General features: G+C 49.9%; 9 protein-coding genes across 9 annotated transcripts in view; 4 read left to right on the top strand and 5 right to left on the bottom strand.

The window, feature by feature from the left end:
* The window catches only part of LOC137910369 (poly(ADP-ribose) glycohydrolase-like), a 4,124-nt gene extending 3,913 nt beyond the window's left edge, over window positions 1-211 (top strand). The window contains exon 8 of the mRNA XM_068754807.1: window positions 122-211. Coding sequence (XP_068610908.1) covers window positions 122-211 — 90 coding nt within the window. The remainder of the gene's footprint in view (window positions 1-121) is intronic.
* Window positions 212-4,266: 4,055 nt separating this feature from the next.
* Window positions 4,267-11,077, bottom strand: LOC137910368 (choline O-acetyltransferase-like). Its single transcript, XM_068754806.1, has 14 exons — window positions 11,033-11,077; window positions 10,112-10,303; window positions 9,763-9,881; window positions 8,693-8,746; window positions 8,425-8,596; window positions 7,461-7,638; window positions 7,207-7,376; window positions 7,033-7,133; window positions 6,815-6,937; window positions 6,618-6,740; window positions 6,390-6,531; window positions 6,129-6,191; window positions 5,808-5,945; window positions 4,267-4,494 (listed from the first exon to the last, which is right to left on the bottom strand). Exons 1-14 carry the CDS (start codon window positions 11,075-11,077, stop codon window positions 4,267-4,269), a joined length of 1,848 nt encoding a protein of 615 aa, XP_068610907.1.
* Window positions 11,078-12,803: 1,726 nt separating this feature from the next.
* Window positions 12,804-14,369, bottom strand: slc18a3b (solute carrier family 18 member 3b). Its single transcript, XM_068754805.1, has one exon. The coding sequence runs from the start codon at window positions 14,367-14,369 to the stop codon at window positions 12,804-12,806; it is 1,566 nt and encodes a 521-aa protein (XP_068610906.1).
* Window positions 14,370-16,734: 2,365 nt separating this feature from the next.
* Window positions 16,735-20,254, bottom strand: rgrb (retinal G protein coupled receptor b). The gene is made up of 7 exons (XM_068754653.1): window positions 20,152-20,254; window positions 19,769-19,925; window positions 19,344-19,465; window positions 19,114-19,267; window positions 18,266-18,383; window positions 17,836-17,949; window positions 16,735-16,875 (listed from the first exon to the last, which is right to left on the bottom strand). The coding sequence occupies exons 1-7, from the start codon at window positions 20,225-20,227 to the stop codon at window positions 16,735-16,737; spliced, it is 882 nt and encodes a 293-aa protein (XP_068610754.1). The 5' UTR covers window positions 20,228-20,254.
* Window positions 20,255-21,530: 1,276 nt separating this feature from the next.
* On the top strand, window positions 21,531-24,181 carry lrit1b (leucine-rich repeat, immunoglobulin-like and transmembrane domains 1b). Its single transcript, XM_068754548.1, has 4 exons — window positions 21,531-21,652; window positions 21,833-22,293; window positions 22,500-22,805; window positions 22,901-24,181. The coding sequence occupies exons 1-4, from the start codon at window positions 21,531-21,533 to the stop codon at window positions 23,968-23,970; spliced, it is 1,959 nt and encodes a 652-aa protein (XP_068610649.1). The 3' UTR covers window positions 23,971-24,181.
* Window positions 24,182-24,939: 758 nt separating this feature from the next.
* LOC137910242 (leucine-rich repeat, immunoglobulin-like domain and transmembrane domain-containing protein 2) lies at window positions 24,940-26,861 on the top strand. Its single transcript, XM_068754680.1, has 3 exons — window positions 24,940-25,037; window positions 25,206-25,987; window positions 26,074-26,861. Exons 1-3 carry the CDS (start codon window positions 24,940-24,942, stop codon window positions 26,859-26,861), a joined length of 1,668 nt encoding a protein of 555 aa, XP_068610781.1.
* A 1,731-nt stretch (window positions 26,862-28,592) lies between these two features.
* Window positions 28,593-35,576, bottom strand: LOC137910217 (cadherin-related family member 1a). The gene is made up of 17 exons (XM_068754650.1): window positions 35,516-35,576; window positions 35,120-35,215; window positions 34,706-34,851; window positions 34,580-34,630; window positions 34,298-34,387; window positions 34,086-34,172; window positions 33,520-33,636; window positions 32,779-32,922; window positions 32,630-32,708; window positions 32,444-32,544; window positions 32,165-32,368; window positions 31,904-32,056; window positions 31,508-31,672; window positions 31,167-31,234; window positions 30,451-30,679; window positions 30,127-30,381; window positions 28,593-29,135 (listed from the first exon to the last, which is right to left on the bottom strand). Exons 1-17 carry the CDS (start codon window positions 35,574-35,576, stop codon window positions 28,593-28,595), a joined length of 2,589 nt encoding a protein of 862 aa, XP_068610751.1.
* A 1,569-nt stretch (window positions 35,577-37,145) lies between these two features.
* ghitm (growth hormone inducible transmembrane protein) lies at window positions 37,146-39,732 on the bottom strand. The gene is made up of 9 exons (XM_068754535.1): window positions 39,688-39,732; window positions 39,176-39,329; window positions 38,988-39,090; window positions 38,668-38,779; window positions 38,436-38,577; window positions 38,248-38,356; window positions 37,934-38,122; window positions 37,676-37,847; window positions 37,146-37,595 (listed from the first exon to the last, which is right to left on the bottom strand). The coding sequence occupies exons 2-9, from the start codon at window positions 39,305-39,307 to the stop codon at window positions 37,511-37,513; spliced, it is 1,044 nt and encodes a 347-aa protein (XP_068610636.1). The 5' UTR covers window positions 39,308-39,329; window positions 39,688-39,732; the 3' UTR covers window positions 37,146-37,510.
* Window positions 39,733-41,918: 2,186 nt separating this feature from the next.
* Window positions 41,919-43,498, top strand: chst3b (carbohydrate (chondroitin 6) sulfotransferase 3b). The gene is made up of 2 exons (XM_068754734.1): window positions 41,919-41,998; window positions 42,075-43,498. Exons 1-2 carry the CDS (start codon window positions 41,919-41,921, stop codon window positions 43,276-43,278), a joined length of 1,284 nt encoding a protein of 427 aa, XP_068610835.1. The 3' UTR covers window positions 43,279-43,498.
* Window positions 43,499-63,674: the final 20,176 nt, after the last annotated feature.

Genomic DNA, 63,674 nt, shown 5'->3' with positions numbered 1-63,674 from the left:
CGATCGTCTCACGCGATCGGAGCCAACGGAGCCGATGCAAGCCCATGTCTTTTTATTTGCCCCCCCCCCCTTCATGACAGTCCCCCCATTAGCTGCCTGGTGGTTGTTTTCGCTTGTCAAGCCTTATGAGATAGCCTTCACAAGTCACGGCCGCTTCACAAATCTCTGCATCGCCGAGACGAGGTTTGTGTCGAGGATGCGGCGCTTCTAACGAGTCCCTTCCATCTAAGCCCCCCCCCCCCCCTGTCGCCCTGGATGTATTCATGTTTGGCACTTATGCAACCGTCTCTCCGAGCTGAACTGGGGGGGGGGGGGGGCACGGTTGTTACTCCGATGCGAGGAGAGCGTTTAAGCGAGTGTCTCTGGATGATTGACTCGGATCTTAAGACGACGGCACGAGCGTTTACCTTCTCGCCCCCCCCCCCCCATCCCGGCGTGAACTTTCACCCGAACCTGCTTCTCTCCTCGTTTAGCTCCGTCGTCATGGCGAGTGCAGCCGGTCCTCGCTTAACGATGGGGTCGCCCGAATGGAGCCTACGTTGGGAGGGGACCGCCTGCAGGTCGATCGTTAATCAATGATCCGTTTCCGATCAACGATCCTGCCGTTAAAGGGATGGATCCAGACGAGGATCGTTTTACTGGCGTGATGAACCTTTGCTCAAACTTTCGTCCAGATCTATCCACGACTGTTCAAGATGCGTCTCAGACGTGAGCCATCGCCTAGCCTCTTGTTTGTGGAGGTAAAATGAAGACAATGATTAGTCAGGTGATCGCCCCCCCCCCCATAGGACACGTCTCTGGACCGAGGCATAAATCATCCCCGGAGCAGGACCCGCTGCAGCCCTCGCTTCCGAGTTTCACGCCACACGTTGAAGCGCAGCCCCGCAATCCGGCGTCCTCTCCACTGGATCATCCTCAAATTGGTTATTTGATCCTCCAATCACAAAATGAATCATACGTCGCCAGCGCTGCTCGGGTGCCGCGCTCACGGTCTTGTGACTCGCCTTTCTGCTGACGGGCACCTCGGGGATGGATTATCGGTTCCGAACCCACGACAGACGTGCGCTGAGGAGGGAGTTAATGGGGGAAACGGAATTAGACGGCGTCTGGCTGGAGATGAATGGGTGCCATGTTGTCATCCTGCAGAGCCTCATTAGAAGAGCTCCGGACGGCTGAAGAGCTTGTTGACGGTCCCTGAAGCGAGGAGCTTGAAGTTTGCTGTGAACGATTAGAACTTTTCAGAATAGCAGCACTTAATATAAATAATCTACTCTTATTCTGGACGGGCTCTAATTTGCAACGCGTCGTTTACACGATGATGAATTCTGCAAATGCCTCCTAATGCAGATTCAGCCGCTACTCGAGAAGCTCGTTACTATAAGACACTGAAATGCACAGAATTCTAATTTAAAATGGGCAGGAAGCGCTTTGTTTCAGCCGCCGGCAGATTGTGGCGTATTCTTTAATGGGGCTTCACTTTTTGCCCAATTAGGCTCCGAGACGGTGTGTAAATGTAACTTCTGCCCCGGGAGCAGCTTCCTCATAAATGCCAGGATGGCCATTATCAGAATTCCTTCGTGAGTGAAACGAGACGGCTAAAATATAGACTTCATCTTAATAAGAAAGACAGCGGTGCTATCTTTGAATTTCCTTTTAAATGTCAATATCTGATTCACCGCACCTGTTCCATGTTGGGGGGGGGGTGTCAAACCCTTCCCATCAGACGGCTGCACCGTCCGTCACGGATGATGATTTACCCGATAGATTCATCGTGTGGGATGTCGGATAACGTGGCTCTAAAATGCTCTCAGATTGTAATTCTAAAACGGTTATTTTTGATGCACATGTTTGCCGTGAGCATCGTCCTGAAGACTTTCCGGAGCGTCGAGCATCATCTACGTCTCCGGAATCTCACAGTGAACGGAGAATAATTCATGGGCTGTGCAGATAAGAGCATAAATGGCACCTTTTCAAATCGCTTTTGGATCCGCGTTACCTGCGGGCTTGGATCATGTCACGTCTCCTGGACTCTGGCAGGCCTCTCGGTGAAGGGGGGGGGGGGGGCGATGGCTCTGCTCCCTCCTGAGTCCACAGCAGCCAGCAGGCGAGGCTCTGCCTCCTGGCGCAGCCTGGCCGACGCTTATTAGTGTTAATGTCCTCCCGTCATCCGTCTCCAGGTGGGCTTCCGCTATTGATCTCGACGCCAGGCCCCGTCGCTGGGAGACTGTTCTGTCCTGTCCTCAGAGCCGTGGCTGGACGGACAGGAAGGCGCAAACTGGCATGATTGTTTATCAAAAGTATCCCAATATCCTTTTGTTGCTCTTCTTTCTTTCATCATCACGTCTTTCCAAATAATAAATAATAAATCAGCAACATGAAATTTAATAAAGAAAGAAATTACGTTAATTTGTATTTCAAGGAACATGTTTTTGTGTTGTTTTACAATTGTTTTTATTTCATGCCATGCCATGGTGGTCATGTGACTTCCTGTGTAGCAGCCATGTGACCTTTTCAGTGTGTGGAGGCAGTGAGTGAGTTTTTGGGCAGCTGCTTGGTTGACCTGGTTCAGCACTGAAACCAATGGAGACTAAAACAAAGTCTCTCCCGGAAGACCCCGTCGGATGCCCGTCGGATGCCCGTCGGATGCCAGAGGAACGAGGCCATCTGTTGGGAGTCTGTGAGTAAAGTGGCCGGGCTGCAAACACACAACCTAATGCAAACGAGATTGTTGTCATCGTTTAGGTTCACAATAGCCTCACTTTACAATTTAAAATCTTATTTTAATAAACGTTACCCACATGGGCTTCAGTTTGAACAGAAAAAGCTGACACTGGATTTAATATATATATTTATTTTTTTGCCACAGAACAGTTTTATCACACAATAAATGGGCTAAAAAAATAAAAGCGCCTTTAGTTTTCTTTTTTGTAATGATTATCGTTTTTCTCACGTTCACTGGAGAGTAAATACGATATTCCTCTTGTCAGTGAGTCACAGTGAGCCCGTTGTCCTGCGGCTACGCTGCAGGACAACGGGATTTACTCGCAGATTAGGGGAAAACCGGGAATAACGCTTGACAAGCGCAACATTCTGTCACGCGATTGGACGGCGAACACCAAGCAGAAACAGACTAACATTATATTTAACACTTATAGACGACAGGCTGATAGAATATAGATTATATCTCACAGTAAAACCAGCATCACTTTCACTTTAAGGCAATTTTCCATCGTTATATAAGCTCTTGGTGTGAGCAAATATAAATGATTGATATATGAGCATTTAAAAAATACATTTAGAGCTTAAGAATAATCATGCATCTGTGGCTTAAGCATGTTTGGGTGTCATCGGGATTCCGGACGACCGAATACACATCCACCGCCGCGGGTCTAAGACGAGACGCACCTGAACGCACCTGAAGCGGAATCAATATTAGCGATTAGCGAATAGCAACAATAGCTGCTGTATTTTATTTCCTACGACGTCTCATCCACGCATTTGAGCAACGGATTTTTATAAATTGCACATAAACCCTCACTGCACTTGTTAATATTGCACAAAGTACTGACAGTATTTGATATATATATATATATACACCCCTACCGTGGGTTGCCTCTCGCCACTTAGCTGATTGTGTCACACCTTCCCTTTTCTAAAACAATCTGTAATGGAGCCGACTTCCGGAGGATTTTGAGCAATCCAGAGATTACTCTGTGCCTCTTTTGGGATGGCAGCAGGACTGAATATACGTTTTTGGGCTAACTGTACTCTGAGCTATCGCTACGATGCCGAACACGAACCCGACGGTACAATTACACGACTTCAAATGTGCCACAGAAACCGTATTAAATACGTTCCCCTTCCACACACACGTTATTATACAAACCAATCCCCTACATTTACAGGTATCAATTGGAATAAATATGTTAAAGTGCCTTCAGGTGTAACACGAGCTCTTTGGGAGTGAAACTATGATGGATCTTAGGGTACGACTAGAATGCGTTGACAGGAAGCTACAGACAGACATGGCTTCAGTTTCCTAAAGGCGGTAGACCTCAGTCTACCGAGTCAAGGGGGGGGGGGGGGGCGCTGTTGGACCCGGAATCATTCTCATGTCTACACGAGTCCATTTCTAAATATTAGCACGCTATAGGATATATTTAATTTAAGGCTTTGCCACTATTGCACAGACAACAGACACAACTCTAGCGTCTACGAAGCGAGCCGTTGCCCCCCCGGGACAGGCCCGCGGCTTACTTCCCCGATTTACGGGCCGGCGCCGGCCGCTTTGGTTCCGGCGACGTCGCACAAGTCCATCATTTCCAACAGGCCCTGGTTCAGGGCTTTGACGAAGCCGGCCGAGCTCGTCTCGGCGTTCTCCCGGAAACTGGCCACGCAGAAGACGACGTGGTCCGGCTGCGGGTTGTAACAGGCGCCGTAGCCGTTCGGTACCACCGGGCCGTAGCAGCAGAACATCTCCACCGTGGTGGGGACCTGGATAGAGGCGGACGCTTCAGACGGCAGGTCCAGGCTCTCTGGGTCGCTCTCTGGGTCGCTCTCTGGGTCGCTCTCTGGGTCTCTCTCTGGGTCTCTCTCTGGGTCTCTCTCTGGGTCGCTCTCTGGGTCTCTCTCTGGGTCGCTCTCTGGGTCGCTCTCTGGGTCTCTCTCTGGGTCTCTCTCTGGGTCTCTCTCCGGGTCGCTCTCTGGGGTCTCTCTCCGGGTCGCTCTCTGGGTCGCTCTCCGGGTCGCTCTCTGGGTCGCTCTCTGGGTCGCTCTCTGGGTCGCTCTCTGGGTCGCTCTCTGGGTCGCTCTCTGGGTCTCTCTCTGGGTCTCTCTCTGGGTCTCTCTCCGGGTCGCTCTCTGGGTCGCTCTCTGGGTCGCTCTCTGGGTCGCTCTCTGGGTCTCTCTCTGGGTCTCTCTCTGGGTCTCTCTCTGGGTCGCTCTCTGGGTCTCTCTCTGGGTCGCTCTCTGGGTCGCTCTCTGGGTCTCTCTCTGGGTCTCTCTCTGGGTCTCTCTCCGGGTCGCTCTCTGGGTCTCTCTCCGGGTCGCTCTCTGGGTCGCTCTCGGGTCGCTCTCTGGGTCGCTCTCTGGGTCGCTCTCTGGGTCGCTCTCTGGGTCGCTCTCTGGGTCGCTCTCTGGGTCTCTCTCTGGGTCTCTCTCTGGGTCGCTCTCTGGGTCGCTCTCTGGGTCGCTCTCTGGGTCGCTCTCTGGGTCTCTCTCTGGGTCTCTCTCTGGGTCGCTCTCTGGGTCTCTCTCTGGGTCTCTCTCTGGGTCCTCTCTGGGTCTCTCTCTGGGTCTCTCTCTGGGTCTCTCTCTGGGTCGCTCTCTGGGTCTCTCTCTGGGTCTCTCTCTGGGTCGCTCTCTGGGTCTCTCTCTGGGTCTCTCTCTGGGTCTCTCTCCGGGTCGCTCTCTGGGTCTCTCTCTGGGTCTCTCTCTGGGTCTCTCTCTGGGTCTCTCTCTGGGTCTCTCTCCGGGTCGCTCTCTGGGTCTCTCTCTGGGTCGCTCTCTGGGTCTCTCTCTGGGTCTCTCTCTGGGTCTCTCTCTGGGTTGCTCTCTGGGTCGCTCTCCGGGTCGCTCTCTGGGTCTCTCTCCGGGTCGCTCTCTGGGTCTCTCTCCGGGTCTCTCTCTGGGTCTCTCTCTGGGTCGCTCTCTGGGTCTCTCTCCGGGTCGCTCTCTGGGTCTCTCTCTGGGTCTCTCTCTGGGTCTCTCTCTGGGTCGCTCTCTGGGTCTCTCTCCGGGTCGCTCTCTGGGTCTCTCTCTGGGTCGCTCTCTGGGTCTCTCTCTGGGTCGCTCTCTGGGTCTCTTACCTGACTGGTAGAAAGGACGAATCGGTTGCCGCTCCGGTACGTCTCGTCGCAGAAGATGGCCGGCGCCTCCATGCCCGACTCCCGCGCAGTTCTCCGAAGCCCGAGGAGGTGATTGTCGATTCCCATTCCTGTAATTGCCTGACAGGTTGTTTGCTAATGAAGTATTTTTTAATCAGTAACCCCCCCCCCCCCCCCCCCCAGAGCAAGACAAATCCGTGTCGTGTGTCTTCTCTTCCCAGGGAGGTGCTACTTTATCGTAACGGCGTCCATCACATCCGACAGATCGGCTCATTGATTAGATTTACCGGTTTGTGTACTTACAGCGATCGTGTGATTCGTCTGGGCGTTAATCGCGTCCCACAGTCGCCGGATTTTTTCTGAATCCTGTGGAATAAGTGAAAATAATTCGTTTTTTTCACAGAATGAGAGCAGCACAGCTCGTAAAGATCATTTCTCGTCTGTGGGGGGGGAGTTTGGCGCGTCGCGGCGGCTGCTCTCACCTGTTCCATCTAAGCAGGTGTGACGAACAGTAATGTGGGAGTCGCTCAGTAATTGCAGGTCAAAGTGAGAAAAACGACTCACGGTGGAACCGGCCCGCTCGCCCGTCACGGACTCCACGAAGGCCAGCGCCTCGGGGGTGGCGGAGCGAACGTTATCGACCCGACCCTCTCGGAAGCGCCGCGTGGACGCGCTCTCGTACGTGGACGCCAGCTTCCCGTTGCACCTTCGACGGGACGGGCGTGAAGAGCGGATTAAAGAGCCGTTCCTTCAGATTACGTGGGGATTACGGCGCGTGGAGGCGCTTCTTACTTGTAGAACGCGAGCTGCAAGGCGACTTGTATGAATGCGTCCGGACTCAGCTTCTGTTTCTTGACGCGCTCCTTCCCGTAACCCCTGAACGTGAAGACGTCCATGTCCAGACTGTTCGCCAGCCTGGGGGGGGGACGAGACACGTGTGAGACACGTGGCTGGTTGGACACGCACCGACTTGGAGACATCGGTCTCGCCTCTGCAGTCTGTCTCCGGACGCTGCTAAGAGTCCGTGGACGTGAGGGCTGCATTTCCAGAGCAGCCTCCTCGGAGGGGGGAGCTCCCTGACGCCGGTCGCCATCCTGGACGGGCTCCCTGTCCTGTTGGGGGGGACAACGGCAGATGCTTCCGTCACCGGTTTCCTCGGCAGCAAACATAAACGTGCACGGGGGGGGGGGGGGGGGGGGTCACTGACATGTGCTTCATCACGTATTCAGAGCACTGCACCGGAACGATTCCCTCGAATGGGGAATGCTCGCAGACGACCCCACACGTTCCATCCGTCCCTACGACGAACTGGGGGAAAGGTGGATCAGCCGAATGTTTCCGGGGGGGGGGGGGGGTTACGGTGCGCTGGACGCCGCCCCACCTGCATCGACTTGTCGTACCAGCGGTTGGCCCCGTTCCTGTCGCCCCCGCCGCCGTGGAGCATCAGCAGGGCCCTGGTGGCGTCGCTCGGCTCCAGAGCGCTCGACTCGTCCAGACACAGCAAGAACAGGCAGCCCTCCATCAGAGCCAGAGACTCCCGGTTGGTCTGATCTGGGTTTAAGCGGAACAGACAGTCATCTGGAAGACATTTAAGACTTTAACTCCTGCTAATCGGAGAGCCGCCTGAGCCGAGACCTTCTGACAGCGCGTCTCTGGCGCGCGCCCATTCGGTTCTCCCGTCGGATGTCAGGACGCCCACAGGAGGGAGCCGCTCTTCTGCCTTTCCTGCCATTTTCCGGATCTTCTCCAGTTGGGATGAGATCTCCGTCTCGTTGAGCTGCTTGCTGCTTGCGACTACGTCCAACACGAAAAACTGTCGCGAGAAACCGGTTTTAGAAAGCACTCCGGGTTGGCAGTGAATGTTTGGGTTAGAAAAGAACGTCTTTAGACGTGAATGGCACTCGAAGAGTTAAACGTGTCCTTGTCCGACGCGGCAGTAACACAGTTGAGACGAATAGGACGCTCAAAAATGCTGGAAAGGCATAAATGCCACTAAATATGTGACTCGGGGAAGCTCTTAAAAACGGCAGATTGAATCAGGAGTCATTTAGTTAACGGCCTGCGTCTCCATGGCGACGGGCCTTTACGCGCTGCAGATTGATTGTTTCCGGAAACACTTCCAGGTGGAAGCTTCCGTCGTGCCCTTTTCTGTGTCAGACAGAAATCAAACTAGCAGCCCCCCCCCCCCCCCCATGAGCAGCTTATGTGGCGCCGCAGCACATTTCTCTCCTTCGAGGGTATCGCTGAGGACAGGTCATCATGTCTTCTCGTTTGAGGACACCCTAGAGGACACTTAATCACAGCGGCCGACGCGTCTGGAAGACCTCCGGTGGGAGGCGTCCTCGCCAGACGGCCAAACTGCCCCCCCCCCCCCCCCCTCTCCTCCCGGCGCCGCTCCGTTCATCGTTTCTTTGATTTATCTCTGAGCTCAGAGCTCGTCTCTATCTTTTGTTGCTCCTCCTTCAGGATTAGTACTCTATTCTGATTGGCTGTTTCTGCTCTTTGCTTTGCTCTTGGGCGTCTTAACGCAGACCTCCGCCGAGCATCTCAGTCCTGACGTTTACGTCCACGCCCCCCTCCCCTCGGAACGGCTTCTGACCTGGTTCCTGCACGCCACCACGACGTGCTCCGGGCCCGCGTTCATCTTGACCTCCAGCGTGTCGGACTTTGACCCCGGGTGGCGGTAGGAGGTGAAGAGGCGGTCGTACTGCTCCATGCACAGGGGGGGCCCGGCGGGCTGGCCTCGAGCAAACTCCAGCGGCAGCGCGCGCCTGCGAGACATCACACGCACGCAAACACCTCTGAGGACTTGATCACGCATGCGCGGGGGGGGGGGGGGGGGGGGGGCATTCACAGGGTAAACTCACGCATCAACCAGAGCCTTGTAGTCCAACACTGCTCGGATGAGACGCGCCGCAAATCTAGAATGAGTGAGAAGTTTGGAATTAAAGAAGAGTAGGATGCGTTCATGAAACACGGCGCATGCGCAGTCGGTTCATAACGAGACGAGCTCTCGTCCTCAGAGGAAAACGGGAATCACATTACGGCGAAGAACCGAGTGCGTTTACCCGAGGGCTCTGCGTGGGCGTGGGCGCACCAGAGCCCCTGTCAGGTTCTATGCCGGGCGCCATTTGTCTCCGCGTTATTACGCGCAGACCAGATCGATGCCGTGGAGGCGGCCGTGCGGCACCGCGCACGCCCCGAACCCGGGCCTGACTCGCGGTCTCTGCGGGGAGCTTGAGCCCGTCGCTCCAATCCAATCACCGCGCCGGGTGATTATCAATAGATGGGAGCGCGCTCCCAATCACCGCGCCGGGTGATTATCAATAGATGGGAGCGCGCTCCCGATCTAATCACCGCGCCGGGTGATTATCAATAGATGGGAGCGCGCTCCCAATCACCGCGTCGGGTGATTATCAATAGATGGGAGCGCGCTCCCAATCACCGCGTCGGGTGATTATCAATAGATGGGAGCGCGCTCCCGATCTAATCACCGCGCCGGGTGATTATCAATAGATGGGAGCGCGCTCCCAATCACCGCGCCGGGTGATTGCGCGCGGGGAATATTCATGCACGAGCTGACAAAAGCTAATGTTGAGTTACAGGAGAAATCTCAATCTGTACTTTGAACTAATCCAAGTCTCCAATTTTAATTTAAGACCCCCCCCCTTTTTAAAAAAAGACGAAACCTTTAAGCTAAGTTGAAAGTGTTTTAACAGTCTTAAAGTAAATAACAAAATAAACAACATCTTTTAAAATGTTATATGAATATAAAATTAATGTCTTTGAGTTTTTGAACTTAACAAGTAACTAAAGGCATCACTTTGATGTGATGGCGAACCTTCTGGCAGTCCCTTTAAATTAGAGTAAACCTCAACCAAGTCCAATAAGACTTCTTCCTTCTCCTTATTCAACAGCAGGAACACGAAACTCCGACCTGAGGGCGTCTTCGTGGTCTCTGAACGTCTGCACAGGAAACACCACGGCGGGGCTGGAGTTGACCGGAAGGGCCAGCCTGCTGTTCAGGTACATGTCCTGCAGCCAGTAGTCGTAGACCTGAAGAAACGGCATCACGTAATCTGGCTCACGTTCACCTCGGCGAAGTTTAATCTGAGCTGCTAGTCTGGTTTTATCGTTGAACCGCTGCCGACAGAAAACCCCACTTAGGAGATTTGACATTCCAGATTCCACAGAATAAGAATGTCTTTATCCAATCTGAATCCCAAGCCTTCAAAGTGGAGAAGAGAAACCTGATCTTTGTTGCTCTGGCAGATTCTAGATTTTACCCAGTTGCTCGTCTTGTCCCTCCTCTCTAAGAGCTTTTTCTGGAGAGCCTCTCCGACGCCTCCAGGAGCTCCGAACTTCTCCACGATGGCCTTTGTCTTCTTAAACTGCTCCTCCGGAATCAGGTGCTGGACGCTCCTCAGGTACGCATCGAGGGTTTGTTTCAGGGGAGGAAGCGGAAGCTTTGGCAGCGCCTGAGGAAACGAAGCAAAGCTCTGGTGCACGAACTCACCGAGTAACCAAACGTCTTTCCTCTGACTCACCGAGGGGTCATTAGTTCAAAAGGTAATCCCCTCACATCTTTTCTTTAAGCTTTTATTATTAGAAGTGGAATTAATAATTCATTTTAAATGCTTGATGTGCTTTCAAGACTCAAATCCTCACGAGACATTAAAATACGCTTATTTATTTATCTTAAATAGTGAAAATGAAAATTGATTGATCTTTTCTGTCTGATGTTTGATGGTGAGCCAACGTGTTAATAGTGAATAACTTCTGAGGACTCTGGGAAATGGGAACTAAGATTAATTATGTAAAATGTTGGCCTGGAAAAACAATGGCATCTTAAAGTGGATTAAATTCCTGAAGTGGAAAATGTAGTTTAAAATTAACCGCATTACTGAACGGAAACTTTGACAGAGAAGAATCTTCTGCAGCAGTTCCAGAACCAGAACTTTTCCCGATCAGATCATATTGATTTGAAACATTTGAGCAAATTCGTTTTAGAATTAATCATTCCCGTCACAAAAAAACGAATCAGTTAACTGGGAAGAGCGTTTTTACGCATGTGCAGAGCGGATCCTGGCGCGCGGCGCCCCTAGCGGTCAGTTAGTGAAAGCGTCGCTGTCCGTGGTGCTGAACGCGTGTCAGGGCTTTTTATTAAACCTCTAAAAACGGAGCGACGCAGTGAAACCGGTTCCTACTTGGCTGTCCCGGTCTCTGCTCGGCTCCTTCTCCAGGATCGGCATCTTCGCATTCCCGGACAATCCAGGAGGAAAGTGTGGAAACTCTGAGGCGGGTTGGGGATCTGCTCAGCCCCCCCCTCCCCCCCTCCCTGCGTCGCGTCGGGACATTTAAAAAGAAGGAAAGTAAAAAGCAAATAAATCAATCAGGATTCCAGACTCATTTCGTCACCGCGGCGGCCTCAGAAGCTTCATATTTACCCCGTAAACAAATGTAAGATGACATAAATGGAATAGTTTACGTGCTGTTTTACTTTCTTAATGAAAAAGGTTTAAAAAAATGAAGGAAAATAGATAACTTTGATTAGAAAGTGGGCTTAAAATAGTTTTAAACGTGAAGCTTTAAGTTATTAAAAACGTTGCTTTACCTGATCGGCGGAGGTCACAGACGTGCGTGGAAGTTCACGTTTCCTCCCGCGTCCGCGTCGTGAGCTTCTTTTAAAGCTCCGTGGACGCGCCAGGCTGCTGCGCCGTCCCCGCGCCTCGCCATAAGGCTGATGCGAGTCCGCGTCAACGCGCGCTTTGGACAAGATGCTGAAGGTGTTCGCGTCCACCGACCCTTCCCTCGAGGCAAGAAGCTCCTCCCATCGAAATCTATTCGCGGAACATATCATCTAACAGCTTGCCCCCCCCCCCCCCCCCCCGCGTCCGACGATCATTTTAATATAAAGGAGCGCGCGTCTGTTCTCGGTGTCGTCCGTGCGTCCCGTGATTCCACAGGAATGACACTGTTGCGTTCACTGTCCCGATAAGCGCGACTTGACCCGACACTCCGGGAAGACTTTGCTGCTGCAGCCGATAATTAGTTAATAAAGATTTTTGATTTTAATTTAAAAAAAGTCAAAATGAAACTTTAAATTCTCTTAATCAGCGCTTTCCTACAAGGCACTTTTTTAAATATTTTTTATCACTACCTTTCAGATATATATTAAAAAAACCAGGATTTTTTAAAGTTTTCATATTTCAATTTCGAATTGAGTACTTTTTTTTAAACAATTTTTTTTCCTAAAAAGCTGGACATAATAATGACATCACAACCGTCATAGGTCCAAACAGAGATTTATTAAAACACTTGATCAATGAATACATTTGGATTCTGAGTCCGCTGGCTACGTCTCGACTAAACGTTTCACACGCACACGCACACACACACACACGCTCGCCCACACACACTTGGCTGAGGTCCACCTATATGTTTTTTATTTTTTTATTTTTTTACATTGTGCATGTATCCATATATGTACAAAATTCATCTGATTTCATATTTAATTCCAAACAACAAAAGTGAAATAAAATCAACATCAAACGGGCCCACGTGTTACAAATTTAAATTCACAAAATATTCAACATCAACAAAAGACAAAAATGAGGCCTATTTGTGCAAGTAAAAAAAAAAGGTTCCCCATAGACTAGAAATATAGGATTTTTTTTTTGTTGCTTATATTTGGTCCCTCTAATCTTTTACGCACATTAATCTATGTATATTTTTTACATTACTCAAGAGATGCACACAAATTCCACAGTAGCTGATAGACCTTTCACAAAACTCCGTGACAGACTCGACACGATAAAATCACAAAAGAGAGAACGATGGAAAACGCGTCACGTGATTCATGGCGACCGGATGTTTATTCTGCACGTCTGACTTTAACTTAAAGGTTGAAATGACTCGGCTATAAACCTCCCTGCCCCTCCTCCACACCGGGGATGTTTGGTGGGGGGGGCGGCCGGTCTAAGCGAACCCCAGACCGGACGACTCCTCCGACAAGGACCGCTGTGTCCTGAAGGGCTCGAACCCATTTCCATCCACTGACAGGCAGTTCCCTGCTGGATCACAGCCCTTCTTTTTCGCCCTCCTCTCCTCCATCCTGATGGTATCGTACAGCCCCTGCGGAGCTTCGTCTAAGAGGTTATCTCTCTCCGAGTGGGACGGTTTCATTTGGCACACGTTGCGCAGCAGCAGCAGCGCCGGTGCGTAAAGCACGTTGACGAGGCCCATGCCCAGGTTGAGCTGCACGAACCCCAGATTGTGCACGATCTGGCTGGCTACTATGGGACCCATGGCGTACGCAACGGAGTAGGAAATGTCTGCTATCGCGTAAACACTTCCGTACACCGACGTGTGGCGCACGTCCACTAAGAACGCCAGCGTGGGCAGCAGCGCGGTGTCGACCAGCGCGATGCCGAAGCAAATGCCGCACAGCGGGGCGATGAGCTGCGCGAAGGTCTTGCATGCCGGGACCGTGCAGGAGCTCGCCCCGATGATGACCATGCCCAGCGCGCCGTAGAACCACTGCAGGTTCGGGTTCTTCGCGGCCAGTTTCACGGTGAGGTACACGCCGAGGACGTGCGGGAAGAAGGCCGGCAGCCAGGTGAGCCCCATCTCCCACTGGGAGGAGTGCATGGTGCGCTCCATCCAGCTGGCTATGGTGGGCTCCAGGAAGGCCAGGGGGATGTTGCACACCGTCAGCGCGCCGGCCACCACGGCTATGTACGGGTCGACCATGAGCCTGTGGATGGGGGTGCCCACCGGCATGTTCTCCCTAGTCCTGTTGGAGAACGGCTTGATGACCGTGAGCAGCAGGACGCCGTCCGCCAGGCAGATGCACGCGAGCACGATGAAGGGCACCTTCTTGCCCGCGAACTCGTAGAGGATGCCCCCGAAGGGCGGCGCCACCAGACTCCCGAACGAGATGAAGGCCAGCGCGACGCCCAGCGCCGTGCTGCGCTCCGGCTCCTCCGTGTACTTGTCCGCGATCATCGCCATCCCGGACGTGTCCGCGAAGGCAGAGCCCAAACCCTGCAAACTCCTGGCCACGAAGAGCGTCGCGTAATTCTCCCCAACGGCGAAGATGCAGGTGGACACGAACATGACCAGCAGCCCGATGAGGAGCGGGAGGTCGTACCCGACCCGGTCGATGAAGGTCCCGGACAGCGGGTTGACGAGCAGCTGCAGGATGGCCTTGGACGCGAACAGGACCCCGATCTGGACGTCCAGGTTGTCCCTGGCGTTCCGGTCGCGGCTCGTCCCGTTGGCGGAGGCGTTGCGGTGCGTCACCAGGTGGACGTGCTCGGACTGCTCGCTCTCCAGCTCGGCGAGGTAGTCTGGGATAATGGGCACGATCACCATGTAGAGCATGTTGTCCAGCAGGAGCGCCACGCAGACGATCACCAGAACGATGCGTCGCTGCTGGAGCGGGTCCCTCAGCGCGGTGCCGAGCCGCCTGGTCCTTTCGCCCATCGCGGACAGTTTCACGGCGGCTGATTGGGCCAGCCCGGCCGGTCCTTCTCCATCCATGGCGGGCTTTTAAAGTGATTTTTTTTATTTCTTTAAAACACAACAAACAAACTGTAGCCGCGCGTCTCCTCTCTGCTGGCGGTCCTTCAACACCCCGGGAGACGCATCGGCTCCCCGTCCTCACCTCGCCTGTGCGTAAAGGGAGAGGCGACGGTGGCTTCCCTCAGCTTCCTCGCCTCAGCCTCCGATGTGGTTTCATGACCTCCCGACAAGTGACGTGCGTGGATTTCTCCTCCGTGCGCTAATCTCACATGGCAAAGTTCGTTTGGAGCGTTTTTTTTTTTTGTCACTTATTTGCGACCCCGCGGACGCGCCAGCTCTGTCGTCTCCGCGTGTCCATACCTCTGATCACCCGTGGCCCTTTCGCGCTGCGCTCTGACCACCAGTGACTTCTTGGCCATTGGTGCGCATTTACCCGGAGGTCCGGCGCTATTTTAGTCTCTTTTGTCTTCCCCTTTCACTGAGAGCTGTGACGCGTCACCGGCTTGCCCCCAAGTGGATCCCTTCGCCACTTGGCTCTTTTATGTTAATTTCCAAGCAAGGCAGCAAACACTTCGACCAATAAGAGGCAGGAAAGCTTTCCTGAAGCATGGAAGAAAACGCACTTTTATTATTTTTATTAACGTCCTGCGCGCTCTCGTGATGTCATGTCGGACGCGCAACAGCGTTGGAGTAAAGATAATTAGTAAGGAAAATAAACAGACCGCGTTAAAGATAGTAACACATGCAGTAAAAAGATCTGAATGAATACCAGACCTGCATATAAATATAAAGAAAACTTTAATCAATCAAAGCCTGAAATAAAACCTGAAATAAAACACGAGCGAATACCAATTATTTTAATACATAATTTTATGAATAGGAACTCAAACATCTTTTTTTACTCGCACTAGTGAACGAAACCTTAACTCTTAACTAACTCTTAACTAAAACTGCATTTAAAAACAAATATCGTACAGATTTTATGTCCTGCTATGGACAGTCCTGGGAACGAGGCGCCCCCTTGTGGTCAAACCAAGCGCAGCAAGCAGTCGTGATCAGATCGTTTGAAGACAGCAGATATAATTTCATTATTTACACCATTTCAACAGAAAAGCATTCCATGGAAGAATAGTTCTCAAAATAAAGGCTGAACTCATTCAAAATAATGAAAAAGTATATATTTTTTTAATGTTTCCTTCCAATCACATTAATGGAGCACACACCTATACCAATCCGCCGTAGCTGCATGTTTTTAGGAGGAAGCCGGAGAGAACCCACGGAGACACAGAAAGGCCACAAGCCAGATTCGAACCAGCGATCTCCTTGCTGTGAGGCAGCAGCACTTACCACCGGGCCACCCGTCGGTCAGGCATTTCTCCGTTCCCAATTAAGTTCTGGTTTCAGTTCCTGAATTCTTATCCCGCTATTAGTTTAATTCCATTTTAATCATATACATATATTTTTACAGAATTTTAATATGTCCATATACAAAACGCGCGTTGAATTAAGTTTCCATTTTCTGCCACCAGAGGACAGTAAAGTATTACAAATAACAAGTTGGAGACAGAATTCAACGCAAAGTGGCGCTCGTAAAAAAATCAAACTCTTACTTTGACAAGAGGCAACAAATAAAGGAACAAACAACCTCCAAATTAGTTAGAAATGGACAAACAAAATAAAACAAATAATAAAATTCAAAGTTCATAAAGAAAAAGAACAAATGATATAATATAATCTGAATAAATACATGTAGCTAAAAGATAGCAAGTAAAATAGATAAGGGAATAACAAATATTGAATACATAAGAAATAAAAAAACTGCATACACAGAAGGTCTTCTTTAGAGATTGATTTATTGTGTGTCGGGACGAGTACAGCGACGTTGAGGGAATGTTTCCGACCTGATCATTGGGTCGTCCAAAAAGAAGAGACAAGAAGACGAAGACAGGAGGATTAACAGAAAATAACTCGGTCCAGTTTCCGAAACAAAATCATGAAGAGAAAGTGGAATACCGAAGCAGAATAGGAGTTGATTTTAAAACTTTTCCTGAACCTTTTACACCAGATCAACACAATTAAAAGGGTAAAACTACATGATTCCTGGAATCTGGATTACATTTATGTCATTATTTAACATTCCATCTGCATGCATCAGATTTAACCAACAAAAAGTGAATCTCTTTACTCGGAGCTCAGCTAGACGGCGAACAGCAGGGGTCGGGTATTTATCATAAGTCTAATACGGACCGGAGAACACTGCAGCTTCAACAGAAACTGCTCTAGAAAGAACAATGACCTGCAGCGTACTTCACACAGTCGGGGGCGGCGGCTTCAGGGACTGTTTCCTTGCATTAATATGTCAAATATAAATCTACGGCCTCTTTTATTTCGACTTCTTCACGTCCGGCTCCACGATCTTCTGGCCGGTGAGGAAGTGCCAGACGCCGGCCCGGTAGAACTCGTTTCCGAAGCTGTAGAGGAGAGCGTTGAAGATGGGATTGGTCTTCGCCACGACTGGAAGCATCTGCAGAAACGAGCATTTCCATTCTGACATTCTGAACTTATGACAATCGGAGGAAAAACACAGACATTTAAATTCAGTCATAAACTAGGAAAGCATTCAGAGAGCACAGACCTCCACCAAGCAGCTCAGTCTCCGCCTATAGTGTGATTTACACAAAAAGTATTGTCCTGCATTTATTTTATTGAAATTCTTAGATTCCTTAACCATGAAAACAAACCTCGAGCAACTGGATTCATATCAAAATCATTATTAGTTTAGAAGTTATTCACTGATACTTTCAGTAATGGCGGATTCTTCTGGAACAAGATCCAAGAAAGAGTCCAAAATCTAAATCGTGTTATTGTGAAAATTTACCTCGAATTCAACTAGATCTGTCTCCTCAGGTTTTAAAGATAGAACAAATCCGTTGGCATGCTCCGATGCGGAATTGAATCAGCTATAAGACGACGCTTGTTAGAAATCTCCATCTCTAATAATGAATGCACAGCAGGCCCAAACACAAGGGGACCCACATTTTTTTGAAAAATCTCAACAACATCCGCAATCCAGATCCGATCCGGATGAAATTGAGTGTTACGTTAGAAATCACCACCATACATGAGTGTGTTAAATTCCACAAACATCGGTCAATAATCAACCGAGATATGCAGGAACAAATCTTGAAGCTCCATTTTATGAAACTTGAACGATAATTTCAAAGTGATCTAGAATCCAGGATCTCTTCTGGATCAACACCATAATTTTGTCATCTGCTCCCGGTGACATTCCCATCATTTCCTGTAAATTTCATCAAGATCCGCCAGTCACTTTTTGAATTATGATGCCAAAAGTCAAACGCCGGCAAAAAAATAAAACCTCCATGGCGGCGGTAAAAACCAAAATTAATTTAGACTGAAACCATTCTGACCCCTCAAAAGGGCCCATAACAGATGGACAGACGACTGGTTTGTCATTTCTCACCATTCTTAGCTTCGGAGAGACGAGCGTCACGTCGTCGAAGCAGGCGTAGATACACATGAGGACGTACGGCCCCCAGCACATCAGCATCACCCTCAACGGCAAACTGGTGTTAAACTACAACACAAAGGTCACCGTGTTACCGCCCGGTCGAGAAATAGCCCCACATAACTCCCCCAACCGACAGAACCTTTTCATTTCCTGCTCGTGCACTGAAACAGATTAGATAACACATTAGCTAGAACGCTAGCCAGTTCCCCTTTTTAGCTTCAGATCTACTCAATGGTCAAAATATTCCTTTAACAATCACTTTTTTGTTGTTGTCGGCCGATGACGCACTTTTGCATGTTGGTCAGCAAATTAAAAATGTTAGCAGGCTAAATTAGCAACCACAGTCGCGGAGAATTCCCTCCGAGACGATGCAGCGGTTTACCCGGTGGTGATGGACCTTCTTGAAGTGCTTGTAGATGGCGTTGTAACAGGACCACATGGTGAACGCCGGAAACATCAGGTAGAGCACCACCAGAGTTAGCATGTAGGTCACATAGTCCCTGTCAAAAAGAGACACGGTTAGCATGTAGGCCACAGTCCCTGTCAAAAAGAGGCACGGTTAGCATGTAGGTCACGTAGTCCATGTCAACAAGAGACACGGTTAGCATGTAGGCCACAGTCCCTGTCAAAAAGAGACATGGTTAGCATGTAGGTCACGTAGTCCATGTCAACAAGAGACACGGTTAGCATGTAGGTCACGTAGTCCATGTCAACAAGAGACACGGTTAGCATGTAGGTCACGTAGTCCATGTCAACAAGAGACACGGTTAGCATGTAGGTCACGTAGTCCCTGTCAAAAAGAGACACGGTTAGCATGTAGGTCACAGTCCCTGTCAACAAGAGAAACGGTTAGCATGTAGGCCACAGTCCCTATCAAAAAGAGACACGGTTAGCACGTAGGTCACGTAGTCCATGTCAACAAGAGACACGGTTAGCATGTAGGTCACGTAGTCCATGTCAACAAGAGACACGGTTAGCATGTAGGTCACGTAGTCCATGTCAACAAGAGACACGGTTAGCATGTAGGTCACGTAGTCCATGTCAACAAGAGACACGGTTAGCACGTAGGTCACGTAGTCCATGTCAACAAGAGACACGGTTAGCATGTAGGTCACGTAGTCCATGTCAACAAGAGACACGGTTAGCATGTAGGCCACAGTCCCTGTCAAAAAGGGACACGGAGGTAAACGTGCAAGTCTCACGTTAGCATCATGTCCATGTTCATTCTACCTGTCCCCTCGGGTGTAGTTCAAGCAGCAGCAGGTCCTCATGGGCTCAAAGTCATAGACGCCCCATCCCATAAGCGGGACGGCCGCCCAGAAGATGGACAGGATCCAGATGATGCCGCTCATCGTCAGGGTGGTGCTCCAGAAGAGCTTCTGTCCTGCGGGAGAGAAAAACACACACGAACGTTAGCATTGAAGTCTTTTGGGGACTACAGTGTCCTTCACTGGACTCACTGGTGCAGTATTGGTGGTATCTGTCCCAAGCGATGGCCGCCATGAAGCTGATGGACGCCAGGACCGAGGTCATTCCCTGGAAACCATGATAGGAACATCCGTCCTGACCGAACGGCCAATACCTACGAGGGAAGACAGCGGAATGACACGCATCGGAATCTTCTGGTTCCACGTGACCGTTAGCTCCAGGTGAGTCCAGGTGAGCTCGCAGCGGCAAAAAACCCATCGTGGCTCTTCGGTCCATTTAACGGAATAAACAATGCAGCCACTATTCACCGGTTTAAACGTAAACCTCCCATGATGCAACGCCAGGTCGCGCCGGATCAAGCGGATTAAGAACCCCAAAAGGCTGATTTGGATTTCCCCCACATTCCGAGTACTTTTCAATGCGACCTTTGTTGCCGCGGGGGAAAGCGGGACGACACCTGAGGTAGCTGGCGTAGGCCGCCGCGAGCCCGTTGGCGTTCAGGCAGATGTCGGCCACGGCCAGGTTGAACACGAAGAAGCTGCTGGGATTCCTCATCTCCTTCACCCTGAGGAACGACGCGATGCTGACGGCGTTGAGGAAGAATCCCAGCATCCCTGCAGAGAGAGGCGAGCGTCACCTGGACTCACCTGAGAACGCCCGACCCTGAAGCAAGGCACTAAATACATTCACGCAGGATTTTAACTTGCAACGAATATTTTTGATGCACTTTTATTCAAGCAGCATCTTCCACACAGCTGATCGTAAACGCCACGCCCCCTCAGCCTGCGTCATCATTAAAGGCAGTTTGCGTGTTTTTTAGAGTGCACTGCTTCCACTTACCCGCAACGAGCAGCGCCGAGCCGAACGTGAACATGTCGAACTCTGTGAATCCCTCCGGTAACGCGGACGCGGCCATGTTGACGCGCGCAACTTTTCACCGCACACACACACGCACACAAGTCCCGTTTGCGGTGAAACGACGCTTTATAAAGGCCGTTTCACGTGGAAACGCATAAAGAGACTAATCTCAATAAACCGCCCCCCCTCGTGCACGCGCGCCCGCGCGCAATCCCCCAAAGAATGTCCTCAGGAGCGGAAACGCCTGAACTGCGCGCAAGTTCCGCTTCACCGAAAGAAAAGCTGCGCAAATGTTCGATCGGAAGTTTGTCCTGATAAAAATAATAATAAAGCAAAACAAGGAAATTTAAAAGTTCATTTTCTTATGCTAAAAACGTTCGAGGCGAGATTACACTCTCAGTTTTGAACTTTATTTGGACCCCAAACTCAGAAACGGGTTTTTCTCTCACACCAGCCAAGTTAAGGGTTAAAGGTCAATCAATAATCCTGGGAAAGCATACATTTATTGATTTATTGCCTCCGACTCTTGAAACTGGACGGCTATAAAGAGACCTTTGGCTCTCGCAGCTGCTTGAAACTTTTTAAATCATTTGGACAGAGTCTGATTGTGCCACTAATCTGTTCACAGATTAACGATGAAGCAACGATGTGTCCCAACTATTCCATAATAGCCTTTATTTGGGTTTAGTAAACAAGGAGGAGCAAAAATACAGGAAATAATACAGCAGCGCCCTCTAGTGGCCATTTGCCATTATAACAATCTACAGCCTGTGAACTCATCTATTAAACATAAATATAATCTAATTAAAGACATAAATACACTGAGATACTTGCCATATCGATTTGTTTTTGATGATTGATACTTCTTTCCTTTCCTCATTCAACATTTTCAATCCATTTTTATTCACGTTTGTACAAAACAGCCTCAATTTATTCCAGTAAGGTCGCAAATCCAAATCGCAATTTAACAAAATAAATAAATAAACTGCCCTTTCATGGGTAAATGTGATCTAGTGGCAAACATGAGCTAAACATAGGATCATATATATTTTTGAATCATAAAAGCGTCCAATGATGAGCGCTAACCCTCAAATCAACATTTAGATGGTATTTCCCTGAGAGCAGAAGTGAAAACGCTGCAGCCTATCAGCATCCAGGAAGCAGCCGAGTCTAATCGTGTGAATGAGAATAGCCCAGGTCCTCCTCTAATCCCTGCCTATCCTTTTTATCTCAGGATTCCGGCCAGTGGCAGCAGAATGGAGCCGTGAGCCTTCCCGCCGCCGCCATGCAGCCCGTGTCCCGTTAGCGACTCCTTCCTTTGCCTGTAGTTTAGCTGCTTAGCTTGCAGGAGAATGAAAACCATGAGTGGACACCTTGCCGCTGCTTTTTGCCTGGCTTTGGTCTTCCTGGTTCCGTTGAGCTTCTCGTGTCCTTCGCAATGCAGCTGCTTCTTCCACAAACTGAGCGACGGATCAAAAGCCAGGTAAGAGCCGCCGGTTGCTGCCTGTTCCGGCTTTTACTTGATTCCCGGTCAGTTTTCTTGCATCGATTCCTCCTCGGCCAGTAACTTTCCGTAGAGGAGGATTAACTCCGAGTTGCACTTTAATCCCCTTCGCTTGTTAGAGGAGGAGAGTGTCCAGTCATTGTTTGTTTCTTCTTCCAGGAGCGTTCTTTGCAACGATCCAGAGATCACTGCCGTCCCTCCAGATTTTCCCTCCGACACATCGAAGCTTCGCATCGAGAAAACGGCAATCGCGCGGATTTCGCCCGACGACTTCCGCGACCTCAACAACCTGGAGTTTCTCTGGATGTCGTTCAACTCGCTGAACACGCTGAGCGTCGACAGCTTCCGAGGCCTCTACAACGTGGACGAGCTCCGGCTGGACGGCAACGCCCTCACCGCCTTCCCCTGGGAGTCTCTAAGCGACATGCCCAACCTGAGGCTTCTGGATCTACACGACAACAAGATCTCCGGCGTGCCGGCCGAGGCCACGGCGTACATCAGGAACATCACCTACCTGGACCTGTCCAGCAACAGCCTGACAACCGTCCCCGCCGGCGTCCTCGGCCCGTGGCTGGACGTGAAGCCGTCCCAGGACGCTGCCTCCTCCAGACTTATTCTCGGTCAGGATCAGGCTGCGATATTCTGGGATGCCTCGCATGACGGGGAGTTCTTTGATGCCAGAAGCGTTGAAAGAGTCAGGGATTAGTCTAACTTTAGTTGTCGTGTGTCAAGGTGTCAAACAAATGTCCTTTCATTTCCAGAAACAAATGTGAGGACGTTGTGTTTATGACAGACAGACAGACACTGACCTCTCTCATGTTTGCAGGTCTGCATGACAACCCGTGGCTGTGCGACTGCCGGCTCTATGATTTGGTCCAGTTCCAGAAGTCCCCCTCGTCCTCCGTGGCTCTCATCGACACCCGGCTGAGATGCGCCGATCCGGAAAGCTTGTCTGGGGTCCTTTTCACCGAGGCGGAGCTGCAGAGGTGCCAGGGCCCCCGGGTCCACACGGCAGTCGCTCGAGTACGAAGCTCATTGGGCAACAACGTCCTGCTGCGCTGCGGCACCGTCGGCGTCCCCGTCCCCGACCTGTCCTGGAGCCGCGCCGATGGGAAGAGGATCAACGGCACCGGTGAGTCTCGGCGGGCTATTTCCAGATGCTTGGAGCACAAGTCTCACCACGGTGAGATTAAAGTTACCGTGGTCGCCTCTGTGGTTGTCTTTCAGTCCAGGAAGAGATTTCCAAGGAAGGCATCATTTGGTCGATCCTGAGTGTGGCTGCGGTCTCCTACCGAGACTCGGGGAAATACGTATGCAAAGCCGGCAACTTCGTCGGCACGGCCGACGCCATCATCTCGTTGGTGATCACAGATTCCTTCCGGTCGGAGGAAGCAGGTGGCAGCGCGCCTAAGAAAACCAGAGGAAGGAAACCCGGTGGCATCGGGCGAGCCGCCTACCAGGAGAAACTTATTGCCAGATACGTTCCTCCAGCAACAACCGTTGCCCCCCAGCCCGTCATTGAACCCGTCAACGGTAAAGGAGCGACTGGGAACTATGAGATTGAGAGCTACAGCATCTTTGGCGATGCCTCTCCGGGACGGATCCGGGCGTCAGACCCTCAGAGGACGGTGCAGGTGGAGCGGGACGCTCCCGGTAACTTGGCGGCGAACGCCTCGTCTTTACAACAAGCTCCGGCGAAGAGAATTGTGCGTTCGGTGAAGGTGATCGGCGACACCGACCACACCGTGTCCCTGAACTGGCGAGCCCCCACGGCCACAAACACAACAGAATTCAGTGTCCTCTACGCTATATTTGGCGAGAGAGACATGCGCAGGATCAGCGTCGGCGCCGGGAGGAACCGGATCACCATCGATGGACTTGTTCCGAAGACGAAGTACATCGCCTGCGTTTGCGTCAAGGGCCTGATCCCGAAGAAGGAGCAGTGTGTGATCTTCTCAACGGACGAGGCGGCCAGCGCGAGTGGAACCCAGAAGCTCATCAACGTGGTGGTGATCACCGTGGCGTGCGTGATCGCCGTCCCCCTGACGCTGATCGTGTGCTGCGGGGCGCTTAAGAAGCGCTGCCGAAAGCTGCTGGGACAGGAATCCAAGGAGATGCAGGACTCGTATGTCACCTTCGAGACGCTCGGCCCCGGGGCCAAACCGAAGGGGACGGAGGGCGAGTACCTGAGCAGGCTAAACCCGGACGAATCCAACAGGCTGCTTTCAGCGAGGTCGAGCGTGGACTCCGAGGCTACGGCCAGGACCGAGGCGCCGCCGAACGAGTACTTCTGCTAAAACCAAGCCTCGACCTTCAGACGACTTTGACCTGGCGGGCCTCTTTCTGGGGTCTTCAGAGATCACGGGAAAGTTCTGTCAGAACCGGACGTACGGATTTTGTTTCTGGGCCTTGTAGCGTTATAACGTTGCGTTAACTGTTTAGCGTCAAGCCGTCGTTCGTCTGTTTTCTACGTTCTTTGTACGATATGTAAATATTTGTGACCTGAAATATGTGTATGTCCGAAAATTCGGTGTAAAAATAAACATTAAAAAAAATATCTATAGGCTCTAAAGCTGTTTCACTCATGGAAATTAGATAATAAATATTCATTAAATATAATAACATGAAGTAGAAGACGCCGGATCAGGATGCAGTTCCTGTTGGCATGCTAGCATTAGCATTTAGCCCAAAGTGCGTCGACAGGTTTAGTAACACTCAGGTAATGACGACTAAATCAATCTGAAGTATCTAAAACGACCTACAGGTGTCGCTCTTGAACCCTTTCCTCTTTTATTAGTGCTCTCCTTTGATCGTATTTGTATGCTGGGTCGTTTACCTGAACGTTAAAGGTCATTTAAAGGTGGGAGATGCAGCCCGGTGGCTGGAGACGTGCTTTTCGTGCCGATTCGGCCTCTAACAACCTGTGTAACAACCCGTGTTTAGATTATTGAGGTCAGATTACGAGACATCTGCGGCCCTCCCTCCGTGTGCTGCTAAACCCATCATCACTGAACGCAGATCAGCCTCCCGGCATGTCGGTGCTCGAGGACAAAGAAATTATAATGAATGAATTGGAAAACGTGACGACTGTCCAGACAATCCAGACGAAGTGAAGCGTCCCTGTAGAGACGTCTTACCTGTGTGTCTCATCTTACTTGGCGTCTTAAGCATTACGTCAGTGAAGATTAAGGTAATAGGCTTTCCTTCACGCAGCTCAGGGTCCTGTCCTGCCCACACGGGCCTATTTCACCATCTCGTCCAGGAATATGGACGCCTTTTGCATCGCTTTGCTGTTTCACCTCTTCAGCCCCGGATCCTCAACCTGCCGGACCGGCTGTTCCTGCACAGATGAGACCTCTGGAAGGTAAGACACCTCCTAAAATGACCACTTAGAAGCAGCTGCAACCCGAGCTCCAACCTGGCAACCAAAAGCTTGTTAGACGTGAATGCAAACTGTAAACGCAAGTTTGAGCTAATGCTACATGCGAAACCGCTGTGAAGATCAAAAGCTTTTCATAATTTGCCGTTCTAGATCGTTACTGTGCATGGAAACGTCCCTGAGACAAATACCAGAGGACATCCCGCAGGATTTCACCAAAATCAGAATAGAGAACTGCCGTCTGACGGAGTTGCCGCGAGGCTCTTTCTCTGGAGTTCGTGCCTTGGAGTTCCTCTGGTTGAATTTCAACCAGATCGCCCTGATGAATATTAAAAGCCTGGAGGGGCTCGCCAACCTGACTGAGCTCCGGCTCCAGGGGAACAAGCTGACGTCCGTGCCATGGACGGCGTTTCGGGACACGCCAAAACTGAAGATTCTCGACCTGAAGCACAATCGGCTGGACGTCCTGCCCGAGCACGCTCTGCGACACCTCCCTGCACTGACCTACCTGGACTTATCCTTTAATCACTTCAGCATCGTGTCCAAAGACGTCTTTGTTAGTTGGCCTCTTTACCAAACGGCAGGGAGCGCCTGGGGAAAGGAGGGGCTGGTCGCCAACGTGGTCCTGGCGCTGCACGGCAACCCCTGGCTGTGCGACTGTCGCCTGAAAGGCTTCGTGGGGTTCATCCGGGCGGTGAGCCCCCCCATCATTCTGATGAACTCTTACATGAAGTGTTCTGGCCCGGCATCCAAAACGGACAAGTCTTTCTACGAGATCCAGTTGAAGACGTGCACGGCGCCGGCGGCCTCGGCGCCGGAGACCAACGTCACGTTACCGCTTGGAGCTAACGCAACGCTCGCTTGCTCGGTGAAAGCCCGGCCAGGCCCGACGATTCAGTGGATGTACAGTCTGAAGATCATACGGGGGTTTGTTGGTAAGATTTGATCTTATTACTACCATTAAACTGTAAACTTGAAATGCTCCGACGTCTTCCTCTTCGTCTTCCTCTTCCTCTTGCAGCTACGGAGACTCAAATAAATGAGGAGACCACTTCCTCCCAGCTGTTCATCCCGTATCTTCAGCTGGCAGACGGCGGGATCTACACCTGCATGGCAAACAACTTCATAGGCAACTCCTCCGTCGCCTTCACCGTCCAGGTCGCCTCCTTCAATTCCTCTGCTCCTCGGCCCCCACCTGCCCCCAAGCTGGCATCAGACGACACCGCCCGCATTGACGTTCGCATTGCCAAGCAAACGGTTCACGGCATCACGCTGGAGTGGCGCGCGACGACGGACGACCCCGCAGAAACCTGGTTCACCATCCACTTCGGCAAATTCGATTCGCCCAAAAAGGCGATGACCTACATCGGCCCCGGCGTCAACAGCTACTCCATGAGCAACTTGCTTCCCGTGACCAAGTACGAGGCGTGCGTGACCCTGAAGAACCGCCCGCCCGGGGCCGGCCGGTGCGTCGTGTTCCTGACAGGAAGCGACGCCAGCGAGCTGGAGCAAAGAGAGAGGCTCATCCACATCGTGGTCATCGTGTGCGCCATGGCGCTGGCGGTGCCGGCCGGCATGTACGCCTGCACCACGGAGGCCCGGTTCAGCTGCGCGGACCGCTGCGTGGACCTGTGGGAGAAGCACCGGCGACACGGGGAGAACCTGCAGAGGACGGAGAGGCAGGGGACCTTCGACAGCCTGCAGGCCCCCAGTGATGAAGGCTTGTGCAGGGACTCGGAGGTAAAGGCGAAAACGAGGCAGAAGGACAAGGACGGGCGTAACGGAGGGAATGCAGCGCACCTGTACTAGCCAGGGAACGAGCGTGCACGTCATTCTGTAAATAGCAGTTCAGTTTAGCTTCACTCTGTGCTTCTATTAATACGTTTATCTTTCAGTCAGACTGTTGCACCTTCTTTACACTCGGCTGTACGAGTTACCGAGGCACGATGGGTGGTGTTGTTGTTGTTGTTGTTGTTGTCGGCTCCTGGAAGGCAGCTCGCATAATGACACGATGCAAGCGTGAAAAAGTCTGGCTAGCAGGTGTTAGCAGCTAACTCACAGGGAAAAGAAATGACATCCAAGTTGTCTTCAAAATGTGGGGAAAAACAAAAGGTCCTCTGAGGAGCAGGAAGAGGAGGAGCAGGAAGAGGAGCAAGAGGAGGAGGAGGAGCAGAAAGAGGAGGCCAACCAGCAGAACAGGAATTAAGAATCATTCTCGATGCCGTCGTTTGCAATGCACGTAAAAAAACAAACAACCTGATCAGTGAATAAAATGATGAAAACATACCTTTATTTTGAAGGTATTTCCAGAATGATCAAACCCTTCCTAATTTTGTCATGCAGTAAAACGCGAGTAAAGATCTCACCAAGTGGAGATGCCTTTCATCTTTATTATAAGAAGAGATTATTATCCATTTTAATGTTTTTTTTTTTTTTTTTACTAAACTACATTTGATATTTGTCTGTTTTTTTCTTAATATTTTGATACCAAATGTAAAAAACAAACAAGCAATTGTAAATTTAGACGATGTAATTAATTGATTATTCGTGTATTTCTTTATTTTTAAAGCTCCGTGTTTGTTGATGGTTGTTGTTGTTGTTTGTTTTCTTTGTACAGATTTTAGATTTGATTTCTTGTAATAAAAGAGGATTAAAAGCCAAGCAGTGAACGCTGAGACACACATTTTTGGGAACAATCAGTCAGATGATTCCTTACATAAGCACTATTTTTTCCCCGTGCATTCACACGTACACACTTAAGCAGATTAAAGTTTCCGCGTGAACGGTCGTGATGTTTAGCGATCATCAATAAAGCTTTAGACGCTCTTTGTCAAGCAACGTTTTCAATCTAATCTAAAATGAACTACCCCCAAAAAACCCATTATTTTCAAATATTTATTTAAAATCAAGACAAGTACAAAGACGGTACAAATACTTTGAAGGACCAGGCAAGTGTAATTGATTAACGTTCACGTCAATGTCTTCAGATATAATCAGATACAACACGTGTAACACAGCAATCAATCGATCAGCTTGGTTTGCCTACATTTGAAGGCATTGAATTTGGAAAGCGTGTAAACGTTGACACACTCTCGATCTATAAAGGAATATCCACAGCTTCTATACATCGTTATCTGTCCTTAAACCTCTTTCGCATGCTAAGCTAACGGCTCTATTTGAGCATATTCAGTTTACCGTGAAAACCTACAGTGGCACGTTGTAATCGTACGAAAGCGCGGCTCCGTCAGCACTTTTAAAAGAAGCAGCATTGTTGTTCACGACTGTGTTGTAAACAGCCGGGTTTAGTGGGGGGGGGGGCTCTATTTCTGGGACGAGAACTCGTACTTTTCAGGAAGTTATGCAACATGTACACACAGTAAATCCTAGTAATCCCCTCCGTGGATAATTTACACCGGCGCTTCTTACTGTTCAGATGATAATCTCGCTCAAGATGGCGGCGTGGGACAGACCCCGCCCACTCCGCAGGTCAGCCGAGGATGCAGCCGAGCCCGCGTGATCACACCCCCTAAACATCCCTGGCTAGTAATAACCTTGGTTGCTCTCGTGGATTTTCTGCTCCAGCTTCATTTTCAGCTCCGACACTAAAGCGGAGCTCATGTTTCCCTCTTTGCGCCGACCGGGTTTGGATTTCTTGGAGCCTTTGGAGGCCAGGACGCCGGATATTGTCGGGACCGGCCAGTGCCTCTCACTGGGCCGTGCGTTTGATGGAGGTGGAGGGGGCAGACAGGGAGCGCTGGGAGGCTGAGGCTTGGGTCGGGGGCTGCCGGCGCCGTGGTGACAGTCGGCCTCCGGGTCGCAGATGCGAAATTTCTCCGCAGGGTCGTTGAATTTGATAACGGGCAACCTGAAAGTCCACGGCTGCCGATCTCTGGGTCGCCTCTTGATGACGCGACGGGCCGGGGTGATCCTGTTTGACTTGGAGTTGCGCATGTAAATAGCCGTAGAGATCAAGACCGTCGCCCCCACTAAGACGCTAATAACAACAGCGACCACGCCTAGCGCTCTCATAGGACTGTCCCTACTTTTCATTAAAAAGGCCGCCATCGGCCCCTTGAGGGGAGTCTGGAAAAGAGCACAGATAAAAGAGTTTACATCACATCCGAGGGATGGAAGCGAGAAAGATCGGTCTAAAGCATGCAAGCGTGGGAGATGGATGAGCGAAGCGCTGACAGAGGAGGCCCGGACCCGGACGTCCACCATGTCAAGGGCCGCTGATGCAAAGCTAACAGCTAGCAAAGACTAGCGACCGGGGGGCGCGTCAGCGGCGGGATTTCTCTTTGGCGTGTTACTGACGAGGGAAGAATCAGAAACATCACGAGGTGCGTGTTCGTTTGGAATCTAGGACAAAAGGCTTCCTCCGTTTGACGCGCTAATATTCCACGTCTGCGTCTCCTTCACAGACGACGAGTAAAATTAGTCGCCAAATATTCCTCACTTGATCCTGCGGACGACTTTTATATAGTTACTCTCTGGGTTGATTCGGGACTTTTTCACCGCGTCGCAGTAGAGGATAGTGGAAATGCAGATTGTTAGCGAAATGAGGGAAGCGACAATGCTGAGAAAAATCCCCAAAACAGTCAGCGGGCGCTTGCTGAGGCCCATGAAGTATGAAATGATTCGACCTTTGACCTGAAAGGCACGAGACACAAGACAGAAAAGACACCGAAACATGGAGTCATCCCATCGGGTGGACGGAAGGATGGAAGACACGGTGATGAGACATCGGGGGGGAGGGGGGACCTCGGAATGGTTGAAGCTTTAAAGGATAATGCTGCTTCGGTTTTATTCTTCGTGTTCATACAGGCTCAGCAGTTAAAAGTCTGAGAAATCTTTTTTTGGGTTTGCCTGGGCTCAGCAGGAACGTCAGCCACCGCCACCACCGCCAGCGCCCAGTTCACGTTTGTTACCTGAATGATTGTAATTTCCAGCTTTATCCTTTAAAGAAACGTTGTGAAGGACGCCGGACACGCAGCTGAGCGGCCGCCGGCTACGATTGGCTGCTGAAGCTCAGGCTTGGAGCAGCGAGCGTGCTGCGAGTCAGAGCGGGCCTTACCGCCTCGGTGATGTCGATGTTGACCACGGCGGTGGTGCTGAAGGACGGGGAGCCCCGGTCCCTGGCCTGGACCACCAGAGACCACCTGCAGTCCCTCTGCTTGGTGATGTTCTGCACGATCTCCATAGACTTGATGTACGGCTTCAGCCTGATGTCGCCGGTGTCCGTGTTGATGTCGAAGGCGTTGTCGGGGTCGGCCGTCATGATGGAGTACTCGATGACGTTGTTGGGAGACTCGGCGTCTTCGTCCACGGCCTGTGGAAGCGCAGCAATGAGGAAACGAGACGCACACGGAGATCAGCAGCAGACGCCGACTTCAGGTACCTGGACTCGGACGGGCGCGCCGATGATCATCGTCTTCTCCAGGAGTTCCTCGTTGAACTCTGGAGGGTGGTCGTTCATGTCGAGGACGGTGACGAAGACCTCCGCCAGGCTGTAATGCCCCTCCGAGTCTTCGGCCTTGATGTAGAAGTTGTACTTGGACCTGACCTCGGCGTCCAGGCTGGTCCAGGGCTGGGTGGAGATGAGCCCTGAAGACGGGTGGATGCTGAACCTGCAGGTTCAGAGTCACGAAGCAATGAAACAAGTGTTTGATCGGTTCACGACACCGTCGAGATTCTTCTTCTTCTTCTTCTTTGCTGTTTTATTCTGCCATGCTTTCAGCCTCTCTTTCCTCTGCGAATTTTCACAAGTTGCCGTGAAGCCGCTAAATTTCACGCGATGAACTCGCGTCGCTGTTGGAAGGGGGGGGGGGGGCATAAGTTCTCACTTCCCGTCTCCTGCTCGCTGCCTTGCTTTTCAAAGCCGCCGTTTCTGCAGCTCCAGCTGTCACACTGCATGCTAATTGGCTTTCTGTATCTGAGATCTCTATTTTTAAACCCTCCAATCCAATTAGGAGATTAACCAGCATCTTGCAGCCATTTCAGAGAGTGTGTGTTTTTCTTTTTTTTGGGGGGGGGCAATAAAAGCGGTTTGCTCAGCGAAAGTGCAAGGGTTAAAGGCCAAACCCAAACTGGCAGTAGTGAAATGTTTTTACTTACAAATCTGATCCTGATCCATAAATCGTGTATTTGACTTCGCCCCAAGGCCCTGAATCTGGATCAATAGCCTGGATTAAAATATATTTAAAAAAAAGAGACAAATATTAGAAGCCTTGGATTTATACCAACAAAGAGAGAATAAAGAGTGAAAATGTTACTCGCTAATACTCCAATCAATCCATAATTTCTGTTAGTAAAAGCCCCGTCTGGGGACTTCTAACAAATAAACAAACACAAAACCGTTTCCCTGGCAACAGCAAGCTTCCACCTGATGCTCTGCACCCAGTAATTTGCATTCATCGGAGGATTGATGGATTATACAGGGTTAAATCCGGACTCACCGTGACCGACGCGACGCTGGAGCCTCCGGGGGAGTTTTCAGGGACCCTGGTGATGTAATACTCCGACGTAAATTTGGGAACGTTGTCGTTCGTGTCCAGCAGGTTGATCACGATGTCGGCTGTGGCGCTGAACCGCTCCGGGGTGTCGATCTCCACCGCCAGCAGCTGCATGCAAAGCGGGATTAAATGATGGATTTGGTCGGTTTGTGCCATAAAATATGCCAATCTGGTTTTTTTCTTCTTCTCGTGGGTAAATCAGCGCATTCCTGCCACAATAACGAACGATCCTGCTTATCTCACCTGAGCCCCACCCCTCAAAAGGTTTGATGCAGTTTATGTAGAGCGGAGATAAATCCCATAATGCCTTTCAGCTTTTGTTCGTATTTACAGACGGACCTTAAAAGAAAGCCTCGGCCCCTTTTCGTAGTCGATGCCGGATGCGTCTTCCACAATGATCGTCACCTGGGCCTCGTTGAGAACCGTCTGCGGGACGACTCGCAGCACTCGACTGGGCCCGACGAGTCGCAGCTTAAATTTAGCATTAGCGCCCTAAAACCCAAACAGTGGAAACTGCGAGTCAAACGAGTGAAACGTTGAGAAACAAGAAAAACCCAAAGGCCCAGACTCCAGGCGGCGGCGGCGGCGGCGTGGAGCTACCTGGTCGGAGTCGTTGACGGTGATCCTGAAGCCTCGGAGGATCTCTCCCGCGGGAGGATGCTCGTACATGGTGACCTCGAACTTGCTCTGCGGGCCGTTCTCTCCGTAAAAGGTCGGGGGGTGGTTGTTGAGGTCCACCACGCGGACCGTCACCGTCGTGACGTCGAAGTCCTGCGGCCGATCGGTCGGTCCGACCTCAGACGCCTGCGTGCAAAGAGTCTTCATCACACTCAGAGGTAGCGGCGAAGCACAGCCACGGCAGGCGGGGGCAGCAGTTACCTTCACCCTAACCTCGTAGAGTTCGTTTCTCAGGAGAGACGGGTAAGTCGTCAAGGCGATGCGTCCGCTGGTGCTATTTATATCAAACACGCCATCGCTCCCTGGAAGGCGATAAAAAGAGACGCTGTCGATGCGGCCCGGCGATGCGGCCCGGCGAAGCGGCGGGACTCCGCCCTGAGCTCTTACCGTTCAGGATGGAGTAACGGATCGGGTTCGGGTTGCCTTGGTCGCCGTCTCTGGCGTAGACGGTGAAGATTTCTGAACCCTGAGAGGAAATGAAAGCGGGTTCGTCAAACACCCGCGGACTGATGGAAGCCGATGGCGGCGGGACCTACAGGAACGGAGACTTCGTAGACGTAGCCGAAGTACGGGCTTCCTACGAAGTACGGCGGCATGTCCTGGACGTCCACCACGTTGATCGCCACCGAGGCCGTGGAGGTCAGCACCTGGTGCTTGCCCTTGCACTTTCCACCTCCATCCTGAGGAAACAGCAGGAGGCTCTTCATCATTTAAAGGCAGATCTTTTGACCTTGACCTTGACCTTGCTGTACTCTGGGCTGCAGCAAGTCTGTCCTGCTCTCTTTCAAGTCTTTGACGGCACCGATCGCCAAGCCGATTCCCGGTAAACTCTCAGCCACGCTTTTAGCAGGCAATTAAAAATACATTTGTTCAGAACTGTGCTTTTGGACTTTTAAGACAAAGCGCATGTTAGCCCTGCTAGCTTACCGAACAGATTTTAAGGCTCTTTTATTTTCCGGCATAAAGCTCTTGATGGTTTGGGGACTGACCTGAATTCCAGATTCACGTTTGTTTTTTAATCCTTCATGAATTATTAGAGCATTTTCATTTTTATTTTTGTATTAAAACACACGAAGCAGGAGCAGCTGACAGGAGGTGAACATTTTAAAACACAACCGGGACAAGATTTATTTACCCTGGCTTCTTCTTCTTCTTCTTCTGTTTTATATTTCATCATCTGCTCTTTTAATATCTTTTTTTAAAGGTTCATGTTTAATACATCTTGTGCTCGGTGGTGCCTGAGCAGGCAAACCGCAGGGCAAGCAGTGACCTCTTACCTTTGCCACAACTATCACAAAGTGGGCGGGGGTGGTCTCGTAGTCCAAAAACTGCCCGGGTTTGACCCTGAGGATGCCGCTGTGCCCGTCGATGGTGAACTTGGACAGCGGTGATGTCTGATGAAGAACAGAGTCACAGAGTCAGGCCGCCACTTTTTACTGACGAACAATAACAGCGACTGTCCCGTCAGCTGGAGGTCCCGACCTAAGCCCCTATTAAGCCTTCAGTGCCTTGCTCAAATGTAATTGAAATGTAATCCGGGGAAGCAACAGCATTCCCAGGCTGCTCTCTGGTGTGGGATTAATCCGTCCCGTCGTTCGGATGCCCTTTTCCTCCCGCCACATGGCGGTTCCGGCCCGATGGTTGCAGCCTGACCCCTGGTTTTACCCCCCCCCCGAGCGTCACACCGAGCCACTTAGCAGTTAGTGAGCATTTTAAATGAATTAAAATGTGGGAATGGAATCAAAGAACAAAGGCAGTAAAGAAGTTAGCGTTTAAACATCTTTCTACGCAGCATTTTCACAAAGAGAGCGCTGCATCGTCTGCGTAGAAACAAAGCCGTCACCTGTAGGTAATAGGACACGCTGCCCCCCGAGCCCAAGTCTTTGTCCAGCGCCCGGACCCGGTAGATGCTAGTCCCCGGGGCGGCATCCTGGAAGAGGCAAGACGTTTTAATAACCTGGCAGAGTTTAATCTCAACTATTTGTCTGATTTAGCAGGTTGAGCGCCGGTGCATTTAACACACGGCGTTGGCTGCATTGATTCGACTCGCCGTACCTCGGGGACGTCGACGATGAACGGCAGGTGCTGAAATTCAGGCGCTTTATCGTTGGCGTCGGTGACAAACACTCTGATGGTCTCGACCACCTGGACACAACGAGACGACGTGGTTGTGCATAAAAACGGAGGAATCCAAATCAACGACATCATCACGTGCCAACGTGTCATTTTAAATGGATTTCATGACGTAAACTTAGTTCAAGCCGAATCTAAGCTGTTCAGGGATGTGCGAGTAACCAGGATGGGCTGCATGACATCACACAAACGGCCATAGCCTACTTTATTGCGGCCGTCTGTCACGCTCACGTGGACTGAGATCTCATCTTGCATCTGGAACACAAACGCTCAGAGTCACGGCGAGGCACAGGGGCGACGGCCTTCCCCTCTCGGGAGCGGCAGCCTCACCTCTCTGTCCAGCTCTTGAATCAGAGTCACGTTTCCTGACTTGGAATCCACCCTGAAGTATTCTTTGGAACCCTTTTCGAAAGCCAAGCCGTACCGTACCGGATCCCCTTCTGGATCTGTGCCGTTCAGGACGTAAATCTGTGTCCCTGAAGGGAGAAACTAAAGTCAGTGCAAAGTCTCAAAGAGTCGGCGGGTGAGAGTTTTAATTCTAGCCGTGAACGACGTGTTGAATAATCGGGTCGGACACGTCGCCACAAATATTGTTCTCACCTATGAGGCTGCAGGCGCGTCACAATCCAAAAGGTATTAAAGCGATTAGGACGAGCTCCAGCGCCGGGCGATGATGTCATCGCCACTGCATGTGTGATAATCGCACAGCAAAATGAACCCTATCGCTGATAATCGGAGACGTACCAACTGGTGTATCCTCAGAGATGCTGACCAAGGCCATGTTCCCATCGGTGCTGCTCGGCCCATTATCGTAGAAATATGGAGCATAGTCGGATTGTCCTGGGGAAAAACAAAAAAAAAGGTTACAAAAAATCACACGAAACAACTTTAATCCCAGAAAAGATGAATGACACTCACTTTCTGAACCGCAAAACGAAAGCAGGAAGGAAGAGGTTGGAGACTTTAGACACATTTGGATTTCAACATGCGAATAATTCCAAACACATGAACAGCAAAGCCCAGCGTGAGCGGCCGCTGAGATGGACATGCCCTCTGCAAGCAGGGGATTAACCGGCAGATAAGACCGAGACGTCTGGACCAGGAGCAAAAGCAAGGAAGAGAATAACCAGAGCGCTTTACCGAAGGAGGAGCGGATCAGGAGGAGGAACAGCAAAGCTCGGGTCTTCCTTTCCGTCTTCATCCTGGCTGCGAGGTAAGGCTCGGCCGGCTCATGTGGAAGGCTGGTCGGAGCCGGCGGGGGTGTCGAGTCCTTCTGGAGGCGTCTCAGAGGCTCAGCAGGGACTGGGGGCAGATTCCCAGGCACTAATCCAGTGACGCATCCCTTCCCTCCGCAGACATCTCCTCGCTCACCGCTCCGGGTTCTCCAGAGCGACTCGACTCGGGGAGGGGAGCGAGGTGTGATCATCGCACCTCTGCACGCGTGACGACGCATCGGCTGAGACGCGAGAACTCCGGGGTTAAAAACGAGCGTTGGAACCTCAGCCGGACAGAATTCCTGTCACACGTTTGGGTTTTCCATTCAGATTCTGGGGCCACACTTTCCCTGTGTGACCCCCCCGTGACCCGAGGCGCCGGACGAGCCGATGACCAATTCGCTGGCTGTGCCTGTCAGGGTTGTGTGATTGGAAATTTCAGACATGACAGAAACCAAAACCAGTATTAAGACCCCCCCCCCCCCCCCCCCCCAGAAAGGCAGAGTGGAAAACTGAGGATGAAGGTTTGACCCTACAGCCCATCCCGTATCCGATGACGACCGAGAGCCCGACACTTTTCTTTATTTTTGAATACATTTTACACCTTTCTTTCTGTTTTTTTAAACTGGGAGGCGCTCAGGTGTTACTTCCTCTATTCACATGTGCAAAAATAGCATCTGACGTCGAGTCAGGGGCGTTGGCGGGGGGTCGACGAGGCCTGGGGCTGAGCATGAAGCTACCCCCCCCAGGCCAAATATTAAATTGTATTTGAATGTGAAAGCACCTTAATTTATCTTCATCTCCTTCTATTTGTTTGTTACCAGGATCAAAACAAGTGACATCATCATGTACATGTCTTTTTGCAACACACACACACACACACACACACACGCACACACACACCAGCCATGAGATGGGCATTAAAAAGCTTGGACCCAAACCAAATGTCAGTCATCACCCTGAAAACGACAGGGAACGGTTTATCCCCAGTAATTCCAGATCAGCACTCGTTGAAGCTTTTCCCAGTCTCACCCATCATTCCCTCCGTCAGCCGCCCCCTGCAGGAATGTTTCATCCGCAGTCCATGTGAATCACACGTGCCCCGACCATGATGCGGGACTGAAGCGCGTCCCGCCAGCTGTGCGCTCCACGTGAATGAAACACCTGCACATTTACAGATGTTAGCATCTGTTACAAGCGTCCTGGTTCGGAGGTCTAATTTTAGAGGGGCGGCCAGATGGTGGACAAGAGGATTACTACGCTAAGCCTTTGTCATCTGCTGCTACCCCCCCCCCCCCCCCCCCCCCCCCGACTGTTTATCGGCAAACTCAAGGTGGACATACACAAGGACCAACAAACAGCTGGAAGCCATTTGCTAATTCTCCTAGCTTGTCTGGTTATACGATAACTCGTTCATCAAGTTGCTCACCCGAGAGACGTGGTGCAAAACCTTGTGCTACATTCTCCTTCCGATATTTGATCCTGGATTATTTCTTCTGGATTAATTTAGGAATGCTTCGGAAAGGAAAAGAGAGAGAAAGCGCTGAGACGATGCGTCACGTTTGACTTCTTTATTTTGTGATTCTGCCGTTTTAAGTCGGGAACCCAGAAACATGAACTCTGCTAGCGTTTAGCACGTTCATTCTGATAGAAACAAAAAGAGTGGGAATAAATAAAGAGCACGAAAACATCTGAGGCAGGCAAGTGATGCTAGCGGATAGATGTAACCCTCCTGTAACCCCCCCCCCCCAGATAAGAGCTCTCTTCTTCTCTGTGCAATCCTCTTCTTCACACTTACGTTGGTGACGTTCCTTCACCAATCAGAGGCGACTAAGCGATACCACCTGGCCGATGATGCTAGTAATAAAACAACTTTAGCTTTGTGGGAGGAGCATCTGAAGCTTTGGTCAGGACGCGGCGTTCACTTCCTCTTGCCGCCGCCGCCGGACAGGATCGTCACCAGCCTGATGAAGATGTTCAGCGTGTCCATGTAGATCCCCATACACCTGCAGGATTGGGCGGAATGAGGAGGCGTTTGCGGAGACGTGCCTGCGGAGCGTTCGGAGCGTTTCCAGGAACGACTTACGCGTTAATAGGGTCATATTTCTGCACGCCGTAGAGAGGGTGTGTCTCCGCCCTCTTGATGATCTTCTGCGTGTCATAGAGGAGGAACATGCTGAACAGGATCAGGCCTCCGTAGATGGCCACCGAGTAGAGGCCCGCGCCGAACGCCGAGGTGGGCGGCAGGAACATCGACCCTGCAGACGTTAACGGTGAGACACGGTCAGCGTTCACCCAGATCGACGTCATTTACGGCGTCTTTGTGACGCTGCATCGTACGAACCAATAGAAGACGCCAACACCACTCCGAAGCCAACAGCCAAAGGCCCGCCCATGTTGAGGAACTTCTCACTCGGGGCACACATGGCCACCGACGACAGACCCCCGACGACTCCCGCCGTGTACCAGGCAGCTCTGACCATCAGAGGCCCCCCCAGGAGGGTGAGGGGAGCAATGATAGCCCCCATCACACCTACAGCCAGCAGGCAGGCAGATCAGATCAATCACGAAACAGCAAACGTGCACAAACGTCTTTACACGGGCGCCATCTGCTGCTCACTGGAGGTAACTACACATCCAATAATGCGACTCGGTTACCTGCGTGAAGCATCCAGGCGAGGTGTTTGGGTACCGGGCTGTGCTCGTATGAAATGGACCGGACCAGCATCCCGGCACCAATCATCGCTGCAAATGTTGCTCCAATGGCCTAGATCAGAAAAAAACATGAAATCACATTTAGGGTCTGTAAAAATCAAACCATCACGTACAAACAGCACAAAGCTGACCAGCCAGGATCCTCTCATCATCAGTCCCATCAGGGCGGGGGTCCTGCTCACTGCTACAGCTGACAAAGCCGTCACCCCAACACTGCCGGCAAAGTACATGTACGTGGAATGGATCCTGTCCTTGACATACTGAGGCCAGATCCTGCAACGATTGGAAGGGAGGGGTCGATATGGAGCTCTGTCCTCTCTGCGCTTCAAACCCAAATGAAAACGCCGCCCGTGTGACGCTTACACCGATTTCTCAAGGGCGCCTATTTCATTGGACATGCCGAGACCGTAGTAGCACAGAGCTCCGAGGCCGACAACTGCACCCCCGGCCAGGACCATCCTTCCTGCGCTGTCAACTGTAAGCAAAACAGGAAATGTTGTATTATTGTTGAGAAACTTTCACTAATTTCCATTAAACTACGTAATAAAACTAAACACTCAAAAAAAAACAGCACAGAAAACCACAATTTAAGGATTTCTATTGCATCAAAGACGGCTCCAAACTATGGACTGAGCGTGGATAGCATACAGGAATGGAATATTATATTATATTATAAGGATTACTTTGAACGGCAGTATCTGTCGCTGGCTTAAAAGTTGCTTCCTTCATCTGATCTCTGACTCTCTTCAAGGGGCGGAAACCAAATCTGGTTTTGGAAGAATAACCCTGGTGACGGAAATACAAACTTTACACCAAACTACATTTCCTGGCTGGCATCTTCTAGAATAGATTAAAGATAATTCCATGGTACCTGCTGGGGCCTGAACAGCGGGGGACAGGCCTTCATGGCGGGTGTCCTCAGGCCCGGGGAGCCCTGTGACAGGACAGGACGGAAGCCGACGAGAGGAACGTTCCTCAGGCAGGTCAGCCTCGCCACCAGCATGGTCGCGTTATTCTGGATTAAACTAATAGACAGCGCTTCAACGACTCAGACAGCTTTTATTGTATTAACATTTATTCATATTTATATACGTTAAAATTATAATTACAGTGTCAACAGTCCGGTGGTAAAACACAGCGCATTACTACAGCAAAAAAAAACACAACATGTTACGTCAGTAAACTACGTTAAGCTAGCTAACATAAGCTAGCTAACATAGCAACTAGCAACACATAGCTGCGACGGCTAATAATCAAATTGTAGCAAAGCCTTTGAGGAACAACCGGTAACGTTTTGCGCCACAAATCAATAAAGAACTACTGCTAAAATATATGTTCTAAAATATGTGTGATAATCCCAATAACCTTGTAAACGGTACATACCGAGACGGCAGCGGAGATCGTTCGCCTCTGATTACGGGCGCAAGTTTCTGACGTATTTTTTTTTTTTTTGGGGGGGGGGGGCAACTTCTTGAAGGTTCTGTGACGTCACCAACGCGCGACACTGTTGATGGGCATTGTAGTTCTAAGAGCAACATTCTAATCCTTTTCCGAAAATTACCAACAAACTAACTAAACTAACAAAATAAGCAAGAAACTCTGCAGTTAGATTTATGGGAGATGTTTAAATAAAGTTTTGTGAAAAATATAGCATTTTTTAAAAGAGTTATGTCTTTGGAAACGTTTAGATTCAACTTAAAATAACAACAAGGTTTACCAAAGATATTTAACAAAAGTGGACCTTTTCTGTCAGGTAATAATAATAATAAATAACTGTATATATTAAGGCAATATTTAATTTAAAATATAAAGGAGCCCATTAAAAGTAGGAAATAAATAACTCATACTTCACACGAGACATCTAATATGTTCACCATGTAAAGGTTGGAGCTGGTTAAGTTATACCATGACATTAACAAAATGAGTCCTAAACTACAAAAATGTCGAACATATCCTAAGTGGAGTAAAAACAATTTCCACACAAACTGTTGAATAGTGCAGTATGTGAGTAAATGATTTACATCTTGATTGAAATGAATTTGATTAATTCAGTCAGCCCGTTTTAGAATACGGGCCTTTTTAATTTAGCTGCATGTACTAGTTATTTCCACAAGGGGGAGCGCTTGCTTTTTCACATGCTCAACGTGTGCACGGTTCATTTATTCTGAGCGTCTGTTAGGAGACGCAGCGGTGCGCCTCCTGCCCTGACCTCCCTCCTCTTCCTCTTCCTCCTCCTTCTCCTCCTCCTCCTCCTCCGGACCAAACTTTTAAAGTCAGAAACTGCTGAAGGCAGTCGACATGCAGCATGATTCCATCTGATCCACGGGGTTCCCTCATTGCCACCATCGGGTTGCCTTCGATTTCCTCACACAAGGAAAACAAACCAGGGAAGTAATGGGATTACTTTCGGTGCGGCGTTAGAGGAAAGGCCGATCAGCGAGGATGCGTTCGTTCATCATGATTCGTTGGTGGGTAGAGCGTTCTTTATAAATAACTAAACTAGACCCTCACGGCGTGGGAGGACTGACTTAAATATTAACATTTCAGTCAAACTCCTGAACACAAATCCAGTATTTGACCTATTTAAGGTGAGAATATAGTTTGGTCTGGGATCCTTGTAAATTCAATATTTATTTGAAACCCTGCACCGTCTCAGATGTAAGTGGGCGTGGCTCCGCGGTATTTGAATTCATCTTTACAAATGATTTGATATTAAATAAAGCCCGCCTTTGAAAGAGATGATAAATGGGGCGGCGGCGGCTCTGAAATCCCGGATTATGCAGAATGAGCTGCACAGATTATATGCTTTGGTTGCGTCGGGTTCAGATCCTCTTCAGCTGCTCCAGAATCGGCTCGGGCACCAAGAGACGCGAGCCTAAATGTTCTTTTAAGGTTTTCCTATGATGCAGCAGACCTCTTATAAATGCCTTGTTAACATCTGGGGGTTAGTCACCGACCCTATGACGTGGGAATGACCCCCCCCCCCCCCCCAGTAAAGAGACCTTTGTGGTTGTGGCATGCGGCAGGGTGGTGCAAGGCAGAGCGGCTTTGTCCTCCTGGTGAAAGCATGTCGGCCCGTCTCGCCGCACGCTACTCCCTATTGGAACGTAAACTTCCCATTCCTCCTGGAGAATTTTGCAGGCAGTGTCCAACCATTCCCGGCGTTCCTGCTTCTGTGCTCCCATCCCGGGAGGAGCGGGATTACGTTGACATGTGAAGATTAGTCAGGGATGTCCCACTGGGGGGGGAGAAGAGGAGCCGACGACCTCCAAGAAAAGAAAGACAAACCAGGAGTCAGATTTAAAACACGGTTCATCAGCAGGTGACTCGTGCACCAAGTCTGCTCCGCGTCACATGTGGAGACGAGATTGAAAGAGTCAATGAAGCCTTAAAAACCGCTTCAACACCGTCGTCTTTCCCCGGTTCCATTAGCAGCTTGAACGAATCCCTGGAAGAGTGTGGACACGCAGAATCAAAATGTGTGACCGACAGGCTGACGCTCGTTTCATTCGCAGGACGGAGCGCCGGCTGCAACGGGGGGGCGCAAACACCTGGAAGGCGCTTTGAGAACCAGACCCGGAAGATTGGCAGAACCCATTAAGGAGCATCCGAGGATGAGGATCAAATACACCGTGTCCGTCTTCTTTGTCGTGACACTTGTTGTCATTGAGAAGGAAAACAACATCATCTCCAGGTGAGTCCGGAGAAACGACGTGCGTAACGAGAGCCCGATCGATTTCTCTCAACTGTGATTCCCGTCAAACCTCCAGGGTGTCGAATCGGCTCTCCCCCAAACAGCCCCCGGGCTTCTCCCACGTGCTGCTGAGGCACAATGGCTCCTCCCCCTCCCTCAGCAAGACGGACTCCGCCCACGTGCTGGAGACGCGTCTGGAGACTTACGGCGAGCACCTGGCGATGCGGAGGCGGGGCCGGAAACACATCCTCCTGTTGGCCACCACCAGGACCGGATCCTCCTTCGTGGGGGAATTCTTCAACCAGCATGGCGGCAACATGTTTTACCTCTTCGAGCCTCTGTGGCACGTGGAGAAGATGCTGACGCTGGAGACCGGCGGCACCAACGCCACCGTGGCGGGCAAGGCGTACCGCGATGTGCTCCGGCAGCTCTTCCTGTGCGACTTCTCCCAGCTGGAGAGCTTCATCGAGCCCCTCCCCGTGGACCACGTCACGCCTGCCCTTTTCCGCCGGGCGTCCAGCGTCTCCCTCTGCGAGGAGTCGGTCTGCAGCCCCGTCGTCAGGGGGGTCTTTGAGCCGTTTCGCTGCAGGACCAGGCGCTGCGGGCCCGTGAACCTGACCATGGCGTCCGAGTCCTGCCTCAAAAAGAGACACAGGGCCATCAAGACGGTGAGGGCGCGTCAGCTGGAGACGCTCCGCCCGCTGGCCGAGGACCCGCGCCTCGACGTGCGGTTCATTCAGCTGGTCCGGGACCCCCGGGCTGTGCTGGCGTCACGCATGGTGGCCTTCGAAGCCAGATACAAGAACTGGAAGCAATGGGCCACGGGCGCCGACGTGCCGATCGACGACGTCGAGGTGACGAAGCTGAAGGGCAACTGCGACAGCATCAGGATGTCTGCCGAGCTCGGCCTCCGGCAGCCGGCGTGGCTGCGCCGCCGCTACATGCTGGTGCGGTACGAGGACGTGGCCCGCTTCCCGATGGGCAAAGCCGCGGAGATGTACCGCTTCGCCGGGATCCCGTTCACGCCGCAGGTGAAGTCCTGGATCCTGAGCAACACCCGGGCGCCGACGCAGACCGGCGGCCCTTACTCCACGCAGAAGAACTCCTCGGAGCAAGTGGAGAAATGGCGGTTCAGTTTGCCCTTCAGAGTGGTCCAGCTGGTGCAGCGGGTCTGCGGGCCCATGCTCAAGCTTTTCGGCTACAAGTCTGTCCGCAGTGAAGCGATGCTAGCGGATAAGTCGATCAGTCTGATCGAGGACAAGGTGTTCAACGCTTCGTAGAGTGTCAGGTTGAACGCTGAGGGAATTATCGACCCTGGGATGACTTTTTTTTAAGGGTCTTTTACCCCAACGTTGAGATTTTTCTGTTTTCAAACAGTTTAAAATGTTTTACAAGCTAAAATAGTTAAAAGCTTTTAACTGCAGGAGAGTGTTTGAACCTGAACATAGTAGAAAGGTGGTGTTGTTCTTTTTTTTGCTCTTGCACTCCATCTGTGTTTTCTGTCCAATGCTATTGTTAGCATTGTTAGCCTGTCCTGCTCAATGTAATGCCCCATCAAATAACAGCGACGTGACATCAAAGCTGCTAAACGACGCAGCGACTCCAGCTCCGAATGCGCTTCGTGTGTTCCCACCCTCCCTCTGATGGGGTATTTTAATTGCACATGCACTGTTGTTCCGGGGTAGATGCATGCTCGTAATTGCCCCCCGAAGCCGTTTGAAGCCGTCTTTAAGGGCCCGTCCTGTGAAAGCAGGTCCGAATGCTTCCCAACTGCAGCTGGTTTGCAGCATTGTGAGTTCGGCTGGCAGATCTCCGTCTGTTGACACAAGGCCCCCGGCTGGCGATAAAACGAGAACCTGATACTTTAATCTTTGACATTGTTTGCTGATGTTCCAGCCTGCGCCTCCAGCAGCTTGTTTATTGCAATAAATCTGGTCAGAAACATGTAAAACTCACTTTTTCTGTGCGGATCTTGCAGCCACGAAGCAGAAAGGAGACGTTGCTCATTTTCCGATCTTGGTTAGGTTCAGTTTAAGGTTGAGCAACAACAGATCGATGCAGATTCCCTGCATTCCACCTGAACGCTCCGGATCCATCCCATCGGCCAAACTGAACAACAGAAGAAGAGAGGAACTCGTTTTAAAAGAAAAAGAAAAAAAACATTTCATTTAATTTAATAATTTAATGCAATTCACTTAATGCCAGAGTCTATTAGATCACAGAACAAAGCAGATCAGACCGTTGAATTATAAATGTCTTCACGAAAAGGGTTAAATAATGCGCGTTGCATTCTTTCTTATTGTGCTGTGTGTATAGGGAGGAGGGGGGGGGGGCAGAAGGGCCGCTGCTTCGTCTTTGTGAGAACAGCAGAAATACCTTCACGTTTATCCGAGGAGGATCTATAACGGAAACGTTCACGGACCGTTTTACTTCCGAGACGCACCCAGTCCCTAATCTCCAAACCCTCCTGGTGTCTTGTTGTTCTGCTTAAACCAAATGTTTTTGCGTTTTGCGCGCCGACTTGTTCGCGTCGGAGGCGCGCCGAGGAGGCCGTGGAGGCCGTGGAGCGTGGACCCGGCTATTTAAGGCTGCGAACCCGGCAATTACCTCAGCTCCACACACACAACGCGGTCAGAGCCATTTTCATCCACCTGACCCCACCCAGGCTGCGTCTCCTTTTGAACGCAGATTGTGCCTTTTTTTTTGGGGGGGGGGGGGTCACATATTTGTTAAGCAGCGGAGCCACATCTTAAAGCGCCATCATCATCATCTGGTCGGGTTGGAGAGCTGCGCTTCTTTAATTGAGTGTGAGCGGAGTCGGAGCCAAATGACGCGCATCCGGGCCTTCGTGCGCTCCGACTGCGCGCCGCAGCGGCTTCATGTGGGACGCGCGGAGGGTGGAGTAACTGTACGGTTGGAGCAAATATAGAATAACCACTTTCCACTGAATTAAAGCCTGCCCCCCCCCCCCCCCCCCCTTTCTGCTAACGCGGCCCCGCCCTCCTGCTGTTAAATGGCGGTCTGCCACATCAACCCGGAGGAGTTGGCAAAGCAGAGACGCAAACGGAACGACGCTGCTGGACGCAGAAACGAGTTCCGACAAGGCGCGTCTCTGATCTGAGGGCGATGAGACGCATCAAGCCGGACCACGTGCACGCGCGGATTGATACCACAACGCGTCCGAATCTAAAAGCTGCTGCCTCTAGTAAAAGGGATCAAACGTTGCGTCATTAAAGCCACGCGTTCTGATTTTAAGCCTGAAATAAAGAAAAGCTTGACTTGTGGATTCTTTTCTTTTTAAAAATATAATTCTGACCAGTCGGACGTAAAATAGATCTGGTGTGGTTAGGGTTCGGGTTATATATGATCCATGTCCACTGGTATTCATCGTGATTCCTGCACCTTCCGAGCAGCAGTTGGTTTCTTATTTATTCTTATTTTATTTTGTTTGTTTATGTGTTTTCCCTTCGCAGAACGGAAATGACTACCCCCGAGACGCTGGCCGAGCTTCAAGCCGTCTGACCATCGCAGCCGCAAACGCCTCAAAATAAGAATAATTGTGACGTGTAGCGTCTTAAACGCTGCGGCGGAGGCAGACCTTCATCCTGAGAATAAACCCTGTGAGCTGTTTGATAAAAATGAGTTTGAAAAACAATCTCAAAGGTAAACTTTGCATGTTCGAACTGGAACTTTCCTGCAGTTTCGGCTTTCTCTTGGTTTCATTTGTTTTCTCGCTGGAGCCCCGTTTATCATTCTTGTTCTGAACTGCCTCCCCCCAAAAGAAAACAGAAAGCATCACTCCCGTCCTAAATTTAGACACACTTCCTAGTTAGAAATAACGTGGCGCTAGCGGCTAGCTTTAATCAGCCCCCCCCCTCAGAGTTGAGGTCAATAGTCGGGGTCAGGTCAGAAGTTGGTGCAAAGAAAAAGCTAATTAACACTGAAGCGGTGTCGCCCCGATATTTACTCTTCTGTGTGGAGGAATTCCAAAACCCAAACAAGAAGGCATTTAAAAAAACTTCCCGCCATGTCAGGAAAAACGTGAAGCAGCTACGACGTCCGACTCGGGGTTAGAAGTCACGCCGACGCCCTGTTTGACCAGCTGTGCTGCTTGTTTCCATCAGGTGATAGCAACGTCGTCATAGCAACGTGGAAAAAACACAGAAGTAAGGACAAATCCGGACATGAGCGTTGTCTCTCTCTCTCTCTCTCTCTCTCTCTTTCTCAACCCAACCCGTCCACGATGAGTCTAAGGCTCTGTTCAAGGTTTCTGCCTGTTCCAAAGCGCTTTCTCTTGCGGGCCATGCTTGGTTCTGCCCCCCCCCCCCTGCTGCGCCTGGAAGTGCCTTGAGGTAACTTTCTGTTCGGATCTGGCGCTACAGGAATAAAAAAATGATTTGAACTTCATCGGCATTTCCGTCAGAGCGAACCGAAGCGAGGTCCGAATGAAACAGGCCGACTGTTCCTCCCGTACAAGATGTGCCGCGGCTTGCATTTTGAATCGGGGTTCTGTGAAAGGCCCGGTGCCTCAGCCAGTTCTGGTGGCTTCAGCACAAAGCTTCAGTCTTCCCTTATATCAATGCCTCCTTTTGTGGCGGCGCCGAGCCAGAGCGAAGAGGTCTTTAAAAAAAATGTCGGAGTTCTGAATGGGCCGCTCCATTTGTCCCACTCCGCTGGCTGTGCGCCAGCTGCAGAGTTATAGTTAAGGGTTAAACGCAGCGTTTACCAACGCGATGCTGATGCGTTCGCCAATTATAGATTCATCTCCAGCCGCGAAAAGCGGCGCCCACGTGACCCGGGGTCGCCAAAAAAATAACGGATAAAATAGCTGCTTCAGATTGCCCCCCCCCCCGCCCGTTTTGTTCTGGAGCGCCACTTGTCTTCTTAAAGGAGAGGCAAAAAGCCTTTGGTCTCGCTGACCGAGGATTTATTTTAGAATCCGTGGAACAGTAATTACAGGCCGCGCCGAGCCGCAGCAGGATTCAGAACTCCGAGTTGTCATAGCAAATATATGCTACGCTAACCTTGGCACTGAAACGGATCTTGGCACTGGCCGCAAATTTAGTCTGCACTAAGCAACTAGAGTTACCAACCAACTAAACAACCAACCAACCAACCAGCCAGCCAGCCAGCCCACTGACCAACCAGCCAACCCCCCCAGGAGAACCGACACCTCCTGGGCCGTTACTCCCAGTGAAGGTCAGCGTTCTCCGACACGGAGCGGCGCCTTCATTCTGCCCCTTTGAGCTTCCTGGCGGCGGCGCCTCCTGATTTCCTTTGGCGAGAAGGCGCGGGTCGCCGCCTCTTGAAAGGGACGTGTTTCCCCACCATCACTAATCCCCAGTTAACGACCAGTCGGGGCGACGGACCCCAACAAACCTCACAACCCGCACGACTCCCGTGTCCGTCAAAAGGAAGGAGTCCTGAGTTTGGAAACACACAGGGGGCAAAATCTCCGACGCTGAAACATGAAGATATCTGTTTTACTCCGTTTACACATCAACAGAGACGATTACAAAGCAGCGCTGCAGTAATTAGGCTGCCCCCATGACAGGACTGAAGCTGCTGGGAGGAACAGGAACAGCCCTCCCTGGTGGCTTTGACCAGAACCATCCGGATCCGGATTGGACTCGCAGCGTTCCAATCTTCTCAATACACGGATCGAGGCCCCCGATTTACGCTCTCGGCCCTTCCGAGTGAAATATTGACTCTAATCCGGGCAGGATTAATTGTTGAAACACGGATGTTGCCGCTGCACGCGTGCAGAACAGATGCCGCCGCGCCCTGGGGAGGCACCGTCACGCCGTCGATCTCGCCGAGTTAGCTTTTGTTCAGAGGATTCAGACGCCAGAGTTCGGTGCCGTGCGACCCCCTCAGATGTTTCCGACACCGTAAAGCGGAATTGGGAAACACTTTTCGGGATTATTTGTCCTTCTCTTACAATATTTATGGCCTCCATGACGGGTGTAAAAACCTGCTGATGGAAGATATCCGCCCCGGAGCCCGGCCAGGAGGCCCTCCCATTGGTCCAGCTGCAAAATGCTGAATCTTTAATCGCCTCACCTTTTGCTTAATTCATAATTCAGTGGAGCTGGAGCCGAGCGTTTAGCTTCTCCTGGCTACGGCCCGCTAAGTGAAATGGCGTGGAAAGCGTGAGGCCATTAACCTGCGGCAGGTATGTTCGCTCCTAATATTGGGGATAATATATTCCATCCAAGTGTGACAAAGAAGAGGGAGAACCCGATGGCGAGTAGACGGCGGTCATTCGCTTTGAAGAAAAATGCTTCATTTTGGGAAATTAGGCCATGAAAAGTTAATGTGGTTTTAATCGGGAGAGCGATCCCTTCATACCGGCTGCTGATTGGCCGAGCGGCTCGTTTCCCATCATCCTCCGGTGCATTTCACGCTCGCCGCACGTTTTCCGGCATGGACGGTGATTTCATAGCCGATGCGTTCAAGTTTTAACATTTGATCATTTACAAACAACACACAATCCTTTCTTTTTAAATGTACAATTCAGGAGGTTTTGTTTGTTTATTTGTTTACACGTCTGTAAATCGGTGATTTATTTGATGTCTATCCTCGAACCTACTCTACATGTATATCTACGTTTCTATATTTATTTCACTTCCTGTTTCCCCGACGCTCCGTTTGACTCCTTCCAGACGAGGACGCGTCTCCGGACGCTTATCGATCCTCCGCTCTGCGTTGAATTTATTTCTGCCAGTCTGTACAGATCTGTTTCTGTTGCACTCGAGGGGTTAATGCATTAGACAAAGTGTTCAGATCAGGGATTAGATTTTTCCACCGGTCAATTCTCCGAGCTCTCCGGGGCATTCATCATTTTGACGGTTGCAGATAAGGCAATTATTTTCCTCGAGAAACTACAAAATGTAGACAAGTGCTTCTGTGACATGTCTGTTTGGGGGGGGGCACACAGATATTACTGGTGGGGGGGCACACACAGATATTACTGGTGGGGGGGCACACAGATATTACTGGTGGCTACAGAGATGTCCTCTGGAACACAAACAGATGTTATGAGCTTCAGCTTTTCATCTTCCGACAGCGACTTGAAGCTCCTACGTCTTTTAGCTTCACGCCGAGGCCTCGTTTTCAGGGGGGGGGTACAGACTCATTTCTAGCTTTTACGCTATTAAACAGATGTGCTAATTGTCAATTAAATACCACTTTAATTTATGTTTATCCTGAAAATGAAGAACGCGTCGAGTGTTAAACTGCTGCTCTCTTTTTCATCATAGCGTTTATAAACCGTCGTAATAACGCAAACAGACAACCTGCAGCGCGGGGGGGGGGGGGGGGGGGGGGGCTAAACCATCAGCTCCTAACCCCAACCCCCTCCATCTTAAACATGCTTTTCAGATTAAGCCACATAGTAATGCAAATCATCTTCTCCACCAGCATCACCTCATAGATGTACTCAGGTTGGATCACCTCTGTGGGGCCCCGTGGGGCCCTTGGTGGGGGGTCGGTGGCTGCAGGACTGCCTGCACTTCCTCTTTGAACCGCTGGGGGGCAGCAGAAGACCTTCATTTCCACACCGTCGCCTCCTGAGGCTCCAGTCAGGACACATTTCAGGCTGCTGATAAATCCCTCCACAGAAATAATAAAGTTTGCTCTTACAAACAAGCAAACAACGATTTGGTGCTTTTCCGTCTCGTATTCCGCCTCCATCCGTCTCTGGCTGATAACAAACGGAGGCTTATGTTCCCCATGGATGTATTCACAGACAAAACAATAGTGTCGTGTCAAAATCCAGGAGAGGATTGCATTGAAATCACATTAAAAATCTGATATATATATATTTATATTCATGCAGAAATGAAGAGCATAGCATTGGCATGTCTGCTCTTTGGCAGATTAATGGGCTTGTTTGTTATTTGTCAGATAATAAATGCATCAGTCTTAATGGATAATGACACTATTTAAATAAAGAGACAGAACACACAATTAAATGTGAATATATCTCTTTCTGTTTTGCTCAATTGTGATCTGAAATGAATGAATTTTTCTTCTTTTCCTCATCAGGAGTCGTTTCATGCGGGTGTTAGATCTCGGAAGGTTTCCTGGAGCTCAGAGTTAATAAAAGCCGGGCAGGGCGGCGACGTTGGGCCGAGCGCCGGTCCGCCATCGGATCAAAGGGGAAACTTGTTCTCCCATCTCTGTCAGCAGGTTTTAATGACCGCCGAGGCCGAGCTGTTCCTCCCCGAAACTTCACTGTGTCTGATGGATCCAGGGCTTAATCATTAGCTCGCACTTAATTCATCTGGAGCAACATTAAGCTGGAATTACAAGGGGGGGTTTTGGCAAAAGGTCAGTTCCATGAAGCACAATGGACTGCCCTTCTCTTGAGATGAATGGTAGGTAATACATTTGTAAAATATATGATTGCAAAGTAAAAAAAAAAGAAAGAATTCTGCAAACATTAACCTGATATTTCAACAAGAAAATTGCAATAAAAAACATTATTATAAAGCAGACCGTAATAGAATTAAGTACAGATATAATGTACAACAACAATCGTTGTATAAATTAAAAGTAGGATTATCACTTCGATTATTTGCTATTTGTGTTTTGAGCTTTGATCTTAATGGACTATTCCTGAGACTTTATTAATCCCTGGGGTCAATAAATAGTCACCAATCCTTCAGTAAAGTCTGCAGATGAATGTAATACTTGCATTTCTTCTCCGGTAAATTAAATAGTTTTTAATTCCTCTCTTTAAACCCTGAGAGTCATCGGTGCAGCGACCTCAAGCTAAACGGCTAATAAAGATGGAATTCAGAAAAATAACTCAAACAACAGCAAAAACAGTCGTTTGTGGACTGACAAAGGTTCCGTCAGGCCGTCTGAGCCGCGCCGATCCGACTGTAAATCAAGCCCAGAGGGAAGGCCGAGGCCTTTATGGGGGGGTGCCACCCGTATATTGACTGCACATCACGTCGTAAGGTGGATTATAAATCCCATTTCTAGGAGATACACGAGGCGCCCGGTGTGTCAGGCCTGCCTTTCCTTCAAGCTAACCACGTTTGGATCGTTTCCTCATCCGCTATTGCAAAAGAGTCGACTTAAAGGTCACTGAAGAGTATTTTAAATGTAATTAGACGTTTGATCCGAAGCCAATAACGTCTCTTCTATTAGCATAAACCCCGTGTTAGTAAACTAGAGCTACTTTAAATGAGCTTACCCCTTTTTTGTCTGAACGTATCCCGCCCGTCTGACAGGATGCACGGTGCATGTAATGAAGGCGACAGCTAGCGTAGGCCGCTAAAGGGCTGGAGAGACGTTTCAGAGGAGAGAGAGAGAGAGAGAGAGGAAGATCAAGCAACAGATAAAGAGAAGCCAAACCGGAGTTCAACCCCTTCAAACTGTCCCAGAACGGATCTCTGAGCGCCGCTTGGACACGTGAAGGACCTTCAGCGCTTCTGTCGGAGCGGCTAACGGCTAAAAGCTAATCTTATCCAGTATAATTATTTTATGAATAACCGTCAGAAAACAAATCGGTAGGTTCAAGTTATACGATGATGATGTAAAATATTCAACTGAAATAAAAGTCCACGTCTTTGTGTTTACATTTTTGGGTTGCGAACTTGACAATAGAAGAAAGTTTTTATCATATTATATAAAAAAAAAGTCTCCGGCTGCAGCCATTACGCCGTCTGGAGTGACTTATGGCGAGTTTACCGTCTGCGGAACACACGGGCGTGCACAAACACGCATCCCTCACGAGCATTGATTGTGTTTTGAATGGTGACTTCTCTCCTCGGCGTCGATGGCGTCGCCGCTGCCCACGCTGTTAGCACGCCGGGCGTTCCCAAACTCTCTGCATCCATTACATTCGGCGAGGTAAATACCCGATGCTGCGGAACATTTGTCAGTCGTGTGCGCCTGGCTGAGCAAAATAGATTATTGGGAGGCTGAGTGAAATACACGGCATTCCCAAACAGCACTGTGCCTGTGACATATTAAAACTTCCCACAATGCCCTGTGCTTCCACTTCCTGCACCGTGGAGACGGAATATTTCAGGGAAAAGCTCGCAAACGAAAGCAGACGTCGTGGGTAAAGCTATCTGTGGCCGATAAATCTACTTTTACGGACGTCTTTTCATGCTTCCTGTAAATGAAGTCTGTTTTGCACGGAATAAACATTCTTATCTATTTAAATTGAGCCCTTTTTTTTTGGCAGAAACCTTTAAAAAGTATTTCTTGAACTACATTCAAACGGAGATAAGCGACTCACGCCGGCGCCTGAACGCACCTTAACAGTAATGAGGAAAGGTTTCCGCTTCCCGTTTGAGCCTCATTAATGGGATTAGCGCGTCTCTAAACGACCGGGATGAATATGCATGACGCTGTCGGAGGTCTCTCCGATCTGGAAAACAACGAGTTACAAATTCAATCAGTTAAACCCAAATATAGAAAAGTGTTTCACGTTGAGGCGATAACGTTTTTCGTTTTGTCGTTTTTCACCGTTTTCTAGGCTTAAGGCAAATTCTGGCATTTTATTTCCACTTTTGTTGTTTTTTTTAGTGTAGATCCAGTTAGGAGGGGAACGAGGAAGTTTTCTGGTGTAAAAAATACAATGAATAAATCTTTTGAATGACTGACTTATGTTTCTCAGCGTGCCTCTTTGATCATCAATAATTGATGGAGGATGGGATCCGGGACCTCGGAGTGGACGAGGGGGGGGGTTCCATTCATCCTTGCCATATTCTATTCCCGGCTCTGCTCCACAGGTTCTTCTGTTGTAGAACTCTGAATGGGAGCGTCTCTGCTTCCGAGTCCCGCCCCCCCCCCCCCCCCCCCCCGTGCTGGTCCGGCCTCAGACCTCACATGAAAAGGTGTAGTTTATGCAGCGAGGACAGACTCGGTGCGACAGGAAGTTCCGTGCGTGCATACGGAGCCCTGATTGGCACACGAAATGACCAATCGTTGGTCCGGCCGAAGTGATGCACGAGGAAAAAGAGAAGAGAAGAAGAAGAGCTTTACCTCCGGATTGCCTTTGCCCCATTAGTTAACACACTTTCTTAGTTTTGAATAATACCTTAGCTTGAGTTCTCCCAGCAGAGGAACCCCCGCTTCCAGGGCCTGCAGCAGAGTTTTGGAGAGAGGGCCCATTCCCCTCCCCGAGCCACCCCCCCCCCCTTATCCTAACAGCTTTAATACTTGTAATTATCTCTTGCTGGGGGGGAGGCTGGAAATTGGATTAGGGTGGTGAGTTTCAGCTGAATGAATTGCCTCCATCTCCCCACTTGGGGGGCCACACGCTGATAATGTGCGGAAAAACGGATTTGGATTCAGCCTCAGCATTCGTGGCGTCCTTGTGGAAAAATGAAATTTTCCGACAGAAGGGGCCGGCGTGCCAGCAGTATCTGTCCACGCCGTGTTTCATCTGCCGCTGCTCTCCTGGAAATGCAATTACCTGCGTTATCGGGGCCTAAATGGTGACAGTTTGGCAGGGGAGCAGTTCCACCTGCCAGCGGCGTCATCCCACAGCCAGGTGGAAATTTCTCCGCTTTATTTGCGACTGTCAGAAGCAAAGCAATCTGTTGATTTGTTTACAGGCGGCGACAGAAAGCCAAATAAAAAGTTCGATTTGTGACCTTAAATTTAGTGTTCATTCGCCTTTACGCTGATTTCCGTCGTCACCTGGCTTCCTCCTTCGTGTCTTTGTCCCCTTTTGATATTTTTTTTGCAGGTGTTTGATTATATAAAAAAAATCCAATAATAGCTCAGGTATATCCAAAAGCTTCGCCCTCTGATGAGCAGCGATCTCGAGCTGACGTACAGAACAGCGAAGCGGCGAGCAGAAACAAATGGAACCGCCAAACAGCGATGCTTTATTCCCGTCCTGCGCCTCAGCCTTCAGTTGAACGACTGCACACATACACACACACACACACACACACACACAATATAGGCTGATAGTAAATTATTTAACAATGTCAATTCAGCTAATGTTCTACACGTGTTGTTTCTCCCGGTGGAGAACAGCAAAGCTCCTTCGGGAGGTCGATTAAATCAGCGCCAAAGCATCACGAGAAGTCATTGAGTGCCGGATTTTCCACTTCAAACCATCCAAAGTTAAGAGTTTGGCAATATAAGCGCAAGATAAACGGTCGGAATTGGGATTTTATTACAAATCATCAAACATTCCTCCAAATGTTGCGTCTAAATGCGGCAAAGATTACCTCAGACTAGGCTGAACTAAAGAGACGGTTAAACTTTCGCTCCATTTGGAACGGAGCCGACTTCGTCTCCCCGCCGTTCATTAAGTAGCAGCTTTAATTCGGCTTCATATTTAATTTCCCGCTGTGTCATTGTAAGGAATCGGCTCTAAATGGGGACAAACTAGCCCCGCGCACCCCCCTCGTCTTTTTCCACTTCCCGTTCTTTTAACCCCCCACTGAGGACAATCCTTGAAGGTAGATAAAAAGAACAACAAAGATAATTAAATCTAAAATAAGGAGGGCGAATCTCTAGCTTTCCCACTCAAACAGTTGGGGACAGATTCCCACACAGTGAGGGTTTGTCTCATTTATGCCGCGGCCTGATGGGAGTCCTTCAACATTTGCTCGGGACACGGATGGGCGAAGCGGAATTATATTTGCCTCCGATCACGATATGTTCTTATTTTTACTTATCGCGCGTCCCAGCACAAATAAAACACACCCCATTTGCATTTCGTCCGATTTGCGAGACTGCCAAAAATAATTCCGGCCGGGATTATCAATTTCCAGCTGTGCAGTTATCAGAGGAGGGGGAGATTGCCCCGACGTGGCCTGTTGTTCCAACTCAAACCTGCGTCCCATCGGGGGGGGGGACAAATCTAAAATTATAATACAGTAATGCTTCACGTGGACCCGGATATTTAGGCGTGAATTTAATATTCATTGCTTTTGCAGCTTGGTTGGTTTTAAGGTGCTATCACCCCTATCCACCCGCCTCCCAATCCCCACCCACTCCCAAACATCTCCGCTACCTACATCCACCAAACAGGGGCAAATGGCAGCCCCACATCCAGCCGGCTCTTTGTCCCTCCCTCCGTCACTCACCCCCCCCATTCTCTTTCTCCGGCTGCCTCTCTCCGTCCCCCATCACTCTCCCTGTCCTTGTTTTTGATCTTCAAACGCTGGTAGGGATAATGACTACAAATCAGGGATGAAGGTGAGTGATCACAACGTGGCCCACCCATCCCAGCTGGCCTTTTTACTCCCCTGCATGATGCATCTTCCCGAGTCTTTCCGAGGAACCCGCTGAACTGCACCGCCGGGATTCACTCGGAGTTCACAGAGAGCTCGATTCGGTCGGCCGTTTGAGGTTTGATTCTACAGGGGCAGCATGGAAAACCGGAAATGGAAACGGAACAGACAGGACCCGGGTCTTACGTCGGGATTTTAGATGTTTTAGACGTAGAGCCTTTTAGCACATTTTTTGGTAAATTGTCTCAAAGTTCTACGCAGTTTGAATAAAAGCACATTAAAACACATGGCTAACTTTAAGCTAACCAAACCCTTTTAAAAACACACCAAATTCAAGATCGCCTCTCGGTTTCAAATTAAAGAGCGTCCTCGCACCAGAAGTCCTAGCCTTTCACATCATAAGTTTCTAATGGGCAGTTTGGATGATTCACGCCAATCAAACATCTGTTCGGTTCTCCCCCCCCCACCCCTGGCAAGAGGAGCACCTGTTGACCTCCGTCTGACCTTCATCGGCGGGAGAGGGTGGAACGCAGGTTCCTCGTTTCCAACAGGAGGGCAGGAAGGAGGAGGAAGAGGCAGTTTTATGACCACTGTTTACCTTCCTGGAGGTCTGCTCTCTTTTTTCTTTTCTTAATGTGCCCGGCACAAAAAAATGTTTCACTAGGGAGCAGGAGGTGAAATTTTTCTCATCCAAATGGATGGCAATTTCCACCATTTAGCACCTGAAGGTAATTAGCTTGAAGAGATTGCGGAGTGAGAAACACGTTCATGGAACATTAACTCTCGTACATTCTCCAGTTGCAGGGAATTAATAGGAAGGATTAAAGTTTAAAGAGAGCAAATGCCATTAGCGCACAAACCACTTCTCCGTGGCTCCGTCTTGGGCTAACTTTTCCACCGTTTTACAATAAGGCTGTATTTCACGGTGGCGTCCAGCTCTGGATTACAATAGCAGGTAATAAGCGGTGGAAGCGTCGCCTTCCGAAACGAAGGAGTCTGCAGCTCCATGCTTCCACGCTCTGATGCTACATGCTAATAGCATGCAAGCAAACGTAAACCACAGCTTAACGAACCTTAAAAATGACGCATCGCCTCGAACGAGGCACGTCTTGTTGAGTACAAACACTTCCGCTGTTGGAAAACACGTTGCGTTGGCTTGTTTCAGCGCTCGCGTGCAAGTTGCGAACAGTTCCTGGAAGAGGATCAAAACTACGTGACAAATCGTTCCCTCAGATTCCGGAGCTAAAAGAAATTGCATTGAGACACGGCAGAATTTATTGCCCTGAAAATCCCATTCTACCATCCGATTCAAAAAGTCCAGTCCTCCAAGCTCTCGGAAATCTATTTTCCCCATTTTAATACCCTGCATAACAGTCCTCATAAGTCATTGGAGTGTGCTAAGCACAGTTTTATTAGATCTGAAACAAATTTTGGTGGGGGATCCTATAGGCCATTAACCATGGAGTAATTTTATCCTTGTTTCCTTAATGATGCCATAATGGCGAGTGAATTTCTTAACTAAAGACCAAAGAACATTTTGAAGGTCAGCTTCATCTGCAGACGCCGTCATGCGCTTCTCTGAGAGATTGGAAAAGTCGCAGATCTTTGAAGAGTCATTAATAACGCTAAAGCTGAAGGCCTATTTGCCTTCTTGCTTTCCACCTTTTAATGCTACAATTTCTCCCTCCTCCCGGCTCCCCTCCGTTGTGCAGCCTCTCTCATGCAGAGAGAATTGGGTGCTGAACGAGAGGGTAGAAATGGCATCCAGATCCCAGATGTGGAGCCTCAATAATTTACATTTTATGCCTTTGTTATCACTTTAATCATTTCCTGTGTTCGCCTTGTTTCGGCGGCAGGAGAAGCCGTTGATGGGCCAAAATGCCATGGGAACAATTTTGATTTGGTGTGCGGTGCGGAGTCTAATTAAAATTAGAATTTTGCTGAGCCTTGAAATGGTCGGTACTTTATCCTGATCGCCTTAGATATTGTTCGAAGTCAGTCATTTGTCATAGCAAAGCATGCTGGGAAGGCGGCTGCTAATCAGAGCTCAGTCTCCTCCACTGTTTTTCTGCTGCCATTGCACCTCTGTCCAAATAAATGCTGCCGGGTGAGGATGAATGCCGGCTTGGCTCCGCCGCTGAATCTCTGCGATGCAGCTGCCATGTCCTCTTAAACCCGGCGCCAGCTGTCAAAGGCAGAGTCGAATTCACTCAAATTAACCGTTGGGAGCAAATTAAAGTTCTCTGCAGGGCGATGTGGAGCCAGAGGAACTTTTTTTGGGGGGTGGGGGAGGAGGCATCACTTGGTAATCCTTGTTTATGCAATGCTAAAACTGCTGCATGCTAATTGTAGGGAAATCTGCAAGGCCAGAGCCAGGGACAAAAAAGGGAGGCCAAAAGCAGCGGCGCTGTCATCGTCCAGCGGAGACGGAGGAGCGTTTTCCCTTCAGACGCATTTCTTCTGAGGGTCTTTAAAGAAGCTGAGAAACCTGCAGCTTTAGAGACGCAGCATAAACGGCCTTTATGCATCGCGTCAAGGCCAGAGCTGCTGCCTGCGCATCATCCAACCGCACTGCATCCGCCTCGTGGGCACGCAAATGTTCGATTCAACCACACGGTGCAGCTGCAAGAGAAGTTTCTCTTCCTACTTGCAGAACAATCACAGGGACAACATTCATTGTTTCAACGTTTAAAGACATGAAAGCATCAGATAACCGCGAGTATGAACGGCATCCCTGTGGCAGGACATTTAAGACTACGCTCGTCTATTAATGGACGTGCAACGCCAACCTCAAAAGGTCTTTTGTTCTACATCAGCTCGACATGAAGAATTGCCTGGGAGCCGCAGCCCCCCCCCCCACCCCCCCAGGCACCTCTCTTCCAAATGTTCAGAAATTACCTTCGCCGAAGGAAAATAAAAGCCCTAACATGGCAAAATGTGCCTCTAATAGCCAGAGACATTTTCTTTTTCAGCAACAAGTTTAATTGGAAAGAAGTAGAATTCACTTTGAACGGGCAGAAAAAAAGAAATCGCTGTGACAAGATGATCGATTACCTGTAACTCTACCTGACACAGAAATTAGGGCTTTTTAATGATGGGCTGCCTCTTCTTGGACATGAAATTCAAATGCTCTCCCAAAGTCTTCCTTCAGCCATCACTTGTCTCCTGCGCTTGTACGCTCCAAACGCAGGCACTTTGTCTCTGTCAGCGGAGAAAGGACGTTGTTATTACGGACGCGCCTTTGTATTAACCAATTTCATTCCTCTACAAGTAACATCTCATTGGTTTCAGCCACGCCGCCGGCTCGCATCTATTCCCACAGCGCACGCATGGCGTTCTATTCTTTAGGGGATTTTTGTGTTCTGTTGTTGAGGAAGACGCGAGTGAAGAAGAACGGCGCCGACTGTATGGACGCAGTGATGGGAGCCGTTCCTTCCTATGTGTTTAATATATTTTGACACTAAAATAACCATCCATGAAGGGGCACTCATTTACACATCATAAAATCCACATATTTCTCCTTTATGACCTGAGATCAGCTTAATGTGACACTTTTCTTGATCAAATTATAAGATGAAGTGCGTCAGAGGAGTTGTGAAGTCTCGGCGGGAGGAGGAGGGGGAGGATGGGTGGGGGTGGGGGTGGGGGGGTGGGGGGGTGGTGGGAGCTACTGATGCAGCTCCCAGCCGGCTGTCCACATGGCTGGAGGTATTGATCCAGGTATCATTGCTAGATCATCACTATAGACCCAGCAGCACTGACTGACCAGGGCCGGTCCCAGCCAGCCCCCCCCCCCCCCCCCAGGCAGGAGGTAAAGCCGTTTGCTCTACAGTGCTTCGTACTATTCTTAAATATATTTAAACATTTTGAAATGCATGAATGCAATCTTTCCCTAAAAAGTGACATTGAGACAAATTTGAACTTTGCGATGAAAATTCCTTAAACCGGTTCGAGAAGCCAAAATCCTCCCAAGATGGTGGATGTTACGCTAGATAACCAAAAATAATTAAATATGAACTTCTAAATATGGAACCACTGAAATATTTATGAACATTTATATCAACGATCTTCCTAAAATTCCGACCTCCTCTTTCCAGACCCGGGAAAAGAGATTGGCGGCGCATCCGGCTCCACGGCCTTCAAACATCTAAACAAGGATGTCAGCGAGCTCTCAGAGGCACCAAACCCTCTCCGACCGGAGACGGAACACGCAATAAGAGCAGCAAATTGCCCCCCCAGCACATGCCAGGACCGGCTCCCTTGGAGCGGGGGCCATAAAGCTCACCTCACCTCGCTGAGTTATATGCTAAAGCCCAGGTATTTCATTTGCTTGATCACTTTGCCTCGTCGTAATCACCTTCATCCAGATTTATTGCAGCCCGGGGGGCCACAGTGCAGTGGCGCCGCGGCCCCCCCTCCAGCTGTTTGGGCCCCCACGGAGCTTTCTGCTCACGCCGTCTTTGTCTTATTTAGAACGAAGACAATGTGAAATATGACAGCAGCGAGTGCCCTCATTTGTTCTGTAGATTGCCTCACACACACCCCCCCACATGTCGGTGCCAGTCTCGGTCTACCAGCGCCTCCTATTCCCCCCCCCCCCCCGGCTCCCCCAAGTGCCGTGTGTTGTCCCCGGCCTCCACGGCGAGGAGGAGGTGGGCACGGGGCTGTGGAGCAGAGCCGGCGCCACCGGCGTCGCCTCTGAAGGATAATGCTGTTTATTGCATTTGTCAGGCGCGCGCTGCAATACTTTGTACGTCTATTGGCCACTTACCGCCGGCGCCGCACGCCGGTACTGATGGGCCTCCTTTGTGCGGTTCTGCTTGTGTTACTTGGCAAATTGACTCATGGCTGAAGGTTGAAAAACACGCCCGGAAGAGTTTCTCCTCTTAAAGATCTGATGATTCCAAAATAAGTAACTCTATTAATGATGTTTTACATCACGTTTAAGAGTTATTGATGATGTCATCATTATGGAGAGGACCCCTCCGTGGATAATAAGCCTTTATCTTTCATTTTTCCTGGTTTTTGTGACTGCATGTTGGAAAGGTTAGGCCATTTATTTTAATGTTAAAACTGTCAGGCCCACGTCTGGACCCCCAGTTCAGTCAGCACTCGGAGGCCTGATTGGTTTTAGACTGGGCTGGAAACTGCCCCCCCCCAAGCTCAGCGCACTTCCCGTCACACGGAGACCGAATATTCCAGGCCCCGACGGTTGGACTAATTTTGTAAAGCGCCACATACAAGAGAACATTATGATGTTGAAGTCTTTATATTTAATTCTGCAGGAGCCTCGCAGTAATGCCCCCCCCCCCCACCCCCCCCACCCATAGACAAAGCTCGGAATGCTTCAGTGCATTTACATTTATACAAACTCCGTGGCTGACAGTGATGAATGTTGCACTGTATTCTACAATATGTTTAATGCATAGGTGTGTTAAGTTAGGTTTTCTATCCCGCCGCCGTGCAGCCGTCACCTCTGCAGCCGGCGACGTCGCCACTCCAGGAACACATCAGTCAACATCTGCACGGATGTTTTCATCCGGCGGCTTTTATGGCGTTCTAAACGACCGAGACGTCCGACGGAGGAGTCGCGCGACGAACTGTTAGCACGACTGTTAGCACGAGCTACGAGAACAATTACCGGTATTATCGCGTTAACTGATGTCCTCCTAGGTGTGTTTTTTAAATCTGGATAAAAAATGTAAAGATTGTTTTAGCAAATTTAATGACATTAAAGATGAAGAAAAAATTATTAGTTTAACCAGGAAAATATTTACTCATTTGCATGTAAAATATAGTTTATATATTATATATTTTCATCCTTATTTCTCGATACTGCCAATTTTCAAGAAATGAAGAGATTATTCCGCTTCTTTAAAATTGCATTTCATTTTTTTTACCAAATGATGCAAAACAAATATTGAACAATATTCCTTTCTGGGATCCATGGTAAAAAAAAGAAGAAGAAGAAGAAGAAACATCAGCGGAGGGCGGGGCTAAACAGACGTGTAGGACTGCCCTCTAACGAGGTGGCCTAGCGTGACCCCTCCCCGCCAGCCAGGTATGACAACTGAGTCCACCACGTCTTTATTATTCCCGCTTCACGCGGATGTCACTTCACAGCAGGAACCTCTGGCGGCTTCACGCCGACGGTTGTTGCTTTACACGAGCCTTTAATGTAAAAGAGCAAATCTTGACAGCTGATCTGCATCATGGCGGTGGCCGCCGTTAACGCATTGTCGCCGTGTTTGCTCAGGTAGCGTGCACGCACCGTCAGCATTGAATGCTTGTATGGAGGAGAGACGGGGAGTTATCTGTTCACACAATGCACAGCCACTCAGGCAGGGCTTATAGATCCAGGGGAATGGATTCCGTGTCAGGACGGGGCACTTACCGAACCTTCAGAGTGTGGCGTCTCGGATCCAGGCACGATTCCGCGTTGACACAAACAACCTCACGCGGGATCACCTCGGAACGCACGCCCTGCGGCAACGAGACGGCACAGCAGAGGTCATCGAGTTAGATTAGATGAGAGGAGGTTCGGGCTTAATGACCTTGATGCCGCCCTAATATAACCCCACATTGGTAGTGTAAATACAATTAACTACGGATGTGCAATTAAGTAAAAGCTTTAAAAGTGATTTTGCATTCACAACACCCTGCACGTTTTATGTTATTGCCAACTTGAAGGTGACAGCGATAAGTCACGTTTTACAAGACGCGATTTATTGCTTTTTGAAAGTATCGTAAATGTAAGAGGCAGGTGTGCAACGAGCTGCTGATGAGGGGATGGGGGGGGGGGGGGGGGGGGTAACAACTAACAAAGCTGGGGGCTTTGTATTATTTTATTTTTGCAGCATCACAGCTGAATGTGATAATTTTACTGAGGCACTGCACACCCAGTAAAAGCCTTTAAAATGGATTCCCGTTGGGATGCAGTATCTCTCTGCAGCGTAATGCGATTCAAGCACAATGATCTGAGTGCAAAGGTAGAACGTGGCCCCCGCCTTTACCTGCACACTTTAAATGCAGCGACTGTGAGAGGTAATTCCTGCTGAATCTGAGTGTGTCTGTGAACAACGGCGCACAACAAAACTCAACAAACTGGAACGCCGACCCCCCCACATAAAAGGTGAAGTTCATTTCCCTCAGGTCAGGCAAGAAGCAACAACTTTCACTTCCGAATGTTTATATTTCAATCTGGATTTTTTTATTTATTTTTACATCTGCAAAAAAAGAAAAGAAATCCTGCAAATCTGTTGAGCAGTTTTCCCATAATCCTGCAGATCAATGGCCCGACCCATGGTGGAGGTAAAAGCTGCAAGCCTGCTAAAAATGCATTTACAAAAGTTTAATTATTTACATGGAAATCTAGTCGCGTTCCCATAAAAGAAAAATATTGAAATGCAGCATCGGGAAAAGTTAGAATTCCGATGGGGCAAAAACAAGTTTTTGTGTAATTAGCGAAAGAAAAAAAATCCCTTTGTGAAATGTTATACACAGTAAACAAACAAACAAACAAACATGGCGGCATAGCGCTCCGACACCGCCGGCGACGCCATGACACAATGTCGGAGCAGCTAAACACGGCGGCGTTATATTCCTTCTTTGGTTTTATGATCCATACGGGGGGGGGGATCAGGGCCGCTGAACCCTTCAGACTAGAGTAAAGAGTGCAATATGTAAACAAAGCTGATTTACAGAGCCCCCCCCCCCACAGACAAGTCAAGCTCCCCGCTGAATTTGGTCGCGCCGCTTTAGCGACAGCACAAGCTCAGATGCTTTTTACCCCTCAACAGTTTTTATGGCAACTTCATAACTGCAAAATATGCCAAAGTACTTTCTTACCACACACACACACACACACACACACGCAGAACCTCCACCCGCCCCGGCAGGAACCCCCCCCCCCCCCCTCGTCAGAGATCAAGCACATCCTCTCGATTTGCCGTCTGTATCTTCTCCAGATTAAGGACGGTGGGTTAGCCGAGCCGCGGAAGGTTCTGAGCGTCGGCGCCGGGCTGCTGTAAGTGATACTGAGCAGTTATAATTAAAGGTTCCGACTGAGGGAACAGTGTTTAATGCGGAGCACCCCTCTGCTATCCGTCTGAAGTAATGGGGTGCAGTGCGAGCACCCGACTGTCACTCCCCGGGCCCCGTCTCACTCTCTCATCCTTACCCCACCTCTGATGGATGGGGAGGACCGGGGGCCCAAAACCGCGATGGCGTCGTCGCTTTGGGCTTCTTCTCCCCTCATGAGCGACGGATGGAGGAACGACTGATCCAAGATTGACTTAATTAATTGATCCGGGAGGAATATCTCTGCGGCTTGACCTTCTTCGGGAGGTAAACATAAACGTCGGCGCGGTGGATAAATCAAGCGCGCACCCATTCGCGTGAACAGGAAGACGTGCGCTCAGGTTCGACGAAGCCTGGCGACGAAGCCTGCGATA

Source organism: Brachionichthys hirsutus, chromosome 21, assembly GCF_040956055.1.
Source record: "Brachionichthys hirsutus isolate HB-005 chromosome 21, CSIRO-AGI_Bhir_v1, whole genome shotgun sequence".
NCBI classification, from domain to species: Eukaryota; Metazoa; Chordata; class Actinopteri; order Lophiiformes; family Brachionichthyidae; genus Brachionichthys; species Brachionichthys hirsutus.
The sequence above is the reverse complement of the archived record's forward strand: the minus strand, read 5'-3'. Positions and strand labels throughout refer to the sequence as shown.

Coding starts and splice junctions, on each gene's coding strand:
- chst3b (XM_068754734.1), top strand. CDS start 41,919: ATGAGGATCAAATACACCGTGTCCGTCTTCTTTGTCGTGACACTTGTT. Junction 41,999..42,074: donor GAAAACAACATCATCTCCAG/GTGAGTCCGGAG, acceptor TCAAACCTCCAG/GGTGTCGAATCGGCTCTCCC.
- LOC137910217 (XM_068754650.1), bottom strand. CDS start 35,576: ATGAAGACGGAAAGGAAGACCCGAGCTTTGCTGTTCCTCCTCCTGATC. Junction 30,680..31,166: donor TATGGATCAGGATCAGATTT/GTAAGTAAAAAC, acceptor CTGAACCTGCAG/GTTCAGCATCCACCCGTCTT. Junction 30,382..30,450: donor GCGCGCCCGTCCGAGTCCAG/GTACCTGAAGTC, acceptor GCGCTTCCACAG/GCCGTGGACGAAGACGCCGA.
- lrit1b (XM_068754548.1), top strand. CDS start 21,531: ATGAGTGGACACCTTGCCGCTGCTTTTTGCCTGGCTTTGGTCTTCCTG. Junction 22,294..22,499: donor CTCCTCCAGACTTATTCTCG/GTCAGGATCAGG, acceptor TCATGTTTGCAG/GTCTGCATGACAACCCGTGG. Junction 22,806..22,900: donor GAAGAGGATCAACGGCACCG/GTGAGTCTCGGC, acceptor GTTGTCTTTCAG/TCCAGGAAGAGATTTCCAAG.
- rgrb (XM_068754653.1), bottom strand. CDS start 20,227: ATGGCCGCGTCCGCGTTACCGGAGGGATTCACAGAGTTCGACATGTTC. Junction 19,466..19,768: donor GCCTACGCCAGCTACCTCAG/GTGTCGTCCCGC, acceptor CTTCCCTCGTAG/GTATTGGCCGTTCGGTCAGG. Junction 18,384..19,113: donor AACTACACCCGAGGGGACAG/GTAGAATGAACA, acceptor TCTTTTTGACAG/GGACTATGTGACCTACATGC.
- LOC137910368 (XM_068754806.1), bottom strand. CDS start 11,077: ATGCCGATCCTGGAGAAGGAGCCGAGCAGAGACCGGGACAGCCAA. Junction 6,938..7,032: donor GAATACGTGATGAAGCACAT/GTCAGTGACCCC, acceptor CCCCCCCAACAG/GACAGGGAGCCCGTCCAGGA. Junction 6,741..6,814: donor TCCGGAGACAGACTGCAGAG/GCGAGACCGATG, acceptor TCCCCCCCCCAG/GCTGGCGAACAGTCTGGACA.
- slc18a3b (XM_068754805.1), bottom strand. CDS start 14,369: ATGGATGGAGAAGGACCGGCCGGGCTGGCCCAATCAGCCGCCGTGAAA.
- LOC137910242 (XM_068754680.1), top strand. CDS start 24,940: ATGGACGCCTTTTGCATCGCTTTGCTGTTTCACCTCTTCAGCCCCGGA. Junction 25,038..25,205: donor ACAGATGAGACCTCTGGAAG/GTAAGACACCTC, acceptor TTGCCGTTCTAG/ATCGTTACTGTGCATGGAAA. Junction 25,988..26,073: donor GATCATACGGGGGTTTGTTG/GTAAGATTTGAT, acceptor TTCCTCTTGCAG/CTACGGAGACTCAAATAAAT.
- ghitm (XM_068754535.1), bottom strand. CDS start 39,307: ATGCTGGTGGCGAGGCTGACCTGCCTGAGGAACGTTCCTCTCGTCGGC. Junction 38,357..38,435: donor TGATGAGAGGATCCTGGCTG/GTCAGCTTTGTG, acceptor TTTCTGATCTAG/GCCATTGGAGCAACATTTGC. Junction 38,123..38,247: donor CGCCTGGATGCTTCACGCAG/GTAACCGAGTCG, acceptor TGCTGGCTGTAG/GTGTGATGGGGGCTATCATT.